The following is a 62,962-nucleotide window of genomic DNA, read 5'->3' as shown; positions in this document are numbered from 1 at the left end:
TGAGTCTTCTGCAAACATGTCTAGTTGAGTAGGTTTTGTTGTATAGGTATCTTTCCTCCGATGCATGCTTTTGGCCCCTTTGTCATAGATCAAATAGCTCAATGTGTCTGGGGATGTTTCTGTATTGTCTGTTCTGTTCCATTGATCTACATGTCTGTTTTTGTTTCAGTACCATGATGTTTATATTATGGTTGCATAGTTTGTACTGTGGTTGTGTAAGCTTGAGGTGAGGTAATGTGTTGCCTCCTGCTTGGCTCTTGTTGTCCAAGATTGCTTCTGCTATTCTGGGTCTGTTCTGGTCGATATGAATTTTAGGATTGTTTTTTCTAGTTCTGAGAATTATTCTGTTGATATTTTGATTCGGACTGCATTGAACTTGTGTAATCGTTTTGTTAGCGTGGCCATTTTGACAGTATTAATTCCAGCAGCACTCTTCATTTCTGCAACTTTAAGACAAGTCTTAAAACTGGATGAAGTGAATTCTTCAATTCATTCTTGTTTCAGAAGTTTGGAAGTTGCATATGAATTGCTGACTATTTGGGTTGATAACTCATTAATTGTACAGATCAACTCAGGGATAATTGACTTATTTCCATATTGAGTTTTCTGATCCATGAGCACAGTGTTTTTATTATCCCTTCGTTGATTTCTTTGTTGAGCATTTTATAGTCTTCAGCATATAGATCCTGTATATGTTTTGTTTTATATTTAATTATCGCACGAATTTGAATCCATTATAAATAGTATTGTTTTTCAGTTGAGATTTATATGGGTGTTTTACATGTGTTTGCCTTGTGTTCCGTATCAATACTAAATTCAGCCATTATTTCTAAGAGATTTGAAGGAGATAGAGCTGTGATCGGCATATATAATGAATGTTTAACTTTTTAAAAAATATTTCAATAAAATGCGCATTGCCATTAACCTCCCTCAAAGTACTCCCCCCCCCATTCTACTACACTTATCCTTTTCTTTTTGTCATTGTCTGAAACAGTTCTGGAAATCCTCTCTCAGTCTTTGCGAACTGTGTTAAAACTATGTATACTGAATACTGCTGTTGTGTTCTATCCAGTGGAAAGGCAGCCTTGTAGCAAAACATTACAGTATGTCCTCATTCACCTTATTCACTGGATCTGGTACCATGTGACTTCTGGCTCTTTCCCAAAGTCGAAATGGCCATCAAAGGTAAACATTTTGAATTGATTCAGGACATCAAGGCAGCCGTGACAGTAGGACTTCCCACACTCCTTCAGAAAGTGGCAAGAATGATTGGGTAAGTGTTGTTAGAAGTAAGGGGGATTATTTTGAGGAGATTTGATGGCGATGTATATCTACTATAATAATTTATTTTAAGTTTAAAAATCCACCGTATCTTTTATCATACCTCATACACTGGGTATTCCGAGTACATAGTCATGAGATCTATGAGAAGAGACAACATATTATCCCTCCTTTCTCATTTGTATACTACGGACTGTTCTGCAATCTAGGACTTCCACAATGAAGCAGAATAGGTGTGTTATAAGTGGCCATCTTGGGCCGGGGATTTAGCTCCTTGGTTCGGTGGCCTGCCTGGCAAGCTGAAGGACCCGAGTTCGATGCCCAGTACCAAAAAAAAGAAAAGAGAGCATTCAATCATTGACCATCATGTAGGATATTAGTTGTACGGTTTTTTTCTACGTGCCCTTTAACAGGTTCAAGAAGTGATCTTTTTATTCCTAGTGTGTTAGAAATTTTAATGTCATTAGTGGATTTTCCATCTTTTCAAATTACTATGTTCCTGTCCTTTTTCTTCATCATCTAAACTCACAATCTGTGGGTTCCATTCACTGATTTTTAATTAGTGAAAGTAGAACCTTTGCATTCCTGGTATAAAATCCACTCGATCGTGGTTTATGATTCTTTTCATATATTGCTCATTTTCTGTTGAAGATTTTTGTGCTAAGACAGAACTTTGTACTAATTTGCTAAGTCAAAATATTAGTCTGTACTTTCCCTCATGAAATATTTGGGAGTGTTCCTTCGTTTTCTGGAAGAAATTGTTTAAAATTGCTGTAATGTCTTCATTTCACGTTTGATAGAATTTGCCAGTCAAACTCTGGTCCTAGAGATCATTTTGCAAACATTTTTCGCTGCAAATTTAATTTCTATAAAAAAGATTTAGGGCTGTGCACACAATTTCATTTCTGGTCAGTTTTGGTAGCTTATGATTTCCCAGTAATTGGTCCATTTTGTGTAAACTATATAATTTAATATGGACCTTATTGCGGTATGACCATGTTGTCTTTTTTCTGTTTTTCTAATAAAAGTTCTTCCTTGATTCCTGCTGTTGATAACTTGTTTCCTCCCTTTTTGCTTGTACAAGTTTATCAGTTAAATTCATCATTTCAAAGCAATGTTTGGCTCCATACAGTTTCTCTTTGTTTTTATTTGCTATCTCTTTATTTTGTCTCCTATCTTTTAATAGGAGAAATTCTTATTTACACACATTTGAGAATTTTGAGATGATTTTCATATACAAGAGCAGACTTTTGACTAAAGCCAAGGATCTCAAATGCAAAAATTCCAGTGTAGCTATGGTATAAATACTCCAATTTAATAAACGTCTACTTCATGAAAGCATGGAAATGCTTATCGGAAAGTCATGTGTTACTCACAACACTGTTCATCGTTATAATGCGTCTTGAGAGTGACTTAAACTCACTCAGCAAGTACAGGGTGTGGTGGCATATGGCTGTAATCCCAGCACTTGGGAGGCTCAGGCAGGAGGATCAAGAATTTGGGCCTAGGCTGGGCAATTTAGTAGGACGCTGTCTCACAATGTTAAACTAAATTAAAAGAGCCGGGATGTAACTCAGTGGTTGGGCCTCCAACATTTGCTACCTACCATGGGAAAAAAGAACAAGGAATTCATATTGTTCATGACATTTCACCGTCGCATGTCCCTCGCGATTGCAATGATTGGGCTTGTCTCTACAACCTTTGAGATGTACCATCAGCTCTCTGAGCTCTGGACATGTATTATCTCTTGTAATCCTTGGAAGTAGCCCAGAAGGTAAATCATGCAATCAGCCCCATTTTACACCTAGGAAGTGGAGGTACAGAAAGATTAAATGAGACGAATAGTCATGAGTTTTCTTTCTTTTCACCCTTCATTGCAGTCTGGCGTCTTCTGGCTGTGTACTTCTACCCCGTGTCTAGTCATTTGAAAACCTCTAGCTTCGCCTTCTCATCTAGAATCTAGCACCTGGTAGACAAGACCTCCATGGATCCACGCCAGAAATGGAATCCAGGGTTGATTTCTGGATCTTCCCAGATGCCCACCGCAGAGACCTCCCAAGAAGGCACAGCAGCCTCTCAGCCTTCCTCCTCAGAGCAGCTAATGATGGGCCTCGGTGACCTGAGCCTCAGTCCTGGCTCCAACCCCGCTGTGCCTGTACAAGAGGGACTGTTCCAGCAACAGTACAGGGAAGAGAAGACTCTGCTGGAGCAGCACTGGGAAAGGCTGGGATTCCCTCAGAAGAAGAAGGCACTCCTGGGGCACTTCAGACGCAGGCACCGTGATCACATGGCACCTTACCCAGTCGAAAGGGAAACCAGCATCTCTTTCCCAGGTGATAGAGCTCAGAATCGATTCAGATGCCAATGTCGATACTGCCAGGGCCACATGCCAAATATTTCTGGGGTCGCTAGGGAAAGGAATGGGACCCCTAGTCCTTCCTCCTGGGAAACCCTTGTGCAGGGTCTCAGTGGCTTGACCCTCAGCCTGGGCACCAACCGGCCTGGCATTTTGCCAGGTGGTGTGCAGCAGCAGCAGCAGCAGCAGCCGCAGCCGCAGCCGCAGCCGCAGCTGTCTCAGAGGAAAAGCGCCAACTGGAGAGGCAGCAGGAAAGCAAGAACATGTTCCAGCGGCTGTTTAAGCAGTGGTTGGAGGAGAATTGAGAAGCTCACCCTCATGGGACAAAGACCCTTAGGGATTCAGACAGTACTGTGTTGCCAGCTCTGGGGAGGTGGGCTTCTTTTCGGGACCAAACAGTTGCTATCGGAAGAGGAGACCAGAGGAAAAGCGCCAACTGGAGAGGCAGCAGGAAAGCAAGAACATGTTCCAGCGGCTGTTTAAGCAGTGGTTGGAGGAGAATTGAGAAGCTCACCCTCATGGGACAAAGACCCTTAGGGATTCAGACAGTACTGTGTTGCCAGCTCTGGGGAGGTGGGCTTCTTTTCGGGACCAAACAGTTGCTATCGGAAGAGGAGACCCGAGACCTGTATTATGACCAAGAAAGTGTGCATCTTTCCTGCGTGTCATTTGTGGAGCACTGAGAGGCATTCAGGGGCAGAGGAGACTGCATACCAGTGTTCCCCACCTCCTCTCATCTGGTTCCCATGCCGCGTGTGTCAGTTTTCCAGCCTACATTTCCGTCTTTGCTCCTTAACTTGTTTTCAGGGAGATATCTTTATAAGATGTCTGTGTAGTGTGAATGCCTTGTTGATGTCCATGTGCTGTTGTACCATTTTAGTGACAGCCCCCCAGGAGCAGAGCTAGGTCTGCTTGAAATGGGGTTGCTTGACACAGATCTAGGTACAAACATCTGCTGCCAAACAAAGTGTGGGAAAGGGATGTGGAACTGGAACTTGATGGTTCACCATTGTACTGTCAGTATAAACTATTATGACTATGATAAGCTGACTGTATGTGTTTCCCTGCCGCTTAGCAATCAAGTAGTAATCCCCCATGCAAGACTTTCGCCTGGGTTCCTCAACACTAACACCAAATAAATATGTGTGTGAAAGGAAAGTAACATTAGAATGCAGGTTTGTTATCAGTAGTGTTTTGTTTCTTTTTGGATCTCAGATCACTCCCTTGAAATCCCCAACCAGCAGACCAGAGTATATCAAGAGGAGCTCTGCACCATGGAGATTCAGAAGAGGGGCAGGGGGCAGGCCCAGAACACAGTCCAGCTACTCTTTGAGGTGCCTCAGTGGGACCAGCATTCATACCAGCCAGGCAGTGAGGTTGGAAGAGAGTCCTCTGGTACATAGGGTGGAAGCAGAGGCCCCTGCCCCAGAAGGAGTAAATTTCCCCTTCTTTTCCCCTACAGAATCCTGTGATGTGCACTCACCCAGCCAGGGACCTGAGATTTCTTCTGAGCCAAAAACAATCTGCATTGTGTCAGTCTCTTTTTAGGGAGGCCCTAGGACTCCATTGCTGTACAAATCTGTGTCTCCTGCTGGTAGAAGTATCTTGAGAGCAGGTAAGTTTCTTAGATTGGAACTTGGGATCTCATTAGTTCCCCTACAGAATCCTGTGATGTGCACTCACCCAGCCAGGGACCTGAGATTTCTTCTGAGCCAAAAACAATCTGCATTGTGTCAGTCTCTTTTTAGGGAGGCCCTAGGACTCCATTGCTGTACAAATCTGTGTCTCCTGCTGGTAGAAGTATCTTGAGAGCAGGTAAGTTTCTTAGATTGGAACTTGGGATCTCATTAGACAGTTTAAGAGCTTGAGAGTTAAGATGACTGCCAGGATTGTCTCCTAGGTTCTCCTAGGGCTGCTTTTCTTTCTTGATATGCGTAGGCCTAAAATCGGGACAATGATTTGGAAGTGTGTAGATGGATAGCATAGCAGTACACTTTTGCGGATGTTTACTCAGTGTCAGAGTCTCTTTGTTTTCCTGATGGTTCACTCATTTCATCCCGTCTCGTTGACCCATCATTTAGCAACAGTTCCACGTCCACGTTAGGCAACATGCCAAGGTCAAGCAGACAGCAAAACTCTGAACTACCATATTAGCTTTGGCAGGCTGTATTCTAGCTGGCATCCCTTACTGTTTAGAGACCCAGTGATCTCGGGACATTTCACACCGGAAAGGACCAAGTCTTGTTGAGGTGCAATGTTTAATCCTCTACACTATGCAGTGGGGCAGGTTTAATTATTCCACATTGCAGGAAGTTCACAGAGGTTTTAAAGTACTGGCTTAGAAACACAACCCTCCGACTCTTTATTTGATTCTCCACATGTATTACCCACTGAAGTTTCATTGTGCCAATGGCAGTCAAGGATTGACCCAGTCACCAAGGCTTTAATTTTTTTCATTTGGTCTCCCCTCATTCTCTGATATGCTTACTGCTGTGTTAGGGAAATGAGGAATCGCAGTGCTTGCCTTTACCCTCTGATATTGAGCTTTTTTTTAAATTTTGAGCTTTTAAAGGGAGAAAAATTGGACACTGTCTTTTCTGTCTCTTTCTGCTATTTATGTCAAAATTGTACACAATAGGTAATTTGTAAGTAAAATTAATTTTACTTCTGTATTCCTTGAGGCAAGGAAGGCTATGAAGAAGGTGCTGCTGTGTGGTACCTGCTGAGTCTTCTGTTTCCTCATATGGTAGAAGGTCAAAGAGCATGGGGGAGTATGAATGAATTTGACCAAATCCAACATATGTTCATGATAAAAAGTCTCAGCAAACTGGGGCTATCAAGGGAGTGTGCTCAACCTATAATGAGCGTGTATAACAACAAGCCTACAGCTGACATACTGTCATCACATAGTAAAAAGGAATGTTTTTCCTGTAAGAGCAAGAACAAGGCAGGATGTGTGATCCCAGTGTGCACAACAATACCTGGAAATATGTAGAATTTAGATAGGAAAATACATGTCCACTCAGACAAACTAAGCGTTTTCCTCTCTTAATATTCATGTGGAAATTCAATCCTCATTTTGAGATAATATGTAGGAGCAGAAGGGATCTTCAGGAGGTAATTAGTGCTCTGCTTTCGTTAATGGATAGCCCATTCATTCCATTAATACATGACTGGATTAACATGTCAGTGGTTTAACAAGGAAAGTTGGTCTCCTGTGAAAACCAGGTCAGGCAGGGCTTATCTAACTCTGCTCCTTGATCTACATGAAGACTCTGTAAGCAAGAAGATCATCACCATATGTACCTCACAGTTCAGAACTGTGAGGCTAAATAAACTGTTTTCTGCGTATCTTACTGTAAGGCATTGTATTTTGAGTAATAGAAAATGGACTAAGACAGCATGATGTTCTGATATTTGTAATCACATAATTCCTGAAGGTAAAGTGAAAATTTAAAATGTCTACTCACTGGTAAAGGAATAAAGGAAAGATTATGTATCTTCATAGCTGAACATTATTCAACATTGTAGTGGGACGAAATATTCATACATGCTATAGCGTGTTTGAACCTCAGAAAAACTTTGCTAAGTAACAAAAGCCACATAAAAAGGACCACTTATTGCATGAGTGGGTTTATAGAAAGTGCCCAGAAAGAACAATTCCAGACAGAAGGGACTGGGATTAGCGGCTGCCTGTGCCTAGTTGTAGTTTTGGAGATGGACTGTTACATGGGAAAAAGACATCTGTCCAAGGCGGTAGAGTAATTCATAAACAAGATTGGAGTGCATAACTATGAAAATTTGCTGAAAGCCACTGCATTTGTACTTCTTATTAGTACATAGTACATTATGTTTGCAGTGCATAATGATTACATTTATGCCGGAAATTGGAACATGTACTGAACACATTATAAGTCTTTTGTCTTCCCCTACTCCGCCCATCCCTTGCTGCTCCTTCTAACTCTTGGTCTCCTTTCCAGTTTCAAAAGCTCAATCTCCAGTTTTCTCTTTTAATTCTTTTTTCCCATCCCCTTTCCCTCTTATCCCTCCCCATCTCTCCAAGATCATCCTAATTCCTGTTATCTATCTTTTACTTTGTTCTTTATATTTTGAGCTCATATAAGAGAAACTGCAATATTTAAGCTTGTGTATCAGATTTATTTCACTTAATATTATGTTCTCAGGGTGCATCCATTACCTATGAATGCCTCAAATTTATCCTCCTTTATGTTGATAGGCATATAGGTTGTTTGCAAAATTTAGGTCTTATAAATTGTGATTGTATCTTTGGTGCATGACATTCATAGTATAGCCGGTGTGCCTCAATAAGTGTAATTTTAAAATGTATTGATACACATGTGAAATTTAGTCATGGAGGAAAGGTATGAAGTCAATTCTTTACAATAGTAAAGGATCTGCTCTTTTTCCATGTTGTGGATCTTGCCTACATTTCCCATCTACATATATACTTGATGCTACAGTAAAACAGAGACACTGTGCACATGTGGGCAAAAAGTGTGCACATTTCCACGTATCTTGTATATTTGTGTACAATCACAAGTAGCCACTCTTTAGTTGAACATAAGTGTTGGCTGGCAGTTCTCTATCTGTAGGTGGATTTCCTGGAAATCCATCTTTCTTCCTAAATTTCACATCTCATTTAAATCTGTGATTCCCAATAAGCTCTGCATTGGTCTCAGATAACCAACCTCAGCTGTCAGCTTGAACCCCTATTCCTAGGAAGGCATCAGAGTGGTGAAGGCTGTGATCTCATGCCAGGGGCTCCTTTCTGAGCAAAAGACCCTTAAGAGTGAGCATCAGCAAGGTTTTCAAGACAACAGCTGTCAGATGCCTTTCAACCTGTGAGTCCCATTTCTCTCCCCCTTGGCTTCTCTGGCTATCAAGTAAGGAAGTGAATGTTGATGAATAAACATAAGCCTGAGTCTTTGAAATTTTTCTGCATATGGCTGCAAAGTAAATGGCTCAAGCATAGCTATCAAAAGAGAAGGCACTTGAGTTTTTTTTGTAAATAGTTAACAAACAAGGTTATAAAGTCCAAGATAATATTTGACAATAAGACAGGTGAACTGGAGTATATGCTTAGGTTTCTTAACTTCAGCTGTGCATCAGACCTTCAGTGGAGCAATTTTAAGGAACAAAACAATCAATTCTGGAGATCTTGATTTAGTTGGGCTAGAATGAGCCTTGGATTATACTGCAGTTGTGGAAATGGTTCCATCTTTTTTTTCATTTTTTATTTCTTAATTAGTACACGTTTGCAGTTCATAATATTACATTCATCAAGGGGAATTGTCAGTGTACATAACACATCTTAATTCTTTTTCTTATCCCTTTCCTTCCCCTCCTCTCTTCATCTCTTGGTCCCCCACCATTTTGCAAAAGATTTATCTCCCTACTTCCTGTTTTTTATTTTCTTTATTTCTATTTTGGCTTTTTCATGTAAGAGAAACCATGCAATATTTAAGCTTGTGTATCTGATTTGTTTCACTTAATATTAATGGTCTCAAGGTGTATTAATTTACCTATAAATGCTTCAGGTTTATCCTTTATGGTAGAATAGTACTCCATTGTATATAAATACCACATTTCTTTTACCCATTCATGTGTGGATGGACACGTAGGCTACTTCCTATATTTACCTAATATTAATTTAGCTGCTATACACATGTGTATGTGTGAATAACCATAATGTTATCCTACCTCTTTCCAGAAGGATAAGAGAATGGAATTCATAGTTTTAAGTTTTCTGAGGCATACTGATTTTCATAGTGGTTGTACAAATTTACATTCTCAACAAAAATATAGAAGGTTTAGCTCAGGGGATGTAGCTCAGCACAGTACCTGCCTGGCCAGCACGAGATCCTGAGTTTGATCCCCCATACCAAACAACAGCAACAACAAAATAAACCCAGAAACCTTATACAGATAACCTCTGTAAGACAAAGCTTAGTAGTTCTTTGAAAATGGAAGATGGTACTTCCCAGAAGATCATGGAATGGTAAATTGCAACAAATCAGCCTCTCCAAGATTCAGGATATAGACACTAGAAAATAACTTGGGGAAGGAAAAAAGGGAGAGATAGATCCCTGGGACTCAGGAAGGATGTGAAGGGAAAATTGGGGCCTACAGAGAAGTTGAAGAGACAGACGACAATGTAGAAAAAGGAAGGGACAACCCTGCACTTTCTCCCCAGTTCTGGCTTATGGCATGAGAAAGCAAGATTGAAATTACAGAGACACAGTGAAAGTGGATGACTCCGGAGGTCTCCAGGAAGAAATGCACCAGCACAATGGAGCAATGCTCTACAAAAGTTGATTGTCAAGGGTACATAAGCCATACTGTAGTCAGGTACCAAAGAACTGGGTGTTAGGCCAAATAGGCTGCAACCTCTCATTCCTAATAAACAAAAGAGGGCTAGGGAATTAGCTGAGTGATTCTGCCGCCTGCCTTACAAGTGCAATGACCCAAATTCAATCCCTGGTACCAAAAAAAAAAAAAAAATAGGAAAAAAAAAAAAAAAAAAAGCCTAATAAAAGCAGCAGAATCATGGGACATACTCTTAAGGCCAAAAGCCAGCAGTCCCTAGAAGACATCTCTGAAAACTAGTCATTTCCTGGAGGTCTTGATACTAGTTATAAAGCTACGTAGCTATGTACAATAAGTGATTTACACGCATCAGCACAGAAAACATTTTTTAAAATAGAAAATGAGAAAACACAGAAGCAAGCAGAAACCCCAGACCTCCAGCTCACCCAAGGCAAATCCAGGGAGCAGAGGTGGAAGAAATCAAATGCCACTTAACTGAACTTTCTGAAATGGCAGCAGCAGAAGTAACAAAGCAGATGAACAAATCTCTAGGGGGGAAACCCCCAGAAACAATTAGATAAAGAGATGATCATAATGAAGGACATGGTTAGTGAATCTAGAGTAGATACATAAAAAGGAGCTTAGGAAAATGATGGAAACCATGAATGCCAAATATAGGGGAAGAATTAGATTCCATAAAACAAAGTCAAATATCCAGGAGATTAGAACTATTAAAGCAGCAGAATCAACCAATATGAAGATAGACATCAGATCTAGAAGCCAGGGTTACAGTTAGTAACTGTCAATGAAATACTTAAAAATAAGGAATCAAAAAATCTAGCAGCTGCTAGACAATGCAAAGTGATATAAGACTATTTGAAATCAATGAAAAATCAAAAGCACAAAGAACATAAACCTGTTTACAGAAGAAATAGCAAAAAACTTCTAAAGCATGCAGTAAAATTTGGCATGCAAATAAGGTATATAGAATCGCAAAAAGCTGTGATCAGAAAAAAAAAACTACACCAAGGCATATACTAGTCAAATTCCAGAAATTCAACACAAGAATAGAATATTGAAAGCTGTTAAAAGAAACGTCACCTATAAAAGAAAACCCATCAGAAAAAGCAGAAATTAATGCATTTGAGATGATGGAAACAACACAATCTGAATCGAAGAGTTGGTTCTTTGAAAGAGTAAGTAAAAGACAAACTCCTAGCCAACCTTAACAAAAGAAGGAAAGGAAAGACCAAATTGATGGAATTAAGAATGGAAAGGGTGAAATAACCTGCAGATATCCAGAAGATAATTAGGACCTACTTTGAGAATGTGTATGGTAAGTTAAAAAAAAATCAGAAGAGATGGATAGATTTCCTAGACATATGAATTACCAAAGCTGAATCAAGAAGATATAAAAAGTCTAAATAATCCAATATCAGTTAATGAAATTGATGTAGTAAAAAAACAACAACAAAGAAAAGCCCAGGTCCTGACAGATTTGCTGTTGAATTCTATGTGAACTTTAGAGAGAGATCTAATGCCACTACTCCTCAAAAGCAGTAATCCCAAAATGATTCCTAGAAGCAAGCATTACCCTGGTAATATAATTAGAGAAAGATCCAAACAAAATGATAGGCTAGTCTCCTTAATGAACATAGACACAAAAATTCTCAGTAAGATACCGGCAAATAATGCAGCAAGTCTTTAAGAAGATTATACACCATGACCAAATAGGATTCATCCCATGGATTCAGGGATGGTTCAACATCTGTAAATCAATGAATGTAACATCACATTAAGGACAAAAACCACATTAGCATCCCAGTAGATAACAAAAAGCATTTTGAAAGTCCAACTCCAATTCGTGATAAAAAGCCTACAAATGAGGTACAGAAGGAATAAAGAAAAACACTAAATGTGATTTACCAAAATGTTACCAGTTACCAAAATGTTACTGGAATTAGCAATATCATTTGCATTAATTAATGTATGTATAGAATAAGACTAAAAAATTCCATAGTTCTTCCTCTCCCCAACTTTAGCTGTTACTTCTGACACTGCTTTGGGCATGTCTCATGTAACTGGAAAAAAGTTACATATTATCAGAAATAGGGATCACTTTAAACAGTACAATACACAAATAATATTAATTTGTACTAACAACTTTCGCCATAAAGACCTTGATTTGGACATGCAATTTTCCACTAATTTTTGCTTCTCACAAAGCCTCATGGAAGACTGTCCTTGGGCCAGGTCTTAAGAGAACTTCCTTTCCAGTCCCAAGTCTACCAGGTTTTTCTATTTTACTGACTCCCTTTATTCTGTAGGTCAGCTGTTTTCTATATTTTATGGAGAGGAAGCATGAAAGGCAGAGCATCTGGGGAAGGAGATAATTCCCTTTTTCCAAACCTCATACACTGTAGTGACCCCCCCAAGAAAGGTTCCTTGACATAAACAGTTTGAAATCCACTAGTCTACGTGACATGTAAGCTTTCCTGTGTACTCCATATTCCACAAAGGAAAGGAAGATCAGAGAGAAAGTAGTAAAGAGTAAAAGCCATATCAGACACTAGAAAGTAATCTCTCTAAACTTAGATACCTAACACTGAAGCTGCTGTGCTGGCCCCTGGCTTTTATTTGAAGGGAAACATTCGTATTTCTTAAGGCAATGTGCTGGAGACCCTGCAGAAAATCTGTAGTCCCCACCTGTTCTGTATGTGATGCAAGTTTGAAGAAAAAAAAAACAAAAAACACTAAAACAACGAAGAGAAAAAGAGGACTGCAACAGCCAATACTGGATCCTCAGTAAAAGAACCCGGTCAGTCACCACTGAATTTTATTATTCATCAATTGGGGTAAAGGTGCAATATATGTGTAGATGTGCGATATGTATAGTTACTGTGGAAATTAATGCAGGCAAGGCCTTAAAGAGAAGAGATAAAGCATTTTCAAATTACAAGCAAGATAGACAAAATGCATGATTGTAATTAGAACAATGTCCTCCTAGCTATGAAGGCACTAATTGTGGGAATGGAATTTGGGTGCAAATTACTCAGACCTCAGCTACACATGTTATCTTTTATCAGCCCCACAGCTTCATAGGCCATTACTCTGGTCTCGCCGTGGCTGTTAACGGGAAGATCATGTTAACCTGTGTGCTACTGCAGTGCTCATGAGATACTTCTGTGAGTCACATGGCTTCAGTCAAACTTGCTTCTTAAAGTGAGCCAATTGAAGGATTGAACTCTTTACAGCCTGCACTGCTTACAGCATGCTTTGGACATAATCAATATTGCAGCTTCCTGCACTAATGTATTTGTATTACCTTATTAAGTAGACTAGCCCATATCCTAAGTAAACAGCATATGTGTGCATAGAGTACTGAATCGCTGAAAACCAGACATCATAGAAATTCTTCTTTTTTTTTATTAGCTTCTGTGATGCATCTTTTCCACTTACAAGATGTAGGGCCTGGACCAGGGATTTAGCTCAGTGGTTCTGCCACCTGCCTCGTAAGTGCAAGGTCCCAAGTTTGATCCCCAGTACCAATCAATTAATAATAAATAAAAGATGTAGGGCCTGGCATAGTGGCACATGCGTGTAATGACAGCACTCTGGAGGATGAGCAACAGAAAGCCAAGATCGAGCCAAGCCTGGGCAATTTAATGAGACCCTGTCTCAAAAAATTAACTAGGGATGTAGGTCAGTGTGAAAGTCCTGGATTTGATCTCTGGTACCAAAGATAAAGACACGCCACAGTTGTTTTGAAGATGAAAGGGCTCAGATTTGTGTCCCTTGATGTGGATTGATGAGCAGCTCTTAAGCACATTTACTAAGTGTGTCATGTTTCCCTTTTCGGTTCTTTATGACAGTTTATTATTGGATTAATTCATGTGCTTAGATAAAAGGCCAAGTACTATCAGGAATTTTATGATGAAAAATAAAATTCAGCAATGCCTGTTTTGTGCACACCCAGGGAAATGCACTGCCCCAAATTTTCTCTTTGTGGCTATTTCATCTAGGTATTAATCTGTGTTTCTGAATGGTGGGCTTGTATTGCTGGGTCCTGGCATATCTAAGAAGTTGTATTTTTGAGGACTGGTCATATCACTCAGTGGAAAGGTGTTTTGGTGATACACATGCTGATGTGGGTTCTAGTCCTACCTATTTTCTGGCATCAGCCAGGTCAGTTCATTTACTGAAGATCCTCTAGCTCTGGCGGTGGACTGTTGGGGTCTCCTGGGAGCCCTGCTGGCCAGAAAGGATGGGGAGGGTGAAGGCTAAGAGGAACAGAGTGCGGGTGCCAAGGGAGAGGCTTCTTCAAAAGCCGGGGTGGGTGGGAGCATGACCAGGGAATGGCATGGTTCTTGAAAGTGGAGAGTCTTCTGCAGTCAGGCAGCATGAGACAGGTAGCTACGTGGAGATCCCATGAGATTGCCCAAACTGCCAATCCTGGGACGGGCTGAGCTAGGTTCCTTTTGCTGTTGTGGTTCCCTGGGAGGGCTGAGGGAGTCTTCTGTATAGGGTAAGACGTTCAGGGGGACCCACTGGGCTTGTGTTAGTGTATTCTTGGGTTCTTCCCTTCATTCTACTTGGCTTCTCTAGTCTGGGGTCTGACTGCAGGTCTTTCGCCACATAGGTTGGAGAAAAGTTGAATTTTCCCCCAATGATGGTGTCTCTCCAGCTGCAGGATGCAGTGTAACTGCATTTAATGCCCCCCTCACCACCCTTCTTGTCTGAGAAAACATAGTGGACAGAGCCTTTTTCTACCAAAGAGGCCTTCCTTTTCTCTACTTTCAAAGTCTGGGGCAAGGACATGAAGAGGATTGATGTGTTGCCTTCCAGGGGAGTTCCTTGCCAAACCTCACCACCTGTAGATAAATAGGCCCTTTATTTTTCAGTGTTTCTTTTCTCCTGTGGGGCTACCTAAGCACCCCCAGTAACTTTTTCTTCTGCTTTTCTAAAAAGTCTTGTCATTTGTTTCCTATCTGCCCTGGGGCTTTTATGGGCCTTTACCACTGTTTTCTCTCATTGTAAACATCACTGAATCTCACTCTGGAAAATGTATCGAGATAAAGTATAATAAAAAAATTCCCATCCACAGTCACATTATCCCAGCGGTAAACATCAATTATATTTTGTAATGACTTCGTTAGAGGATTCTTTCATCTACAGAAATGCATTTTAGGCCAGGTATAGTGGTACACACTTGTAACCCCAATATTCTGGGAGACTGAAGCTGGAGCCAGACTAGGGCAACTTGACAGCAAAATTAAAAACCGAGAAGACAATGTAGTTCAGTGTAAAGACTGTTGATTACATCCACAGTTGAATGCATGAACGAATGAATGAATTTTAGATGTGAGACCCCTAATATCACCATTGCTTTAGCCTCTTTTTATTTATTTGTTTGTTTATTTTTTGGTACCGGGGATTGAACTCAGGTCCTTGTGTTTGTGAGGCAGGTAGTGGAACCACTGAGCTAAATCCCCGGCCCTAGCCTCTTTTTTAAAACTTATTTTACTGAATTATCATATGAAATCCTATTAGTGTATTAATAACCACTCAGATACCATGAATTCCTTTGTCTTATAATCATTTGAAAGACACATGGAAAATGTTCTAGAAATGTTGAAAATTTATTTACTGACTGAAGTGGAAGTAGAAATAAAGCCTGAGCCCCATCTCAATGACAGTAATATAAACCAATATTTGCAATAACAGGGGCTTTGTTTTGTTTTGCCATTTTTTTTTTTTTTTGGTACCAGAGGTCAAACTCCAGTCCTTGCACTTGCACTTAGGAGGCAGGTGGTGAGACCACTGAGCTAAATCCCTGGCCCTGGTTTGCTTTGTTTTTAATCAGCGTTGTGTTCTACAGCGCATCAAAAAACAAAACAAAACAAAACAAAACAAAACCAAACACACACACAAAAAAAACTACTCACCACTGCCTGCCTTGCAAGTTCAAAGTCCTGGAGTTTCATCCCCAGTACTAAAAAAGAAAAAAAAAACACTGCCCAGCTAGGTGTGGTGGCGCAGGCCTGTAATCCTAGCACTTGGAGACTGAGGCATGAAGCTCAATGTGAGTTTGAGGCCAGCCTGGACTACATTGCAAGACTATGTCTCAAAAGAAAAACAACACTGCCCAGCAGTGTGTTCTCATATAGGTACTTGTTGAATACATGAACAAGGGCCTGATTTTTTCTACATAATTCATTTTGTCAGTATAATCTGTTAATACATAATACTCTTATGGTACTATTTCAAAATTTCCTATCAAACTTTTTTCCCCATTTAGAACTTTCTTGTGAATAACAAAACTTTTATTGACTATTATTTATATTCTTCCCCATGTATCTATTATTTCATCCTTATATTGGGAGTTGGAAGCCATCATGTAATCCAAATAGGAATATAGAATCTGATAGACAAGGGACATTTGTGAGCACTGACGTGTCACAAGACTCCTAATAACTGGTGTCACCTCTCATTGCCACAGTTGCCACAAGTATAATTAAGGATGTAAAACTGTCTGCTTCTAGGGGTGCTGGCCTGCATAAATTGCTCATCAGGTTCTTGGTTTGTGTCTTTGCAATTTTATATCCTATTAATATTGTGTTTTCCTCTAGTATTTGTTATGACATGTTAGATTTTTTTTGTAGTTAGATTTTAAGCCAACTTACTGAGATTGATAAAATATACTCTAAATTTAATTATAACTGACATCCATGTTTTTAGCTTCCCATTTATGTCAACTTGTAGAGAAAGTATAGTAATACTTTCTAGGAAAACTCAGTCAAACCAAGCCCAAATTCAGCTAAGCCCAAATTGTTTACACCCTCTGTGAAAATTGCACAAGGCCTAATCCCCATTTGTATTGCCACTAAGATTCTTTGAAAAGGCTTGCTTTTAATTAATGCCCTCACCAGCACTTACTAATTAAAAATAATTATATTAGCTACATGGTATATTGGTTGCATAGGTACATGAGGCCTTAGGTTCAATACCACTACTACAAATATATTTGAATGGATGTGTGTTTAGAAATTTTATGCCGTCTGTCACATAATTGCAAACACATTTCTTATTTTGTAGTTGTGGGTTTCATGTGCATAATTATATTTTTACATAGACAAATCTTTTTTTTTCCAGAATATCCCACCTTTGGATGGTTTATCTCTCCTGTTATATTTACTCCTATTTTTCTTTTGTGTTACATGTTTTTTAAGTAAAATCCTCACTAAAATACCTTGAAGAATATAACAAATGAAAATTTGCTATAACTGGATAGTTAAAACCCCCTTTTCCCCCAAACAACTTAACATGGTCTCAAATTTTCTACTACCTACAAGGCTAATCCAAACAGGACTCATATATATAAATATTTTTTCTGTGCCTATAAACGTGGCAATTTAGCACACTTAGGTATACTCCTGTAATCTCGTTGCCCAAGTTTTCCATATTTTCTTGAAATTCAAATTTCCATATAGTTTAGTACATGTATCTTCTACAGTATGTTTAACAATTTTTATAGTTTTTAAAACATAAAAATGATAGTATTAGAAAATATGCCTAAGGAACAGTCCTACAAGTTGATAACTTGTAGCCAAATTCCTTTTTACCAAGAATGTATGCCAGTGTCTATATTTTTCTGTTTTAAGATTGTTCGTTTTTTTAAATGTTGGTAAATTGTGAGTTGAAAAATACGTTGGTTTTGTTTTAAAGTAACCTTTTAAATTTGTTTTTACATATTTAATATCTATATATCCTTTTTTATATCATCCTTAGAGAAATGAATTTATAAGATTTTAAAGAGAATGAAATTTTTAGTGAAATTAGTACTTTGGTGCTATGGGCATGGCTGAGTTGTAGAGCAGTTGCCTAGCATGCTGGAGGCCCTTGGTTAGATCTTAAGCACCCCAAGAAAGAAAAGGGGGAAAAATACAGGAAAAAAGGAGAATGAGATTACAAGTTAAACGAAGCTAAGTAGAGTGAAGTCAGTTCACTAAATCCATGACTTTTACTTTTTTGTTCTCTCTGCTCCCCGAGAAGCTGACTCACTATTTAAAGTATACCATTCAATGGACTTTAGTTTATTAACAGATATATGCAAAAAACAAAAAATAAAAACATTGCAATTTACTGCGCGAGACACAGCAAACAGTCCATTGAAAGTAGAAGTTGGCTCAAATTTATGTCCCAGAATGTATATCAATCAGCTCTTGGGCATGTTTTTTAAGTGTGTTAAGTTTCTCTTTTGGATTTTATGAAAACTTATGCTTAGACTTTTTAAAAAGCCAAATAACTACCAGAAAAGTTATGATGAAAAGTAAAATTATCCCTTGTTTCATGCACATCCTGAGAGATGTGCTGCTCTTCCTTTCTCTTCTTGCTACTTCTGGATATTAATCTGTCTCTAAATGGGGAGTTTATATTGCTGTCATGAAATACCTTGTTAGATAACATCTGTTGACTTCTAACAACTAAGAATTTCAACTACTCACATATTTTACACATACAAGTCGTCTGCTAGAGTTCTTTGTTGCAGCCATCCAAAACCGGGGAATCTGTGTAGATCACTGGTACAGTAGGCCAGTGAAAGGAGCCGGCCTGGAATTTGCCAGTCTTACATATTGCACAACTTAATCTTTTTTATTGCAGGGACTGAGGGAACTGATGGTATGGTTCTGAGGTCTGCACTAGGAACCCTTTCTTACCTGGTCAGCACCATTTACCAGGTGGCTGCACCTCAGCTGGCCTTAGTGCTCGCTGGTGTCCTCTTTATCCTTCCTGTGCCTCCGCTCCAGTTTTTGTCTCCAAGTTCCGTTCCTTGCACGAGATGGATTTTCCTTTGTTGATCGTGGCCCTCGATTCTCTAACCTTTAGATGGCAGTATTGCGTTACCAAATGATCTTAGCGCCTCTCACCCCGCCCTTTGTTGCTGAAAAAAAAATGCAGTACTGTACCTTGAGTTTTTATCTACTGGAGAAGCTTTTTTCTTTCACTGTCTGGGGCAAAATAGTGCTGGGTTTCTAAGAAGCAGCCTTCTGGGGTTGGAGGGGTGTCCCTCTCTAAAACTCACCATCCATGAACACACACTCTTTGCTTTTTAGAGTGCCATTTCTCCTGCGGGCTGCCCAGGCACCCTAGCAATTTGTATTTTTTCTTTTCTTTTTTTTGGTACAGGGGATCGAACTCTGGTCCTTGCACTTGCAAGGCAGGCTGCAGAATCACTGAGCTAACCTCTGGCCCCTCTATTTTTTTTTTTCTTTTCTGAAAGATCTTGTCATTCCTTTCCCTACTTGTCCTGGGCTTTATAGGTCTTCCTCTTTATTGTTCTTTCCTTATAGATGTAATTGAACCTCATTCTGTTCAGGGAGTTAGCCCAGTGGTTCCTCTGCCTGCCTTGCAAACACAAGGTCCCAAGTTCAATCCCCAGAACAACAGCAACAACAACAACAAAAACCATTATCAAGAGCTTTTAGGTAAGAAAAAAAAAGGATATAAATAAATAAATATTTATATGTTTATATTATATATTATAATATATATTATTTATTATATATTATTATTTCCTTAGAGAGTTTTTCATCTATAAAAATGGAGAGAAAATGAGATTCACAGTTTAACCATTGCTTTAGCTTTTTGTTTTTGTTTTTGTTTTTGTTTTACAGGATCTGTAAGTTCAGGCTTCTGGCTGATCTTGAACTCATAGGAATCTTTCTGCCTCTGCCTCCAGAGTGCTGGGATTACAAGCGTGCACCACCATGTTCGAGTAGCATCTTTAAGGATAACAGGTACAGTATTTACAATTATCATGCAGAATCTCATTAACGTACAATTAATATGTATTAAAAAAACCACTCAGCCTTAATTCCTTAGTTTTAATAATCATTTTAAAATCCTGAGCCGGGAGGTGGCTCACACCTGTAATCTCAGCATTCAGGAGGCTGAAGCAGGAAGATCTCCATGAGTTCAAGGCCAGCCTGAACTACATAACAAGACCCTATCTCAAAATAAAATTTAAAAATCTAAACTCCTTTTTAGAAATACGGAAAACATTTTTGCTTATTTATTTGAGGTAAAGTCTTGCTATATAGACCAGGCTGCCCTCAAACTCAGGCAGTCCTCCTGCTTCAGCCTCTCCAGTGCTGGTATTATAGGCATATACCACTGTGCCCAGTGGAAAAATTACATAAATTTTTTGGGGATGGGTACCTGGAATCAAACTCCAGGGCTTCAAGCTTGCCAGGCAGGCAGTGCAAAGCTAAGCTACATCCCCAGCCCTGGTAAACTTATTTAATAAGAGATATAGAAAGCAGAAATACCCTTTGGACTGTATCTCAATGATTGTGTGAGAGTTTTGTTTCAAAAGGTCAAGCAGTTTATGCGCCATCTGAATACATGACTATTGATGAACATCTTCAGCATTTATTGGTTGCTGTAACTTTAGGCAGTATGTTAGGGTGTTGTGGCAAAACCAAGAGAAAGAAGGAAGTGACTCAACTCCTTCATTTCTAACTGTATTAAAACCTCACAAAACTGAAGCCTGAGCTGATAACTTTTTACAACAAAACCAAAGGCAGAGTAGATGTTGATGAGTTAGGCCAAAACTATGTTGTCACTTAAAACACAAAGTATTAGACAATAGTTGTGTTTTACTCAATCCTAAATACGTATGGTATAAATAGTTTGATGGTATACAAAGAAAATAACAAGTGCAAAATACCACAGAGAAATATTCTTAGAAGATTGGAATTCAAACTTAGATAATTTACAGCAGAGGGAAAACAAACGTTTCTGCCCAGGGAACTGTGCAAAATAATGTGGAGCATGGGGTGAGCTGACAGGTGATCAGGCAGGTACAATAACGCAAAGACTTACAATGACAATAGGAAGACCAAAACAATGTTAACTATGCTCTACAAAAAAGGACAGGAAAATAAAACATAAGCAATACTTGTGCATGGAACATGCAGTTGTCATGTTTGAAGAGTGCTTTGGGTGTGACAATTGAGGCAAAGATTTTTTTTATTAAAGAGTTCTATTGGTATTTTCTTTTTCTTTTCTTTTCTTTTTTTTTGTACAGGGATCGAACTTAGGTCCTTGTGCTTGAGAGGCAGTCTCCAGAACCACTGAGCCAAATCCCCAGTCCATCTATTGGTATTTTCATTGTACTTCATATAGGAATTTATTTCTTGGCTTTTTATTCTTTTTTTTTTTTTGTACGGGGATCAAACTTGGGACCTTGCGCTTGTGAGGCAGGTGGTGGAACACTGAGCTAAATCCATGGCCCTAGGAATTTATTTCTGATGTTATCTTTTAGGTTTTGTAAGCAAATATACAGCTGAAGGGAAAATATTGATGTTTATTCCTAAATGTGAAATCCATATTAAGAATTATTTCATTAATATTTTATGTTCATGTTAACTAAACATTGTGTAATAGAATCTCCTGATAAAACAGCAAGACTAGCAAGATTTCAAGTATGTTCTTACGAAAAGGCCAAGAAAGCAAAACACATGTGCTGTCAGTGTAAGTGACATGTGTGTATGGAACATGCTATTATGTATGATGACTACCTATGGTGTGATAATTGAAGTAAAGATTTTTTTAGGGGGTGGAATCAGGGATTGAACTCCGATCCTTGTGCTGGCAAGGTAGGTGACAGAACCTCGGAGCTAAATCCCTGGCCCAAGTAAAGATCATTTTTGCTGTAGAGTTCTATTGGTATTTTCATTGTAGTTCATATAGGAATTTATTTCCATTGTTATTTTTTAGACTCTGAACACCAAAAAAACAGTTGATGAGGGGGCTGGGGATTTAGCTCAGTGGTTCTGTGGCCTGCCTTGCAAGCGCAAGGACCCGAGTTCAATCCCCGGTAACCACCCCCCAAAAATAAAATAAAAACAGTTGATGAGGGTTGAGGACTTAGCTCAGTGGTTTGGCCACCTGCCTTGCAAGCACAAGGTCCCGAGTTTGATACCCAGTACCAAAACAAAACAAAACAAAACAGGTAATGTTCAAAATTTTGATGCTTTTTTAATAATCACTCAATAAATATTAAAAGTTCAATGCTTTATTTTTAAAATATTCTTCCTATAAGTACTCATTGTTTAAAATAATACTCATTAAAATTAATAGAAATAGTCTAAAGAATAAATATGGGTACTATATGAGCAACTAGAAGACTGTGAGTGAGTGACTGGGTGGGGGTCGCAGAAATCGGGGCTGCCTAGAGGGCCAGAGCCTGGACATGTAGCAGCACAAGACCCCAGATGTGCCAGGTACCATCCAAGGCACAGAGGCACAGGGTGCACTCTGGGCCATGGGCGGCAGTGGCTGGTGTGCATGTGCTGTTCTGTGCTTCACCACAGTGCCTCAAGTGTGGGTATTATGTACCCATAACAGTGTGCCTTTATGACAAATTTATGCCCCTTAAAGGAGTATAAAGGGAAGGATCAAGTAGGAAGGGTTGGGATTCATGGAACATCAGCTGTAATTTGAGACTGTAACCTGGTGGAGAAAAAATGTACGACATGTTAAAGATGGACATGTGAGAAGGTGAATTTTTACTGGCTGCCCTGTTAAATTACACTTTGATTTAGATCAAACATGATTTTGACAGGTTTATCGTGATAGTTATTATCAGGTATTTACTTGCTTTGACTGCACATGTATATCAGGTGCTTATGCACAGGAACCATTCCTCATAGCTTCTCAGCTCTGTTTATCTTTTCTAGGGCTGACACATGTGAATCCTTCATGGCACTTAAGTTTTTTATATCCCTGCTTATAGCCCCTCGTTGCCAGTACTATTCTACTTGGTCTTATGTAATCCCATGTTGGAGGTGAATATTAAGATTCAGTGTTATAGCCCCTTTTAATTACATTTGAGGAAAAATGAGGTTTACAAGGAATAGCTCTTAGGTTAAATTTATTTTATTTTTTCCTTATTGAGTTTAGTGGTACATTTTAGGTATACAGTACAGTTACATTCATTATTGGGATCTTGTACCTTCACATGACAGGTCTTGGTTCTCACTTTTTCCCCTTGTCCCTGCTCTCCCTTCACCCCCTCCTCCCCTCCCCATCTACAAACACTTTATTTCCATCTTTTCATTTTCTCCTATTTTTTTCTTTTCTCTTATTACCTTTCCCCTACCCTTCCCACTTTCCCTACGCCTTTAGCCCTTTTCTTCCTATTTCACATTGTCAATTATCTCATTAGGATCTTATGTACTGTTATAGTTTTTCACACCAGAGAAACTATTCAGTATTTACACATGTGTTCCAAATGAATTTTTGGATTATTTTTTCTAGGTCTGTGAAATGTAGTGTTGGAATTTCAATTGGCATTGCATTGAATCTGTATAGCATTTTTAATAATATGGCCATTTTCACTTTGTGTGATTCTTCCTACCCAGGAGCAGGAGATATCTTTCCATTTTCTTATATTGTCTTCATTCTCCTTTTTCAGAGTGCTGTAGTTTTCAGTGTAGAGGTCTTTTGCTTCTTTCATTAGATTTATTCCTAGATACTTCATTGTTTTGGATGCTATTGTGAAAGGAATTGTTTCCCTAATTTCTCTCTCTGTGAGTCTGTTATTTGTGTACAAGAAGGCTATTGATTTTTGAGTGTTGATCTTGTATCCTGCTACTCTGCTAAAAGTGTCAGTTAAGTCTAGAAGTCTTTTGTTGGAGGTTTTGGGGTCTTCAATGTAGAGTATCATATCGTCAGCAAATAATGACAGTTTAACTTCTTCCTTTTCTATCTTTATTGCTTTAATTTCTTTCTCTTGTCTAATTGCTGTGGCTAATGTTTCCAGAACTATATCAAAGAGGAGCTTATGTTAAATTTACATAGAGTTCATTAAGTTTATTTTTATCTGTTCTTAACTAGGTGTAGTGGCACAGACCTATATTCTCATTACATGGGCTCTGTGGCTGGAAGATCATCATGAGTTCGAGGCCAGCCTGAACTATGTAGTGAGACCCTGTCTTTTAAAAAAAAAAAAGGCATGGGGCTGGGGATTCAGCTCAGTGGTTCTGCTACACAAGTTTGATCCCCGATACCAAAAAAAAAAGCACTGTATTTGTTCTATAGGTGGTGCTTAACATCTCAAGTCGCCATATTATATCTCTGTGGTAGGAGTTGTACTTTCATAAAAATTTGAGGAGACAGTGGCTTTAAAAGGAAAATATAAAACAAAACCAAACAGAGCAAAATAAATTTAATTTATTTAATACTTATGGCTCCCAAAACATATAAATTTTATGAGACTCACTGAGAGAGAAATCGGTCAATCAGTTCCTTTCACAATATCATCCAGAAAATTAAAATACCTAGGAAACAACAAAAGAAATAAAAGACCTCTACTCTGTAAACTATAACACTCTGAAAAAAGAGATTGAAGAGAATATCAGAAAATGGAAAGACATCCCTTGCTCCTGGGTAGAAAGGGAAAATGGCCATGCTTCCAAAACTACTATATAGATTCGGTGCAATCCCAATTGAAATTCCAGCAGCATACTTCACAGACCTTGAGAATACAATCCAAAAATTTATTTGGAATAAAAAGATACATAGAATAGCAAAAACAATTTTAGGAAATAAAGGGAAGGTGTGGGGCATCATAATCCGTAATTTGAAACTATACTACAAACTTCTGTGATAAAAACAGCATGGTACTGGCAAAGAAACAGACCTGAGGATCAGTGGAATAGATTAGATGTTTACTCCAGACATACTCAGCTACCTCATTTTTGACAAAGGAGCCAAACCCCTTCACTGGGGGAAAGATAGCCTCTTTAATAAATGGTGCTGGAAAAACTGGGTTTCAACTTACCAGTGATTAAAAGTAGACCTATATCTCTCACTGTGCACTGAACTAAAATCACAATGGATTAAAGATCTAAATATTAAACACTAAACTGGCTGGAAGAGAGGTTAGGTGGAACTCTTGGAAGACATTGTTGTAGGAAAAGATTTTATGAACAAAACCTCAGTTGCCCATGAACTAGCACAAACAATCAAGAAGTGGGATCTCTTCTTATTAAAAAACTCTGCACAGCAAGAGAATCGACCAACAGAGTAAAGAGACAACCTACAATGTGAGAAAAAATTTTCACCAGCTTTTCCTCAGACAAAGGTCTACTATCTAGAATATATAAAGAAGTTTTAAAAATCAGACCTCCCAAATTTAAAGTCCCAATCCAAAAATGGGCATCTGAAATGAACAGACATCACTCAGACAAAGAGTAGAAACAGCAAATAAACATATGAAAAAATATTCAACATCATTCCAGAGGTGGTCATTCCAGAGATGCAAATGAGAACAACCCTGAGATTCCACCTCACTCCAGAAATAATGGCTGCTATCATGAAATCAACCAATAACACCCTGGTGTGGCTGTGGAGAAAAAGGAACCCTGCTCCACTGCTTGTAGGAGTGCAGACTGGCGCAACCACTGGAAATTAGTATGGAGATACCTCAGAACTAGGATTGGAAGTCCCATTTGATCCGCCTATCCCCTGCTGGGTATCTTCCCAAAGGAATTGACATTCATACCACAGCGATATATGCGCACCCGTGTTCATAGTGGCACAGTTTGTAATAGCTAAAACTTGGAAGCAGCCCCGTTGCCCATCAGTGGGAGAGTGGGTACAGAAAAATTTGTTAATGGAATACTACTCAGCCATAAAAATGAGAAGTGAGACATTTATAGCTAAATGGATGCATATTGAGGAGATACTCTTAAGTGATATAAATAGGACACGTGTAAATACCAAGTAGTTTCTGTAGTGTGAGAAATGTAAATAAGGACTGAAAGTGTAAATAAGGACTAAAAGGTATAATAGATAATGTGATGTAGGAATAAACGGTGCAAGGGGGAAGGGGAAATGGGAGAGGTAGGAGAAAAGAAAGAAGGGAATCCAAATATGAGAAAATAAAAAATAAAGGAAAAAAAGTCTTTGTAGCTAGGAAGGGAGGGGTTGAGGGGAGGGCAGGGGAAAGGGGAAAAAATAAGAACCAAGATTGATTTTATAAAGTGCAAATTTCCAACAACTAATGTCATTATACTGTGTACTTTAAATGTACCACTAAAGTCAATTTTAAAAATAAGTAAATTTTGTGAAAGATAACCAATTTGTTGGGCTGGGGATTTAGCTCAGTGGTGCTGCCACCTGCCTCACAAGCTGAAGGTCCCAAGTTCGATCCTTGGTACCAAAAAAAAAGTTAAAAAGTTCCAGTTTGTCCATAGTACTTGATAGTCTTTTCAGTGACTATAAATAGACTTATCACCTCATAAATGAGTGAATTCATTTAGTTAATACAAAAAAATATAAAGAAGATTTCAGATGGCATGACAGCAACTGGCAGGTTTTTCTAAGTAATCCAAACTAATAATAGCAAAAAATATTGATAAGTCAGAACTTTGTTTTGCCAGTAGTCTGGATTTTTTGTTAAATGTAATTTACAATGCATGTTGTTTTAATTACCTTTGTCCCTCAGACCCACATTAATTAATTAATATCTAAATATCTGCCTATGTATCTCCCTGAAGAGATGGGACCCTAAAATCATTTAGGGCATGGGACATCACATCTTTCTGGCTACTTCCAGCTGAAAGGGAGCATAGAGAGGAGGAAATTAAGGTTTCCACTTTTGCTGACTTTTAGGCCAGGAAGGTAGATTTAAGGCATCCAATATAGATAGCTGAATCAGGATTCCATATTTCTTCTAGGCAATTTTCTGTGTGAAAATACTATATCATTACATACTGTGATGGGATTATTTGAACAGTTCCCTATTTTTTTCCATTTTGCATTTTCCTGTGAGTAGTAAGCATATTATTACAGTTTTAAAATATTGCTGTCAGGTTTACAGTATTCTTACTTTACTTAGTCCCTTTATTTTCTGGGCCAGCTGTTTTTTCATCGAGGAGAGATGTGTAGAGGAGGAGTATTCAGGGAAAGGGTTAGAAGGGGAGCACTTTTTTTCTAGTATACTTTCCTTTTTCTCCTCGGGTACTAGAATTTTATTTTTCTGGGAAAGATTATTTCATTAAGCAAGGAATTTGAAATACAGTACTCTGTATGATCTGTATGTTCTTCCTCAAGAGAATTTGTCTATATGCATCAATAGTAGAAACGCACACAAAGCACACTATCTTAAATGTGGGCAAAGATTTCTGGGGGCTTTTTTTTTTTTGAGACAGTCTCACTATGTAGCCTCGGCAGACCTTGAACTTGCAGCACTCCTCCTCCTTTAGCCTCCCAAGTGCTGGGATTACAGGCATGCACTACCATGCCCGGCATGGGCAAAGATTTACTTTAAAATATTTGTTGTTCAGATGAATGGATAACGAAAAGGGGTATTTATACACAATGGAGTACTACTCTGCCATAAAGGATAAAAGATGGCATTTGTAGGGAAATAGATGCACCTTGAGGCCATAATGTTTTGGGGGGGATTTTTTATTCATTGAATTCATTGGTACATTTTAGGTACAGTATGATGACATTCATCATTGGGAATTTGTACTTTTACATGGTATATCTTGGTTCTTAATTTTTCCCCATTCCCCTGCCCTCCCTTCAACCCCTCTGCCTCTCCCTATTTACAAAGACTTTGTTTCCATTTTTTTCCTATTCTCATATTTTTCCTTTCTGTTCTTTCTGTGACCTATCCCTCCAATTTCCCCTTCCCCTTTAGACCTTTTCTTCCTATTTCACATTATCTATTATACATTTTGATCCTTATTTACACTTTCAATTTCTCACGCCTGAGAAACTATTCAATATTTACACATGTGTCCTATTTATTTCACTTTTAAGAGTATGGTTGAGGCCATACTGTTAAGTGAAGTAAATTAGACACACAAGCTTAAATATCACATGGTCTCTCTTATATAAAAACTTCAATAAAGTGTAAAATGAAATCTATTCATCTTGGGCATATAGGGAGGAAACTGGGAGATGAAAGGGGAGAGAAATGAGATGTATGTATTTATTTATGTTTGTTTATTAAGACAGGGTCTTGCTATGTAGTCCAGGCTTGCCTTGAATTCACTATGCAGCCAAGGTTGGCCTTGACCTCACAGAGATCCTTTTCCCTCAGCCTCCCCAGTGCTGGGATTACAGTCATGTGCTACCATGCCCAGCTGAAAATAAGACTTAAAAAGGAGGGGATTGTGAAGTGCTACATACATGCACCAAGTTCTCATGAGGAATGTGATCATCGTGTAAATACAAACATGTATGAATAAGCACATATATTCAGAGTCTGCCCAAAAAATGTATACACAGTTAAGCAGTTTCCCATACTGATAAATGTCTGTAAGCTAATGGCCACCACTTTGAGTACCTTTGTAATTGTAGAGGCTAAGGTAGCTTGTATTAATATCATGATTTCTCAATAAATTTTGCCTCAAAATATTTATACAAATTTTTCTTTTCCTGATGTATACATTTTTGAGGGTCTAAGAGATACAGGGAGAGGGAGAAGAAGTATGTACATATACCAACTATACAATGAATGTGCTCACTGTGTACTACAAATGTGCCAATTAAAAAATGAAATTTTTTTTTGCATTTTTATATTTCAGAAATCACACAGAAATTGATAAACATGCTGTAGAAGATAGTAGGTACTAGATTATTGGAAATTTGTAATTCAAGAAAATACCCTATCCGGGTGTGGTGGCGCACCCCTGTAATCCCAGCATTTGGGAGGCTGAGGCAGGAGGATCGCTGTGAGTTCAAGACCAGCCAGAGCTACATAGTTCCAGGTCAATCTCAACTACATAGTGAGACCCTGTCTCAAAAAAACAAAAAAACAAAAAAAAAGAAAAGAAAGAAAATACCCTAATGACCTAATGCAATAGTATTGAGCCCAAGGCCTCACATATAGTAAGTAACTTAAGATTATACTCCCAGCCCAATAAAACCATTATTCAAAAAATTAATATGTAATTGTGAGGGTATAAAAATAGAAGCATTTTCTTAAAATGTCCCTGGCAACCCAAATGGGGATTAGGCTTCAATACACCAAATGTATAAAGAGTTTAAATTTTCAACTCACTAAGTCTACTTCTGAAAGTCTATTATGAATAATTGGAGATGGTGAAAATATATAAGTAAAAATAATTCCTTTCATTTTATAGAGGAAATATGATGGAGGAATTGATCAGCATGCTTTCTTCTTACAGATTTCCTTGACTGAATTCCCCTAGAAATTATTACAGTGATTTTTCTACAAAAAGGTAGAAATAGGATGTTCAACAATAAATTGCTCAGTGGTAGAACACTTGAACACTTGTCTAGCATGGCTGAGGGCCCTGGGTTCAATTCCCAACACCACAAAAAAGAATGGAAACTAACTTGGCAGGGCTGAAAGTCCAGGGAGGCTGGTGATCATGGATTCAAATCTACATCTAAAATAAACACGTTTAGGGGCTGGGGATTTAGCTCAGTGGTTTTGCCGCCTGCCTTGCAAGTGCAAGGACCCGAGTTCGATCCCCAGTACCAAAAAAAAAAATAAATAAATAAAAGCTAAAATAAACATGTTTACATCCCCAAAAAAGAAAGAATAAATGGCAGTTATAATTAAATTTGGAGTTCAGACTGGCTTTGAACTTGTTATGTGTCCCAGGCTGGCCTCAAATACATGGAATCCTCTGGCCTGGCTCATTAAAGAGAATATTTTATCACAGTCTCAAAAAAGTTGACACAAAAATATGTGCCTACTGTACAAGTTATAGCAAATATCATTGATAAAAACAATAGGATATAAGATTGCAAGAACACAAACTAAGAATCTTTTTCACTATTTATGTAGGCCATCACCCCCTGAAGCAGATAGTTACATACATTTAAGTTATACTTGTTGAAACTGTGCTATAGAGAAGTGGCATCAGTTGTCCAGGGTTTCGGGACACTTCAAGGAAGGTATCAGTGTCCTGAGATTTCCCTGGCCAGTCAAGATTCTAGATTCTTATTTAGGTTTCAGAGTGCTCTCCTGTCCCCAGTAGAGGGATAAAATAAGTCGCCAGGAGAAGAATGTAAAATAACCAGCAAAAGGTTTTTTTTTCCTGCTCAATTATATTAATATGCTGCTTCTTCACAAGAAATTGCTAAATGAAAAAATAAGCCCTGTAGATAACTGTTCGAACAGTTTCATCAGAGTATTAGATGATGACACACATTTACAAGGAAAATTACCTAGAAGTCAGGCCATACAGGTATCAACAAATACCTCTATGAGAACACATTGCTGGGTACTCTTTTGTTGGTGTCCTGAAAAAGCAATGCTGAACACAGATAAAGCAAAACAAATATGGGCCCTGTCCTTAGGAGCAATAGTTTTTGTTATTTTCCTTGATATTGGGATCAGGGATTATTTCTGTATTCCATATCAGTAAATAATTGTTTTGCACTTACAGAAAAATGTTCAGGTCTTTTCCAAATGATTATAAGACAGAAAAATTCATGCTGAGTGGTTTTTATTAACATAGTAGTTACAAATGTTAATAGAATTCCTTATGATGAGAATATAAATATCGGCTTTTAAAAGTGGCTAAAACAATGGTAACATTTGAGAATATCATTATGTCTAAAATGCTTGCTTGCTTGTTTACTTATGGTACTGGGCATTTAACCCAGGGCCTTTGCACTGAGCTACATCACAAGCTTTTTTTTTTTTTTTTTTCATTTTGAGAAAACATCTCTTAAATGGCTAAGTTGCTCTGGCTTGGGTAGAACTTGAGATCCTCTTTTCCTACTTAGAGAAATGTGCCACAATGAGGAGAAACTAATGATAAAACCTTTCAAAAAAAAGAAATACAAGTTGCCAGGGAGCCTAGGTAGCCCAACCAAAGAAATCCCACTTTGAACAGCAAAGGGCTTATCCATAGGCTATGAGATTTAGCAAGGATCCCTGCCACTAGGCAGAAGCTTCAAAAATAAGGGACAAATATGGCCACATATGGTGGTTCATGTCTACAATCGCAGCACTAAGGAGGCTGAAGCAGGAGGATAGCTACAAGTTTGAGGCTAGCCTGGGCTACAGAGCAAGCCCTTGTCTCAAAAACAAAAAACCCAACCAAACAAATCTCTGTAGAAACAGTCTCCACTACATATTTTTTGAGACCCAGATAACAGGGGTAAGTGCTTAGGGACCGTTGTCTGTGCTTTACTGCTGTCTAGCAGCCGGAAACGGAAGACAGCCCTTATCGTAGAAAAATCTGCCTCTTCCATGGGGTGTCTGCTTAGATTCTTGGAAGTGAAGGCTGGGGGACCTAAGCGCGATGAAAAAGGACCCTAAAATGCTCTTGACAGGGCTGAAGACAGTACAGAGAATGGCTCAGAATGGGTAGGGAAGTTTTCCCAGGCCTGCCCTAGGAACAGCAGCCGGAAATCACTGAGTTACAGGAAGAAGTCATGTGAACAACGTTTGGGATTTGCAAGTTCTGGGCCTCCTGGTGGGATCACTGTGAGGTCCCCACTAGTGCTAGTCTCCTACCTCGTGTCTCCTGGCACTTAGCTTCACTGTTACTGAGGGATGGAACCAGTGATGCCTAGTACCTCCTGTCCAACTGCGCAAGCTTCTTCACCTTTGAGTACCATACAGGTGCCACCCCCATGCACACCTTCCTGCCGGAACCTTTGAACAGGTTTCTCACGCATCACATTCACTCTCCCCTTCTTCACCTGTCTGATTCTCCCTGGCCAGCTGGGTTCCCACAAGGCCGAGTAGGTCACCACCCAGAGCAATAAAGATTTTCAGTAAATGAATTGACCTGGCCAATGCCATAAAAAGTAGATATTTTTTCTTCTGTACTGGGACTAGATCCCGCATCCTCATGCATTCCAGGTAAACACATTTTCACTGAACTATATCCCCAGCACCCCAGAACTGATTAGTAAGAAATGTTAAAATAGGCAAATGGTGCCTACAATGTGGGAAAATGAAAAAATAATCTTCTGCAAGTTGGAAAGATACCTAGAAAATTTCTCGAGATGGCTTTGTTCTTGGCAAAGGACTTTCTGAAGATATTCTGGTTTTATAGGCCCCAACCACATACTCTGCAGAAGACATCAATCCTGTATTGTATTAGAGTGGTTGAAACCTTCAGTTGTTATAAGATCTCAACAATGTCCAAGATACACAGGACACAGCAATACAAGCCTATGGTTTAGAGACAGATTAATATTCAGATGAAATATCCTTGAAGAGACAGTTTGAGGAACATTTCCCTGGCTTTGGATGAAACAAAGGATTGCTGAGTATTGCTTTTAATCGTATATTTTGTTGTAGTATTTGGTCTTTAAATGAAAAAATAGACTAGATAATAAAATGTCATAAAGAATCCAAAAGGAAATTGGATTCAGTAAATGTGCCAAAGAGCTGCTGATCCATGCATATCAAGGAAGGAAAAATCAGAGCCATCTTTCATTTTCAAAAAACAATTGTGCTGTGTCATGTAGAGGTATATGTGCAAGACTTCTCGTTGTTTTAATAATGCGTCCATTTTTGGTACCAGGAATTGAAGCAAGGGCCTTCACATTGCGCTATATTCTCAGTCCTTGTAAATTTTTATTTTGAAACAAGGTCTAGTTAAGTCATGAAGATGCCCAGTCTACACTGGAACTTTTTTTTTTTTTTTGTACTGGGGATCAAACTCGTGACCTTGTGCTTGCAAGGTGTTTACAGGCACCTGCCACCGTGCCATGCCCTACATTGTTTAAATACAAATGATGGGTACCTGAAAACTGATGGGACTCACTGGCAGTAAGAAAGAAGTATAGAAAAACTACAATTTGCTGTTTGGAAAAAATATATCATAAAAACACACTTACCTCAAGAAAACGTCAGTTATCTATGAAGTATGGTTTTCAATTATCTTGCAATCCATGTACTAATATATAAGCTTTAGTTAGGATTTAATAAGGGAATGCATACTGGAACTCCCTGAAATGTTACTGGAAACCTTTGTAGTAGGTTCTGGTCTCCTGGCTCAACATATGATGCAAGCCTGAGAAAAACACTAAAAAACAGAACTAAGAGAGAGAGAAAGGGGGGACCAGGACAGCTAATGCTGGTGCAACTGACAGAGGTACTGGTCAGTCCAAGCCACTGATATTTATTAGTAATCAGTTGGTGTAAAAGGCAAGCTATGTGGAAGGGTAGGACTATGAGAAAATTCAAAGTCGTGCAGTTTCTATGGAAATAAGCCAGGCTCGTAAAGGACAAGACAAAGCATTCTTGAATTAGGAACAAAATAGACAAAATATATGTTTGTAATGAGAACATTGTCTTCTAGTCAGAAGGTTTTATTTGTGGCAACAGAATTTGGGTGCAAGTTACTCTGACCTTGGCACAGAGGCTTTGATCTGACTCACTTGTATAAACAAGCCAATTGTGGGGTTCACTCCTCATAGCCTACACTGCTTACAGCCTGCTTTGGGCATAATCAATATTGTGGTCCTCTGCAAATGAAAATATATTATCCAAAAGACAGATAGATATTTTTCTTCAAATAATCCCTTATTTAGCAGAGGCCAGTATAGTAGCTTGATACTGTTTTGTAACTAACCTTAGAGATTACTTTTCAGTGTTTCTTATTCTTAATTATGGCTATTTTCACTCCAGTAATTTCATTTCTCTCTGATCTTCCTAGTTCAAACCATATTTTGGTAATTGGGCCCTTAAGTTCATATTTGGTGTATTTTTCTTTATTTCCTCTGTAGATCATTACATGACCCAAGTCAAGGCAGCAAGTGTTTGATTATTGGAACAAATAATATTAGGATGACTTCTTGAATGTCAGCTCAGTCCACTAATTTCAATCTAGGGCAATGTCCTATGGAAGGGCAATTAATAACAGCTGATAAAACACATCCAGCATGAATGAAATATCTAGGCAGACTTGGTAGAACATATCTGTAGTCCCTCCTATTCAGAAGGCTGAGGCAGGACATTCCTGAGTTCTAAACTTGCCTGTCCAACATTGTCTCAAAGAAAAAAAGCAGGGCTGGGGATGTAGCTTAGTGTTATCTGGGTCCAATCCACCAAAAATAAATAAATAAATAATAAAATATTTATTTCTATATACGCAGTTCTGTGCTGCATCTTAATTACTTGAGCCTCAGCATAATTTTCATGGAATGAAGAGTGGTAAGTCTGCAAACACTTCAGCACTGTTTTAATCTGTCACCAACAAGCAAAACAATCCAGTAAATTAATTGACCTGACAGAAATAACCGAATTTTTTCATCTTGTGCTATTACTAGAACACAGGGCCATGTGCATGTGACCTGAACAATCTTCCACCAAGCCATGTTTTGAGTTCCTAAGTTTGGTTTTTAAGAAACATTAATAACATAGGCAAATGCTGACTACAACATGGGAAATTTAAAAAAAAACTTGTAGAATAAATGATGCTGTATAATATTCCAATACTTTGAAAGCATTGATTTTACATAAAGAAAAATGACTACAAATGTAGTTATTTTATTTCACAGTGATTGTTAAGCATCCTATTAAGTGCTGCTTAGTCTTTCAACACCTGAGAACTAAAGAATGAATCCTGCCCTCATAAAGAAGCCTGGTGATAGTTATATTTTCAACAACCAGATATTGTAATTTGAAAGTAACTTTTACAGAAACTATCAATGTTTTACTAAAAGTTTCCTCTTTTTTTGTACTGGGGATTAAACTCGGGACCTTGTGCTTGCAAGGTGCTACTGAGCTAAATCCCTAGTCTGCTTCCATTTTTTCAATAAAAATGACCCAAATTTGAAAACCAAATTTCCTAAGTGTAAAACTTTGAAAAGAAAAATGTTGAGGTTGTGACGCACATATGGATCCCCTGTCTAAAATGCATTTTTGTAGATGAAAATTCCCCTAAGAAAATTAATCACAAAATATTATTAATGGTTAGATTTCCAGGACAGAAACTGCTATTTCTGCAGGCCATCACCACTTGAAGGCGATTTTATAACCACTCTTACGTTATTCGTGAGGAAACTGTGGTACACAGATGTGACAACAGTTATCAAAGGGTCTCAGTACTCTTCAGGGAAGGCACAAGTTTTCACCACAGTCCCTGGTCCATCAGATTCTAGACAACACATTTAGGTTGCAGAATGCTTTTCTGATCCTACTACAAGGATGAAATAAAGACATACAGGGAAGAATGCAAAACAGTCAGCAAAAAGTGTTTTTCTGCATTTATTAACATGCTAATTGTTGACAAGAAAGTGTTCATTTGAAAGATAATCCCCTGTAAGAGTTCCACCAATACCATCAGAATATTATGTAATGACCTACAAAGAAATGTACAAAGAAAATTACCTAGAAGAAATGAGCCCCTCAAAATGTTTTCAATGAATACCTGTATTGAGAACATAGTTCTGGGCACTGTATTATTGGTATTTTGACCACCAAAAACAAAGCAAATCAAACATGATTTATGTTGATAGTGAGATGATGGGTCAAGTCTTTTTTCTGTTTTTTGTTTGTTTTTGAGACAGGGTCTCACTATGTAGTTGAAACTGACCTGGAACTCACTATGTAGCCCAGGGTGGTCTCAAACTCAACAGCAATCCTCCTGCCTCAGCTTGCTGAGTACTGGGATTACAGGCGTGTGCCACCATGCCTGGCTTTTTTCTGTTTTTTATGTCTGTTAAGTATTTTTTTCACAATTCTGATAAAAAATTTTCAAGTCTTTTTCAAATTTTTATCAGGACAGGAGAATTCAGGCTATCTTGTGTTTTTTGTTAACACATATTAACTGTCCATGTTAATGTGATTTTGTATGATTATTTCAAGAATATATGACTTTTGAATCTGACCTGGTGGCACACACCTGTAATCCCAGTACTCTGGAGACTTAGGAAGGAGGATCACTGTGAGTTTCAGGCTGGCCTGGTCTTCATAGTGAGACCTTTTCTCAAAACAACAGCAACAACCCCAAAAGTCAAAAACAAAAGCAAAATATATATGTTTTTGAGATATTAAAGCAAAAGACTTTATGGATCTCTTCTACAATACATTTTATAGATGAAAAATCATCGAAGAAAATTATCACAAAACATTACTGCAGTGTGATGGAAATATAGGGAAAGTTAGGGGACAGACAGGAGGAGTTAAAGGTCCTCTGTGAGGTTTCTGGCAAATAAAAGAGTTAAACCCCTGCTTGAGAGAATAGCTAAGAAAAACAGATGTAATAGGGTAGCTGGTTCCTCCTAGCCTGGCTGACTTCAAACGCCAAGGCCTCCATTTCCTCCTCCCTCCACCCCCAGTTAAGGGAAAAAGAAAGAGGGGGGAGCTATCTTATTTTTACAAATACATAAAATATGCACTAACAGACACACATATATGTACATATATATTTTATTCTCACCATATTAATACACTAAAATGCACATGTATCCTCTTTACTAATTCAGCCTTGAATGTAAATGCTGTAAAACTCACAAGATAAGCACTGGGACAGCACAAAGAGACCAAAGAAATACTTATTGAAAAATGTACACGTAGGCAACGGAAGGGTCAATGGCCAAATCAGGGTCCTCAGAACCCAAAATAGCCAATGAAGTTATAACGACCTTCAAGGGGAAGATTGCTTTTTTTGTCATGGAGGCTTAGAAAAAGAACCCCAGTGCCAGTCCCGGGCTCCCTACCATACTCCCACAATGATTTTGCTTCCCGTTTATCTTCCCTTTCCAATAAAGTGATTTTCTTTCTAAATTTATATCTCTGATTGTTTCATTGATGAGGGTTTTTTTTAAGTAACCCTAGATAAAAATCTACCCTCATGAGACAAAGGGAAATTGGGTAAGAATAGTTGTCTGTGTTATGTTTTATTTCTATAGAAATTTTCTAGAGTGCGATTCAATGACTGCTGTAATAAAAGAACATAGTGAGAAAGGCCATAAAGCCCAGCTCCCAGTAAGGAAAAGTGTAAGAAGATCTTTCAGAGAAGCAGCTGCTAGCTTGCTTGGTCAGGCCCCACAGGATTAAAGACACTCACAAAAACAAAGGGTTTGTCCATAATTTTAGAGTTTTAGCTAGAATACCACCCTTAATGCTGCTTCAGAATTCCTGGCACCAATTTGCCAGAGGCAGTGAAAAAGAAAACAAAAAACTTTCCAAAGAAGTGATCAGGCTATTTTTTTGTTTTGTTGTATTGTTTTTTTCAGAAAGGAAAGGCGGAGGTGAGATGCACGGGGACGCTGCACAGCTCAACACTCGCATCTAACAGCCAGAAAATCGGAAGAGCACCGTCGTCGTAGAAATATCCATCTTTTCCACGAGGATTCTACCCAAGAATGTAAAGTGGAAGGCTGGGGGAGCCAAACGGAATGAAGGAGAAAACTCTGAAGTGTACTAGAAAAGGACAAATTAGATCCTGAGAATGGCCTGGCCAGGTTAGGAAGCCTTCCTAGTCCCAACCTGGCAACCATAGTAACATCAGCCGGAAGTAGTAGCATTACAGGAAGAAAGCTGCTGCCTGAATCTCAGGATTGGCAGGCTCTTGGCCTAGGCCTTAGAGCTCAGTGAGGTAGCTGACCATCACCTACCCTATTTTTCCTGGGACTTTGCTTCCCAGTACACTTGTGTGTTGCAAGGGATGGGATGTACATGACCTGCTGCTCTACTGCAATACCCTCCCCATGTTTGAGACCTGTACCAATCCTCTGGACTATCTGCTTCCAACCACAGAAGCGTTTGAACAGGCTTCTCAAGTGGCACAATCATGGAAGACTGAAATTAAGGGCAGCGGACTAATCTGGTGGAAGAAATTTCAAGGTAGCCTAATTCATGTCTTCCTGTCATGAGTCACTCTACCCACGAGTTTGAGTAGGCCACCATTAGAGCCTTTCTATTGTCAGGGATGTTCTCCAAGCTAATTTCGCTGCCCTTGGTTAAGCAGGGAACATCTGGGGAAGTCATGCCTCTCCCTGGTGCCCTACCTATATCTGAGCAATGAAGAGAGGCACTTATAGCCTCCTGAATTACTTTACCTTTGTGATGACCATGAACAGATTGCTTCTTGGTTTTAAACTCTTCCAACCTGTATTACCCTAATGTGCCTCCATTATTCTAGCAACTCTTCTTCACAAGAACCATCTGGCATAATGGTGGTTTGAGAAGACAGAAACACTCAGTGCGGGGATTCTCTAAGCTTCGCAAACCTGTTACAGCCATGGCTGTCCTGGTATTCTTTGCACTGTGCTTGCATGCAGCACTACTTACAGAAACCAGCATCCTCAGCTCTGCTCAGGATTCCAGGTCTCCTGCCTTCTCAAGATGTGCCTGCAGCGGTCACTCCTCTCTCTTGACCTATCAACTGCTTCCTCTGCCATAGAGCATTCCATAAAGGAAGGGAGGAAAACTCACCCTCTTTCCACATGTTTCAGCAGTGACTGGCATCTTCTCTGCTTAACAGAGCTTCTCTCCCCATCACCCCGATGAAACAGTCATGTCAGTGTCACCAGTTATTTTCTCCTTGCTGGGACAAAATGCCTGACATGTATAAGTTAAAGGAGGAAAGGTTCATTTTAGCTCACAGTTTGTAGAGGTTTTAGTCCATAGTTGTCTGATTCCAAGGCAGGAAAGCATGGCAAAGGGTCATAGTAGAGAATAAATAATCTATAGGGTAACAGGAGGCAATGAATCTTCATCTTCCTTTCCCTTTTCATTCCATCCAGGCTGCAAGCCTATTGGTTGGTGCCACCCACCCCCAGAGTTGGTCTTCACTCTTCAGTAAAACCATCACAGAGAGAACTATGTTAAATGAATCAGAGGACTGATCCGGTACCACACGTCCATAATCCAGTATCACACACTAATGATCCAGTCACTCAGAAAGCCCCACTTATGAGCGCATGAGGCTTTGGTGGGACGTCTAGATATAAGCCATAGCAACCAAAAAGACCTATATTGCCTAAGCAAGGTATACTTCTCTATAAACATTGAGAAAAGTTTTTGTACATATTTGGCACATTTAGCCATTCCTTTTAGAATGTAATATTTGAGATGTGTATGTTGTGAGAACACATTCTCCTGTAATTCCCAAGGATGACCTGGGTATAATAATTCATTTCTTGGGTCAACATGAAATGCAAGCCAGATAAAGTGTTCTTTTTGCAAACTCCACGGATTGAAGGACCTCAGAGACAGTGGCCAACAGTCAGACATCTCAAATGAAGCAAGCTAGTCAGTGAAGAGGACAGTGATCTACAGTACAAAAAGATCTTACTCCTTCCCCCACACATACTGGGGCTCATGGAAATTCACTTCCCAAAACAACCTGGTTAGCCTCCTTGGATAGTTGGATAGCTGAAGTTTAGGGACTTAACTTTTTGTAGCTTGTCTTGATTTCCTGCTGTGTTGTAGGTGAGGCTCCAGTGTGATGAATTCCCTGAGGGGGAATGTTGAAAGTGGCTGATGGAGGGGGCAGAGAAGGTACCTGGAAGAAAGCCTAACCTGGGCCTAGGTGATCCTGCAGCCAAGGCTGTGGAATTCATATCCTTAGGGGCAGGACAGACAATGACACCCAGATTCAGAGGGATCTGCACGTGCAAGCACAGTTGCACTGAGGGTGAGCAGCCAGGGAACACCAGGTCCTGACAAGGATGAGTAGGACAAAAACGCAAGTTACTTCAACTATAGGCATGGGGGAGCAAGTCTGATCAATAACAGGACATGGGAGACAAAAGTAGTCATCTTGCCCTCAGGAGTGACCAGGAACACTGTGAACAACATATGAATGGTAGAGGCCCTATCCTCCATCACTACAGACACTAGATATCCTCTTAGAGTTCTTTACTATCTTGGAAAGTAGTAGTGAGCTGCAGTGGGAATGTGAGAGACTGAAAATGTTCACCAAAACATACTGAGCACTTATCTGAATGGGCTATTCACATAATCGCACTAGATGACACAAAATTGGACATTAATCTAGTGTTGCATCTCCTTACTGTCCGGGACACAGGAATTGTACCAGTTAGAGAAAGTCAGTGAACTCATATTCCTGTGGGCTCACGAGAATGTATGGTCTCTGCACACCATCTCCTTCAGCTCCCATCAGCTACTGCCTTTCCCTTCTGTCCTATCATACCTGTGAACAAAGAAATGGAGCATCCTTGCCTCCCCTTAGCCTTTAAGCCAGGACAATTTTACACAGCGCCCAGTGACCTGCCAAATACAGCACAAAAAGCAGAGAGACAAGAAGACAATCACAGCAGAGCAACTGATGAGATTTGGCCTGAGGTGAGCAGGGCTTCCCTGATCCATGTCATTGCCCTCCCCAAGAGATACTGGGTCCCTTTGACCTTTACCAACAAACCCTATGTCCAGGCCTGAGACCTAGAGCTTGGGCTCAGAAAATTCCTGCAGAGCCAGGAAATTATACCTGGAAGAAATGCAGAAAACCAATGTTTCTTACTCAAAGAAGTATTTTTGTAAAAAATAAAGATTCTATATTTGTATTAGGGTAAATAATGCCAGTTTCCCTCCCAAGGGGTGAAAGGTACCAGTGGGAATTTCGGAAGTTCCTGATATCCATAAATATCTCAGGGTTTTAGCCCATCACACAAGTTTTTCAGGTAACTTATTCCTTTTTTCTAGACCAGTGATGGTGAACATTTTAGAGCTTTCAGTGATACAAATGACCCTGTGTAGCACATGTGCCATAGATTCGCCATGTACCTAGCATGGCCCTTTGTCCTGAAGGAGGACCAGTGACTTTCCTACTCAGGAGCATATTTTGACCTTTCAAATAGAGCTGTCTTTGGTCTCTCTTTGGCCCTTTGAATGTGTTATACTTCCAGGTGACCCATTTTGCAATAGGAGCAATGGGAAACAATAGACACCAAGTCAATAACATCCTAACTTTCTGTGCAGCTCTGTGATTTAGAATGCATTTGTAGACAGTTTTCGGCCTCATTTGGTGGTAGTATATAGTCATATTATCTGGCCCACCAGAAGATGGGCTCTTCCAAGATGGTAGGAACTCTGAGAACCAAGAGTGTCAGGCCAGGTGTGGTGGCTCACGCCTGTAATCCCAGCACTTGGGAGGCTGAAGCAGGAGGCTTGCTGTGAGTTCAAGGCCAGCCTAAACAGCCTAGGAAACCCTGTTTCAAAAAGAAAACAAAAACAAAAAAGGCAAAGGCAAACCAGTCCCTAGGTCTCAGGTGGAGACCAGGGTTCTTGGGGCTCATCCTAGGTATTGCTGAGGAAGTCAAGGGGAAGAAGAGTTAGATTCTTCTTTTGGCATGGTCCAGCTCCTTTTGGTCCTCTTCCTCATTGGGGTTCTCAGATGTGGAACCCTGCCTCTCCACCAATTCCTTGCTGTAGAATTGGAAGAGTTTGTAAAGATGCAGCTTCCTTGGCAAAGACTTTCAGGACCAGATGGCGCTGGAATATGGCCAGGTAGTGGTGGCACAAGAGCCAGTAGGATTAGACCCTGTGCCATCACTGGAGAGGGCATACCTCGTTTATTAGTATGTCTTTGAACCTTGAGACACAGGCATCTCCCTGCCTTTTTAAAGACTGTCACAGCTTTGCAGAGTCCAACTCAAGGTGGTTGGGGGAACAGAAAGTACCACACCCTGAAAAGTCCATATTCCTCTGCTTTGAATTTTGGTGTCTTTGCTTCCTTTGAAGCCAATCTGGTTGAAAGCATAGACTACAAGAGTATACTTCGTTGGTCACTTCAAGTGCACAGAACATTGCTCAGCTAAAATCTCTAACCAGTTCCACATTGCCAAATCAACATACTCAATGCTTTCCTGGCCATAGTAACACTTCCCATTTCAATATACTCTGCTTTTGTGTGGGTGGTACTGCAGATTGAATGAACTCAGCATCCCAGACTGAGATACATCCCCAGCCCAACGCTACCTTTTTTTATTTTGAGGCAATGTCTTGCTAAGTTTCCTGGTCTGGTTTGTCCACATCTTTGACTGGATAACCACACTGCATCTTCTGCCCATCCCTCAGACCATTATTGCTACATCTCCTCGTTGGTTTGTTTTCTTGGATCACCTACAAAATCATGTTTCTTTCTGACTTTCAACCATTTTCTGGGACGCTTGTCACTCTATGCGCAATTCTGGGTGACTATATCTCCACTAGAGATTTTACTAAATCTAATATTTACATTCTTGTCACTCTGTTCTCCACATTCCCAAACCTGTGTCCTGTGTCTCATGCTGGGCATTGTCAGCTACACAATTGATTAAACCCAAGTCTCTGGAATGCTTTGAAAAAGGCCAAGTGTGAAGTTAACTTTGACACAGATGCTTGAAAACTCTCCTCAGGTGCCTTCACTTTTGGTAAGAGACTATAAGAACACATGCTGAGCAGGGGTGGACACCTTGTGTTAAGGGGCTCCAACCATGAAATATGAATAGAAGTTCCTGTAATATATCTGAACAATTGAAAACCTTGTTTTCAGAACTCAACATATTATGTCTAACAACTGTATAGAGCAATGCAAGTCCAACATTTAGAGACTCCGATTAACATCCAGAAGAAATAGCCATGAAGAGGAAAGATGGAGGCACACATCTCCCTGTGTGTGTATGAAATAAGGCATTGGAAAATTTTATTATTTATCATAAGTTTCCTGATAGTATTTGACCTTTCCTCTCAGCACTTTAACAAGTTTGATTAAAATTTTTCATAAAGGGAGCAACCCACCACTTTCTGGTCCCTTGTTTGCCTCTCTTAGACAGAAGCTTGCTTTCTTTCAATAAATTTTCCCTGCTCTTAAAAAAAAATTCATAAAGAATCCAAAAGGAAAACGTGCCACATTTTGTAAATATTCCCAAAGGCTGATCGGTCCACATAAAGGAACACAAATCCGAAGCAAGTAGCATTTTCAAAAAGCTATTCCACTGAGTCTGATGGAAGTATCTGTGCCTAATTTCTCTTTATTTGTTTTTTATTCATTTATTTATTTTTGGAGTTTGGGTTACAACCCAGGGCCTTCACAATGAACTCTATCCCAAGTCCTTATTTTTTATTTTGAGACAGTGACTCACTATGTAGCTAAATTGCTCAGGCTGGTCTTGGGTCTTGTTGATGCAATGATCATATGGTATCTGGTCCTTATTCTATTCACAAGTTGTATTATCTTAAGTGAAATTTGAATGTTAAGCCACAGCATGTTCCTATGAGAAACTTTGTCAGGAGCAATTCTACATAATTTTGGGAAAAATTCATTTCAAAATTAAAATTATGGTTAGGCCTAGTTCTCCCTATGGCTTGTTGAGACATAACTCCATTTTGGCCTTCAGTCACAGCTAAAACCTCAATGGTCCGGTGATGCCATGGTGCTTCAGGACAAGATTACACCAGCTGAAGACATCCCAGGAGGAACAAAATCTTCATCTGCATAGTTCCTCATATTTCTGGGATTTTCACCATCCCTTGAGTTATCTGTTACATTTGTTTCTCCTGATGTACTGAATAAAAAAGGTGGCAAGCTGGCGGGGGGGACTTTCACCTTTGCTGTCCAGAGCAGCATTGATCAGGCCCAAAGCTCAGCTTCTTTGCTAAGTCTCATTTTTTCTATTCTTTCTGCCTAATAAGTTAACTTGCCTTGTGCTGTTGTGGCTCACAGGAGACTAGGACTTACTGCAGAGGTTCTAGTAACATCCCTTTTCCCTGTTCCCTACAAAACTTCATTTGGAAATGTTGCATAATCCTTAGATGTGTTGCTAGGTTTTATTAATATTTTCTCAAGCATTGTTCAATTAATATTCATGATGCATATTAGTCTGTAATATTTTGTTGTGTCTCTGGTTTTATTAGCAGAATAATATTTTCATAGAATGCATTGGGAAATATTCCCCCATCCATATTCTGCACTAGTCTGTGAAGGATTGGTATTATTTCTTTTTAAATGTTGGATAGAATTCACCCATGAGAATGGCCGTTCCTGGCTTCTCAATTGTGGTAAGGCTTTTCATTTTTTCTCTCCATTTCTTTCCTTGCTTTAATTTTGTCCAGGTTTTCTACTAGTGCATTTTATTTCCACCTGACTGTGTCCCATATTTTCTTGCCTGCTTTAATTCAGTGCCTGGTCTAGAATTTGATATAATGACTGTCTTTTCACATCAGAGTCCCACTTTTAGTCATTAATTTTTGATAGTCTGATATTTCCCCCAGATCTCCTTTATACCCCATGTATCAGTTTAGATGAAATATAATTGTATCTAACTTATTTCTCAGGCTAAAGAATGAACACTTCAAAGTAAATGCATGTTTTTCAACTCCCATGCTGTTCTCTGTAATCCCCCAGTCACAATCTTCTTGTAAAAAACACTGTACTTGCTAATGAACCATAATAATCTTTATTTCTGAGGATGATCCCTAGTGCTTCACTTGTTTTCAAGGTTCGTAAAATGATGCACAGATAACTACATGAGACACAAAGAGTAGTTCCTTGAAATTAGAAGATGTCTCAGATTTTTGTTGCTCGATATGGATGGATCAGCTCTTGGGCAATTGACTATGTTCTTCTTGGGGCTGTATGACAATTGGTTATCAAATTAATTCATGAGAATAGATAAAATGCCAAATATTACCAGACAATGAATGATAAAAATAAATTAAGGAATGTATTGTTTTGTAGACACCTAGGGAACTTTTGCCCCCTAAATGTTCCTTTGGCTATTTCTTGTTAATATTAATCTCTGTCTTTAAAGGGTAGGCTTACATGGCTGAGTCCGGGTGTATCTTTTTTTAATATATATTATTGAAATTTATGTTCAAAATCATTTGATTCAAATATGGGTGTATCTTTTTTAACATTATCTGTTGAATTCTTATACCAACTGAACATTTCAAACATTTATATTTTATAGGATTCGGGTCTTCTTCTCAGAGTTCAGGGTAGGAAGAGCCCAAAGGGTGTATGTAGGGATCGCTGGTACAATACAGCAGCAGGTTTATGCATCTCTTAACTGACTTGTTAAAGCACCACTGGGGGAAAAATCCTCTTATTGACACAGAAGAAGAGATTGGCAGCGACCACACTGGGTGCCTGGGTGCAGGCGTCGAATCAGCCAATCCTGGGACAGGTTTTTTTCCTGTTTGGTAGGGGTTTCCTGATACTCTTGGTATGGTTTTGAAGGCAAGATGAGGGAGGTTTCCATGTATGGCTGCGATCATTCTTCCCGCTTACCTCTCTGCTGGTTCTAGTGCATTCTGAGGTCCTGGCTTCATTCCACTTGGCTACCCTAGTCTTGTGCTCCAAGTCTGTGGGCAAGCCCTCGTGGAGAAGATGGTTTTTCCTCCTATGGGTTTCCTACGGCAACCCTGTTTCTCAGGCTGACAGATGGTGATGTTGCACAACCCACTGGCCTTGAGCACCTCTCCCCTGCGCGTTGGATCAGGACAGGAGTGATATGGAATCTTTTCCTAGCAGAGTTTTTCGTTTTTACCCATTTCACTGTCCAGAGTGCCTTGGTATAGGGATTCTGAAGCCAATTTGTAGGGAAGTTCCTGGCTACAACTCACTGCCTTTGGACAAACCCTTTGCTGTTCAGAGTGACCTTTCTCCTGCCTGCTTCTTAATACCTTAGCAACTTGTATTTCTGCTTCTCCATTTCCACCCTACTTGACCTAGGTTACACAGGCCTTTCCTGGTATGTTCTTTCACTATAAATACCCTCAAGCCTCTCTCTGGAAAGTTTCTTTAGAAAGTGTAATAACCATTAGTGACATATTGTGACAATTTGTTTGGAAGATTTTTCAATTATAAACATGTTTTTTAATCTGCGCATGGTGGCACAGAGCTGTATCCCAGTGCTCTGGGAGGCTGAGGTATGAGGATCATAAGTTGCTGCCTAGCCAGGGCAAATTTGCAGTATAGGAGACCCTGTTGCAAAATAAATTTAAAGGCTGGAATATAGCTCAATTAAAAGGCCTTTTTAAATCCCCAGTATTGCAAACAAATAATATAAAAATGCATTTTAGACATGCTGAGTTTCCTAAGGTCACCATTGTTGTAGACTCTGTTTAAAAACTCATATTTACTATATTATTATTGCACTTTTTATTATTTTGAGACAGGATCTTGCTGTGTGATTCAGGCTGAGCTTGAACTCACTATATTGCCCAGGCTGGCCTGGAATTCATAGTGATCCTCCTGCCTCAGCCCCAAAGTGCTAGGATTATAAGTATGTGCCACCAGGCCAAGCTATCTATTGAATTAGAACACAGATCCGCATTAATATACAAAATATCAATCTATTAATAAAGCCACTAAGATAGCATAAATTCATCTGTCCTCATAAACATTTTTAAAGCATTTGAAATTGTTTCTAAAAATGTGGAAAAGATATTTAAAAACTGATATGGAGGTCTGGGGATGTAGCTCAGTGGTGCTGCACCTGCCTGGTGAGGGCAAGGTCCTGAGTTCAGGTCCTAGTACAGAAAAAAAAAAGACTGATATGAAGCCAGGTGTAGTGGCACACTCCTGTAATTCCAGCACTCAAGAGGCTGAGGCAGGAGGATCGCCGTGAGTTCCAGGCCAGACTGGGCTACATAGTGAGACCCTGTCTCAAGTAAAAATAAAAATTTAGAAACTGAAATGGCAAGCTGAAAAAGACAATAAGATAATGACAATATGTTGACAATGACAATAACATAAACCATTGTTCCTAAGGACAAAAGCCATATTTGTTTTTCTTCTTTTATTTTCTCTGCATTAGTTTATCAACATACCAACAAAACAATGTCTAGCAGTGTGTTCTCAATATGCTTATTTGTTTAATACAGCAACAAAGGCCTGATTTCTTAGGTAATTTTCTTTGTAAATATGTGTCATATTCTGATGGTACTTTTTCAGCCCATTCCTACTTTTTTCTATTTAACACTTTGTTGTAAGCAGTCAGCATGTTAATATAAGTTTTAAAACTTTTGCCGGCTGTTTTACATTCTTTCTCCTTAGTTTAGAGCTCTGTGTAGGGGCTTTTTATTCTAGATTTAAAAAAAAATTTAGGCCCTCCAATGTACTTATTACCTGGCCCAAACTCCATGGCACGCCCCAGGCTTAAATACTGCCTTCCTTCCTGTAGGGGGCAGGCTGAAGTCTCAACCTCAGAGCTGGATGTTGCTGTACTTGCCAACTAATAAGACTTTGCTTTGATCCTCTGGCTCCGGGCCTTAAACTATAACATTCATCACTCTGCCTATTAATCCATCCGTGTATTTGGGAGCATGAAAGCATTCTGCAACCCAACTATGTAAGTTGGAGAGTGTGATAGACCAGGGGTAGGGTAAACACTGGTGCCCTGCTTGAAGAGTCCTAAGTGCATTCACCCCTGATGCCACCTCTGTGTGCCACAGTTTCCACAGGTACAAATTAAGAGCGGTAGTGGTGTTTGCTTCAGAGGGTGATGGCCAACAGAGCCTTAGTACCTGTCCTGGAATTCTTACCTATCCTATACCATGTAGCAGATATAGATCTTGAAGCCAGGTTTTGAGAGACTGTGACAAACCCACTCTTTACGTTTTGCTATAGCTGAAAACCCTCCTTGAATTTCCCATTTCTCCTTTTAGTGGAACAAACACTGTAGTAATTTCTAGGTTAATAGAGTCAAGGAAATCTGTAGGATGAAAGTGCATTTGGTATGTTCCTCAGACGTAGGCCCTCCATAAGATGAAAATAATAATTTTTTTTTTGATACAGGGTCTCAATGTGTAGTTGAGACTGAACTGGAACTCACTATGATGTAGTCCAGGTTGGTCTCGAACTCACAGCTATCCTCCTGCCTCAGCCTTCTGAGTGCTGGGATTACAAGTGAGCGCCACCATGCCTTGCAAAAAGAATAATTTTTAGATATCTATTTTCACCATTTCCAATGATTCAAAATAGGCATTCTGTAGTAGATTTATTTATTTGAGAAGCTCCAACTGTCTAAAGACTCAGTGCATACTGCTGTAACCCATACTGCCATTTATTTGCATTGCTGTAATGGACTGGGAGAATTATTCTTTTTTCATATATTCACCATTGCTTATAAATTTTTAAAAGCAGCTATATAGTTGGGCTGGGGTGTAGCTCAGTGGTAGATTGATTGCCTAGCATGTTTGAGGCCTTGAGCTCATTGCTACCCTGAAGAGAAAGAAAAAAGAAAAAAATAAATTATATGACTGATTTTAACAGTTACACGTGGGTAGAAATTTACCCAAAACTCACATATTTTACAAATTCTTTCGGAACTACATTTATGGATTTCAGATGCATAAATAGTTTTATTTTTATGTACACAAAATGTATCGTGTTTGTTTGTTTGTTTTGCACTTGTGGGATTAGAACCCATGGCTCGGTGCATGTTCTGCAGTTCCTCCAGTTCTGAGTTACATTGCCAGGACTGTTTTTTGTGGGGCTTTTTGTTTTGTTTTTTATTTGTTATTCAAGACTGCAGATTGAAACAAGGCTATTTATCTTATGTCCTACTCTTAAGTACAAAAATCTGAAAAGGTCCTTCATGATACACCTCTCCTGTTACTTACCTTGCCCTTATTTGTGTGCTTTTAAATTCCCGGCTAAACTCCCCAGCAAAATGCTTTGAAATGCAAAGGAATGCAAATTATCAGAAACTACATAGTTGGGCCCTCTCTCCCTGTCTCCCTCCCCACCCACCCCCCTCTCAGCAAATACTTTGCACAGTCTGAGAGGATTTCCCAGTACTTACAAAGTTAATCCTTTCAGGAGTCTTACAGGTGTATTTTCTCTGTGTCTATGAACATGTGTTGTTTAAACATAGTTACGTGGTTTCCTTCAATGTCATCGTTCAGTTTTGGCTTTAGATTTCTCTTACCAGAAATGTTATATGCTCAGATTGTGATGAAGTAAGACCAGGAATGGACATTATTTTAAACTCCACACATGGGAAATGAAATGGTAATTGCGGAAACAGATGCCTAGTGTCAAATAGATGGCAAGGGCCAAGAGGTGGTGGCATTGGGGTGATGGGGCAAGTAAGGGATGACGCTGCCATGAAAGGGAGAGATGAGGAGTGAAGTAGATGAGAGTCATGGCTTCACTTACCAGGATTCATCTACCATTTCCAAATGTAAGGTGAAATAGGTTTGTCACAGAAGATATGAATGAAATCCACTTGCTTTCTCTGTTGTCTGGCAACATGACCTCATTGTCCCCTTGGACAGAGGTGATTGCTCCCTTGATCCTGTGCAATGAGTTTGGGAGTTTACAAAATTTTTATACCTTCACCACATTATTTTGCACTTTCTCTACAAAGGCAATTCATTTATATTGTACTCACTTTGGAATACACAAGAAAGGATGGAGAAATAAAGAGTAATAAACTATAATTCAAGCATTCACACATCCCCTTTCAACAAATTTTGCATATCACATTCAATTTTTCACCTTTGAGTAAATATATTTGTATAATATTGAATTTTGAAGTGTTCTCTAGATAATAGGTAATATGTATATTTACCTGATATTCAAATTTCCCAGTAGTCCAGCTTATGCATCTTCTACGATAGGGTTAATAATTCGTATGTGCTTTTAAAATATAAAAATATTGAAAATAAATATTTTAATAAAGCATTGCTCACATTTTGGATAATGTACCTTCCATGAATTCCTACTATTGACACATATAACCAAATTCCATTGAGCAAAAAATACAGATCTTTTAGACCAGTGGATATCAAAGTCTTTTCCAGTGAAAAAATCTTTCTTGAAAATCATTCTAGTGCACGAGACAAAAACAGAGGTTCCTATATGGGAAACCGGTCTTCTCTTTCCTTCCCTACCCTGGCTGCTCCTGCTTCAATGTTTCTTTGAAATTCAGTGCTGTAAAGAGCTGGCGCCGAGTACAAAGGGCCTGAGTAAACTAGCAGAGGCTGGTTAGAGATGCAAGTGGACAGGAAGCAAAGTCCTCTTTTTTGTTGTTGTTTGAGACAGAGTCTCACTATGTAGTTCAGGCTGGCCTTGAACTCAGTATGTAGTTCAGGCTGGCCTCAAACTCATGGCAATCTGCCTGCCTCAGCCTTCCCAGTAAATGCTGGGATTATAGGCATGTGCAACCACACCGGGCAGTACACTAATCTTGAGCCCTGGGCCAAGGCCAGTAGTCCATGAGACCATGTGACCAGTAGAAATTAGGGGAAAACTTTGTGTCTTAATCACGTAATTTATAGCCAAAAAGCTATCAGTATTGATTAATTCACATTTATGTACAGTAGTGTTTAAAGTAAAACATCTTTTTGATAAGACATATGAGAATGATGGACATTTTTGCCTTTTTGTACAAAAACATGAAGCCATGCAAAAAATGTGCCTCAATTTAATCCCCAGTCTAAAAAACATAAATTTGTCTATGTAGAAATAATCAATGCATGTGAAGGCCAGAAGTATAATTTTTTAAAAATGTACAATATTTTTGTAATAATGTTATGCACAAAGCCTCGTGTAACCTATGCAGTCAACCTACCACTTTTCTACAGCCCCAACCCCATGATAAAATTATTAAAAGTTCATAAGTGATGATGTGGCCACGAAAAACATTCTTTTCATACAACGTTAGTGCGACCAGGCTTCCTGTAGAATGCACTGAGAGTGAGAAGAGTTTGGGCTTAATAATTCAAGAAATCAACTTCTCAAAGTCCATGAATAAGTAGAGAAGGTAAAAATATGCATATAGAAATACTCCTTTCATTTTATGGGGGGAATATCTTTGTACATTGTATTAAGATGCTTTCTTCCTACAGATCTGACAGTTTCCCTGGAAATTAGTACTATAATTTTTATATAAAGGCAGAAAGGGTAAAGTAAAGAATGTATGGCAGGTATAATAAAACTGAAAGCCTATATTTTACACAGTCTCAAAAAGTCTGCTTAAAAACCTGTACCGGGGCTGGGGATTTAGCTCAGGGGTTCAGTGCCTACCAAAAAACAACAATAATAGGATAGAAATTTGGAAGAACACAAACTAGAAATCTGTTGGTCTACATATTGAGGTGATCCCACGCTGAGGCAGATCATTTTACACCCATAGTTCACACCTGTGGAAACACTGGTACACAGAGTTGGCATCTGTTACCCACGGCTACAAGACACTTTAGGAGAATATCGACGTCCACCACTGTCCATGGCCTGTCAGACGCTGGATTCATATTCACGTTGCAGAACGCTTTCCTATCCCCGGTACAAGGATGAAATGACATACAGGGAAAGAACACAACACAGCTGGCAAACATTATTTTCTTAATGGTATTAACATGCTTACTGTTTGCAAGTGAGAAAGGGAATGAAAAGCTTTGCAGGTAATTGTTGAAAATATTCCAGCAGATTACGATGAAATGAAGGACACATTACATTTACAAAGACAATGAACTGGAAGAAACCCGGTTTTTGATCATGTGTTCAGTGAATACATATGCTGAGAACACATTTCAGGTCACGGTATTGTTTTTATCCTGAACAAACAATACATAGTAAAAACGACACAAAACGAATATGTCTTCTGTCTCAGGAACCGTGATTTGTATTCTGTTCTACATATTAGTAAAAATTTTTCAAAATTTCTAAAAAACAAATATCAGGTCTTTCAACAAAGATTATACAACAGATTAATTCATTTTAAGTGATAAAGTCACAAAAATTACTTTTATATATTAATGTTTCCATATGATAATACTATTCATACAAGGTCATTTAAAATGGGCTAAACCAATGACATTACAGATCTCAATATGATTAAAATGATTATATATTTATTTCTGGTACTTGATATCTAACCCAAGGCCTTTGCTCTGAGTCACATTACCAGTCTGTTTATTTTTATTTTGAGACGTGGTCTTTAAAGTCACTAAGAGGCCCTGGTTGGTCTTCCTGAGTGGTGCTGTGAAAGGTGTGAGCCACCAGGCTAGGCTCAATATGCATTTTATAGGTGACCAGTTTTCTAAGGACCTTATGAGAAAATGTATTTAATGCTTTTTCCCCGGTGCTGGGAGAGAATCATTTCTTCATTACATTCCAGAGAAGTATTGCAGAGTGAGGTTCAAGGATGTCTAGGAGGACAGAGTGCACTGATAAAGGTCCATAAACCCCAGGAGAAGCATACAGGTACCTCAGAAAACTTACTTTGCAAATTCCACTCACCGAGGCATTTATTCTGCTCCTAGGCAAATTCCGGAGAGTTAAAAGCATCATATTAGAGCGATACACGCACAAACATGTTTATAGGGCCACAATTCATAATAGCTAAACCCTGGAAGCAGCCCATGGGCCTAGCCACAGATTAATGGATAAATAAAATTGCGATTTTTTTCGACAATGGAGTGCTACTCAGCCATACAGAAGAAAACACCGAGTCATTTGGAGGAAAATGTATGCATTTGAGAACCTAATGTAAGTGAAATGCATTGGACATATCAGGTACAGATCAAAATATAGGTAAGTAGCCACATAACAACAGACACCTGGAAAAGGCAGCTAGACCTTTTGGAAGTGGGAGAAGGACTAACTAACAAGTGGAGGAGGGAGGGGAATTCCAGGGAGGGGAAGGTGATGAAAGGAGAAAGAAACGGTGTTAAAGACTTGTACCAACGCCTCGGGAGGAATGAATGTAGTTATGCACTGCAAATATGTAGTAATAAAAACTAAAAACCTCAGAGGAAAAGCGAAAAGCCCAGAGGAAATAGGGAAAACAGAGACTTCACAGAATGAGACACAGATCGGTGAGGTCCCTGGGCAGCCCTCAGGGTTGAAATGCCAACAGAAACAGCAAAGGTCTCCCAGGGGTGGTGAGCTTTAGCAAGGAAGCCCTCCAGAACATGGCTCCTGAATTCTAGCCACCAGTTTGTCACAGACTGCCAACCTCTGCACAAAAGAAAGCTTTTACAGGGACAACATTATGGCCATTTTTTTCGAACAGGAAGGGCGGGGTGAGGCCCGACTCCGGATTTTTGTACAGGACCACACTGCCATCTAGCGGCGAAAGAAACAGATGTTGTGTATCATGTGGGCAAAAATAGAAAATCGGCGCAACCGAATGCACGAAACAGAACGATCTAAACACTCCCAGGGGAAAGTGGAATACAGAGATGAAGCCTAGAATGCAATAAAACCCTCCAACTGGGTCCTGTTGAAGGCCCCGCCCTCTACGGAAGCCACTCTAGGCGCGCGCTGGGAGCCATAGTAACAGCAGCCGGAAGTCTCTGAGTTCCCGGAAGGACGCGTCCGATCAAGGCCCAGGATTGGGTAGTTTTGGGCCTGCGCATGGAGGCCAGTGAGGTCGCGGCCTGCGGTCCATCCTGGCACTTGTGTCCTAAAACTTCGCTTCCCGGTGCTGTTACTGAGGGACAGACAGAGCCAGTTGTACCCAGTGCGTGCTCCCTGACTGCAGGAGACTCCACTTGTGAGAGCCATGCCATTCCCTGGTCATGCTCCTGCCCGCCCCAACTTGTGAAGAAGCCTCACTTGGCCCCCGCACTCTGTTCCTCTTTGCTTTAATCCTTCTCATCTTTCCTGGCCAGCAGGGCTCCCAGGAGACCCAATAGCCCACCGCCAGAGCTAGAGAATCTTCAGTAAATGAACTGACCTGGCTGATGCCAGAAATGACAGCTTGTTTTTTGTTTTCTTCGTGGTTGGGATCAGAACCCACCTCCCTAGGCATGCCAGGTCAGCACTCTTCTACTGAATTTATTCCCACTTTCCAAGACAGGTTTTTAAGGGATGTTACACAAGAAAAAATAATTTTTAAAATTTTCTTTGTGCACGTTGGCTTATCTTTTGGGAAGTCTCCCCAGAAGCCTTCGTTCTTAGGAAGACACTCTGAACACATCCTCAGCAGGGTCAGACATGGACGGCCCCAGGCCATGAAATCTCTAGAAGACCCGGTCCCCATATGATGTCAACATGTTTGACATCCTCAGTTGGAATAGGAACTGAACAGATCCTGTCCAAAGCACATCAGCGGTACAGCAGAAATACAACTCTGGCCCAGGTAGATGACAGATGTGCCTCGTCTGTGGTCCCACAACATGGAGGAATGAAGTTGGCAATCACAGGAAGAAGTTAGGAGAGTGTTATTGGAAACAAGGTGAGGAAGAATAGTTCCAGGATTTCCAGGAGGGGTCCCTGGGGTGGCCATTGAGGCCCTTTGTCAGGGGTAAATTGTACTGGAAAGTCGTAACAGCGGTTCAACCTTGGTCAAAGTAGAAATAAATTTTGGGAATACAGGTATAGCTGCTTAGTTCGTACTGATACTCTAATATTTTCATTTCTTTCACATGTTCACTTTTGTATAGCTTATAAAGCACATAGGAACACCAACTCTTCTATTAGACTACTGATTTTCAACTTTTTGCCCAAGTGAAAGAATCTTTTTCTATTGGTGGCTTTCTTGTCAAATATATTTAACTGTGTCACACTAATGGGTGAATCTACTGTTGAGGATAATGGCACACTCTTATCATCTACTTCCCTGGATGTTCTTCCTTTCCTAATTGTCTTCATAATATGGCAGAATCAATTACCTCAGAAAATGAAGGGGCGTTGTAAAATAAGAAAGACTGGTACAGCAGGGACTATTAGTGAACCCTGTCCCTAGGTTGTTGGTCCATAAGACCTTGTGAAAAGTCAACTCCATGTCCAAATCAATGTCTCTATTCCAAAGAAGCTGTTTGTTGTCTTGCACTATTACAAATGAAGTGTTATTTGGAAATAAGCATGTAACTCTTTTTCACTTTTGTGGTGCTTGCAATCCATTTTTGGGCTTTGATCCTAAGTGTCCTTCTGGGGCTTAAGGGACTTCCTCCTCATGTGGAGCCTTTCTTATAGAGCAGGGCTTTCAAGGAGACCCACTCTTCGGGTGTTAATGTATTTTGGGGTGTTCGTGTCCGTCTGACTTTGCTGTCCTAGACTTGATCTTTGTCTTCTGTCTACTAAAACTGCAATAAATATGGTTTTGTTTTGATATGACTGTTTTCTATTTTTTCGGCACTATATGGCAATGTGGTCCTATAGAAACCGCTGACTCTTTTTTTTTCCCTCCTCCCTTCTCTCCTGAAAAAAATGGCAAGAAACCTTTTGATTAAAATGCTTAAAAAAATAGGCTTCGCGTCAAATTTAGAAGGCTGTAAGAAACAGGTGCCTACTCTTCTGGTGTATCTTCTGCAGGAATTCCTTGCTAAAACTCACCGCCTATGGTGATTTTCCTGGTGGTGTTTCAGATCTACTTCTGTCTAGACACCCCCCAAGCTTCCTCTTTTTCTGAAAGTCCTTTTACACTTTCAGGACTTAGGAGCTTTTCTTTTTTCTTTCACTTTTTATTGTTTGTTTCTGAATGTTTGCAATACAGAATGCTTGCGTTCCACCCGGAAAGTTAGTACAAGTAGGTAACGCAATTTAATTCTCTTTTCATCTCCTTTCCCTTCCCCTCCGTCATTCCCCTCCTTCCCACTCTCAGTTCTTCTGGCAAAATGTCTTCTTATTTCATATTATTGGTTATTTTGCTACTAACTGATATTTTTGGTGTCTTACATCATAAACCGTGTCATATAGAATTTCCTGTTTCTGATCTCTCTCTCTCTCTCTCTCTCTCTCTCTCTCTCTCTCTCTCTCTTTTCCTTTTTTTTGTTTTTTGAGACAGGGTCTCACTGTGTAGTTGAGACTGACCTGGAACTCACTATGTAGCCCAGGCTGGTCGCAAAACTCACAGTGATCCTCTTGCCTCAGCCTCCCAAGTGCTGGGATTACAGGCGTGCGCCACCATGCCCAGCTCCTTTTTCTGATTTATTTTACTTAACATTATGATGTGAAGTTGCATGGATTTCCCTACCAATGATTCATTTTTTGTTGTTCTAAATACTTTTAAAACATATTATGAGTACATGTTTGCATTACATGCAGTTTACAGTCATCTTGGGGAGTTGGTACATGTGCATAATACAGTTTTTGTATTTAAAAGTCCCCTTCCCACCTCCTTTTGTCCCTCTACCTCTAATTTTCTATCCTGATTTGACTTCCTGTTGATTTTTAGTAATCTTAGTATAACTTATGGTATATAAGGTTAATATTCACTGAAGTTACTAGGTTTCCATACATGACATATCTTTATTCTACTTATTTCCTCTTCCCCTCCTCATCCCTAGCTCTTGTTCCCTAGGACCACTTCCCTATTGCAGGAGATGCATCCCCTTGTCTCTTTCTACCCATGCTTTACTATATACTCTTTATTTGTCCATTGTCTCACTGAAATGAGAGAAAGCATACAGTAATTTAGATATTGGGTGTGGACTGTTTCCATCAACAGTATATTTTCCAGGTGCATCAATTTTCCTATAAATGTCTCAAAGTTGTCATTTTTGTAGCTATGTAGTATTCAATCATACATGGATACCACATTTTCTTTATGCACTTGTCTGTTGATGGGTATGCAATGGCTCCCGAGATTTAGTTGTTATGAATTTTGCTGCTATTGGTGTACTTGTATCAGTGTAGTATGATGTCTGAAGCTCTGTGGGAAAGTTACCAAGAAGGGGAATAGCAGGGTAATATGGAGTTTCTAATTTCAGTTCTTTGAGAAATCACCATACTGATTTCCATAATGGTTGTACTGGTTTACATTCCCATCAACAGTGCAGGAGAGTTTCTTTTTCAGTGTATCCTCATGAGCATTAGTTATCTGATTTCTTAATGATTGCCATTATTTCCGGGTACCAGAGAATCTTAGACTTGTTTACATTTGCATTTTTCTAATGGCCAGACTCTTTGACCTTTTCTTCATATATTTGTTGATCATTTGTAATTTTTTTCAATTTGAAGTGTCTATTCATTTCTGTCACACATTTCTTGACGTTGTCTTATTTAATTATTTTTATTTAATTTTTATTTACTTTTTTCATTGAGTTTACTGGTGCATTCTAGGTATACAGTACAGTTATATTCATCACTGGAATCTTGTACCTTTACATGCCAGGTCTTGGTTCTCATTTTCTCCCTATTCCCCTGCCCTCCCTTTACCCCCTCCACTCTTCCCTGTTTACAAAGTCTTTGTTTCCATTTTTTCCTTTTCTCATATCTTTTCTTTTTCCTTATTTCCTTTCCGCTAAACTTCCTACTTCCTCTACTCCTTTAGCCCTTTTCTTCCTATTTCACATTGTCAATTATACCACTTGGATCTTATTTGCACTTTTAGTTTTTCACACCAGAGAACTATTGGGTATTTACACATGTGTGACTTATTTATTTCACTTAAGAGTATGGCCTCAATTTGCATTCATTTTCCTATGAATGACTCAAATATCTCATTCTTTATGGCTGAGTAGTATTCCATTTTATAGAAAAACCACATGTTCTTTATCCAGTCTCCAAATGATGCGCAATTGCACAATTTCCAAGATTTAGCTATTACAGCCTATGCATCTATAAATATGCGTGAGCATATATCACTGTGATATGATTCTTTTAATTCCTTTGGAAAGATACCCAGCAGAGGGATGGCTGGGTCAAATGGAAACTCTAGTCCCAGCTCTTTGAGGTATCTCCACAGTCGTTTCCATAGTGGTTGCACCAGTCTGCACTCCCACCAATAGTGGAGAAGGGTTCCTTTCTCCCCACAACCCCGCCAACATTTGTTATTGGTTGATTGCTTAATAGCAGCCATTCTTTGTGGGGTGAGGTGGAATCTCAGTGTTGTTTTCATCTGCATCTCTCGAATGATCAGTGATGTGGAACATTTTTTCATACATTTATTTGCTGCTTTTACTTCTTTGTCTGAGAAATGTCTTTTCATTTCAGGTGCCCATTTTTTGAATTGGATCTTTACATTTGGGGGGCCTGGTTTTTTTGAGTGCTTTATATATTCTAGAGTAGACCTTTTTCTGAGGAACAGTTTGTAAAATTTTTTTCCCACATTGTAGGTTGTCTCTTAGCTCTGTTGGTGGTTTCTCTTGCAGTGCAGAAGCTTTTTAATAAGATGAGATCCCAGTTGTTGATTCTTTGTGCTAATAAGGATTTATTTGTTCATAAAGTCTTTTTCTATGCCAATTTCTTCGAGAGTTCTACCAAATTTGTCTTCCTGCTGGTTTGGTGTTTCTGTTTTAATATTTAGAACTTTAATCCACTTGGATTTCAGTTTTGTGCATGGTGAAAGATAGGTTCTAGTTTTAATCTTTGGCAGGTTGAAATCCAGTTTTTCCAACACAATTTATCAAAGAGGCTATCTTTCCTTCAGTGAGGATGGTTGGCTCCTTTCTCAAAGATGAGGTAGCTGAGTACTTCTGGATTTGTTTTTGTGTCTTCCAATCTGTTTCTCTGATCCTCAGGTCTGTTTCTTTGCCAGTACCATGCTGTTTTTATCACAGTGGCTTTGTAGTATAGTTTCAAATTGGGAATTCTTATACTGACTGCCATGTCTGTGGGTGCCTAAAATGACTTTTGCTATTCTAGGTCTCTTCTGATTTCAAATGAATTTTTTTTTTCTGCGAAATATACTGTCGTGTTTTCAATCGGGATTGCATTGAATCTGTATAGCCCTTTTGGAGGTATGCTCATTTTCACTACGTTGATTCTCCTTTCCCTGGAACAAGGGATGTCTTTCCATTTCAGTATATCCCCTTCAATCTCTTTTTTAGTGTGCAGTAATTTCCAGTGTAGAGGTGTTTTGCTTCCTTCATTAGACTGATTCCTAGATATTTCTTTTTCTTTTTCTTTTTGGATGCTACTGTGAAAGGAATTGTCTCCCTAATTTCTCTCTCAGTGAGTCTGTTATCTGTGTACAAAAAGGCTATTGATTTTTGAGTGTTGACCTTGTGTCCAGCTATTCTGCTGTATCTATCAAGTCTAGAAGTCTTTTGGCAGAGTTTCTTGGGTCTTCTATGTAAAGTATCATATTGTTGCAAATAATGATGGTTTAATTGTTCCTTTCCCATCTGTATTGGTTTTATTTTTTTCTCTTATCTACTTGCTGTGACTAATGTTTCCAGAACTATTTTGAACAGGAGAGGTGACAGTGGACATCCTTGTCTTGTTCCTGGTTTTAGCTTGAAGGTTTTCAGTTTTAGGCCATTTACAATTATATTGGCTGCTGGGTTTTGGGTCTATTAATTTTAGATAGTTCAAGCATGTCTGGTGAGCATAGATTTTATCTAGCATTCTTCAAGTTTTTATAAATCAAAAATTAGAGATATAAGTTTGGAAGGAGAAATAAAATCTCTTTACTGGAAAGAGGGGAGAGATGAGGAGATACACAATTAACTTGTTGGAGTAAGCCAGGGAGCCTGGAGCCAGTGCTCCAGGGTCTTTGTTCTTTTGTACCAGGGATCAAACTCGGGACCTTGTGTTTGTGAGGCAGGCAGCAGAATCCAGGGTTTTTGTTCTTAATCTCTTCTATTATATGTTAAGAAATCACTCTTCCCTTTGAGAGTTGTTATAACTTCACTGGCTATTTCAGGCTGTGAGACCCCTGAATTACCCAATGTCTATTTCATTGCCTAGGTGCAAATTCTTGGTAAGTTTCCTTTGGTCTTCTTTGTTTTGTCAAGGTGATACCTCTGAGATTTATAGCAGAGCCTCAAGTTGAAGGCCGAGTTCACAATTGGTAAATGTATACATGTACATTTTTGTGGATTAATATGGTGAGAATGATAAAAATATATGTATATATATGCATGTGTCTGTGTGTATATTTATATATAGGTGTTTGAGTGTCTAAATGTGCATGTATGTTTTATTTTTATTTATTTATTTTTTTGGTGCTGGGGATTGAACTCGGGTCCTTGCGCTTGCGAGGCAGGTGGCAGAACCACTGAGCTAAATCCCTGGCCCTGCGTATATATTTTATATACTGAGTTTTAAAAAATAGTATAATCCCCTTTCCAGTTTTTCACCTTCATACTTAAGTGGAAGTAGACAGGAGGGAATTGGGCCTTGGTATCAAAGCCAGAGCCAGGCTGGGCATGGTGGAGCACGCCTGTGATCCAAATACTCAGGAGGCTGAGGCAAGAGGATCCCCTTGAGTTCAAGATCAGCCTGGACTACATAGTGAGTTCAAGTGCAACCTGAATTACAAAGGGAGACCCTGTCTCAAAGGAACAAAACAAAAGCCTGTTTACCAGTTTTCCCTGTCCCCCTTTCCCTCCCTCTCTCTCTCTCTCTCTCTCTCTCTCTCTCTCTCTCTCTCTCTCTAACATTTATTGGTATATTTTAGATATACATAATGATAATATTCATTGTAGGGAGCTTATTCCGATACATGATATATCCTGATTCTTTCTTTTCCATCCCCTGCTACCCCCTTCCCCTCCTTGTGTACAAAAGCTTTGTTTCCATAGTTTCCTTCTATTCTTGCTTTTTCTTCTTGTTCCTTCTTTCCTTCCCAACTCCTATTCCCTTGTTCCCTTTCTCATTTGAACATTTTCTTCCCAGTTCCCAATATCTACTACACATTTATTCCTTATTACCACATTTGGTTTCTCACAGCAGAGAAGCAATGGAGTATTTTAACATGTGTGTCTGACTTATTTTACTAAAAAGTATGTTCTGAAGGTGCATCCATTTAGGTATATATGTCTCAAGCTTATCCTTCTTTATGGAAGAGTAGTATTCCATTATATATTTAAAAAACACATCTTCTTTATTCACCGGTCTATGGGCATGTGGGCTATTTCCAAGATTTAGCTCTTATAAACTGTGCTGCAATAAACAGGAGTATGCATATATCACTGTGGTATGATGCTTTTCATTCTTCTGGGAAGGTATTAATAAGGGGAACAGGTGGGCCGAATGCAAATTCTAGTTTTATTTTTCTAAGGAATCTACACACTGATTTCCACAGTGGTTGCCCCAACAGTGGAGAAGGGTTGCTTTTTTCTTCACAGTCCCACCATTGATTGATTTCTGGATGACAGCCATTCTTTTCAGAGTGAGATGGAATCTCAGTGTTGTTTTAATTTGGGTCTGATGAATGACTAGTGATGTTTAGCGTTTTTAAATATATTTATTTGCTGTTTCTACATCTTTATCTGAGAAGTGTCCATTAATTTCAGATGCCCATTTGTTTAATTGGGTTTTTTAATTTGAGGGGGTCTGATTTTTTTTTTTTTAGTTCTTTATGTGTCTTTTGTCTGAGGAGCAGCTGGCAAAAATTTTTTCCAACACTGTGGGTTGTCTTTCACTCTGTTGGTGATTTCTTTTGCTGTGCAAAAAGCATTTTAATAATATATTGAACAAGAGTGGTGATAGTGGACATCCTTGTCTTGTTCCTGATTTATGAGTGAAAAGTTTCAGCTTTTCACCACTTAGTATGGACCACTTAGTATGATGTTGGATGTTGGTTTCTCATAGATAGCATTTATCAGATTGCGTTAAAGAACATCTGTTTCAATTTTCTTCAGGGCTTTTATCATGAAAGGGTGTTGGATCTTGTTAGATGCTTTTTCTGCAACTATTGAGATAATCATATGGTTTTTATGCTTGAATCTGTTCATATAGTGTATTACATTTATTGATTTGCATATGTTGAACCATTCCAAAACCCTAAGATGAATAACTAGTTGGTCATGGTGCATGACCTTCTTGATGATTTGCTGTATTCTGTTTGCCAGTATCTTACTGAGGATGTTTGCACCTGTGTTTATGCCGGACTTTGGCCTTTGGTTCTCTTTTTTGGTCGGATCTTTCTTTGGTTTTGGTATCAAGGTAATGCTTCCTCCCAGAAAAAGATTTGGAAATACTGCTTCCCTCTCAGTTTGATTAAAGAGTTTGAGAAGTAGTGGCAGTAGAACTTCTCTGAATTTCTTGTAACTTTTAATGGTAAATCTGTTAGTGCCTGAGCTTTTCTCTGTGGGTATGTTTTTAATTATATCTTCAATTTCACTGGATGATATTGGTTTATTTAGATTTTTTATATCTTCCTGATTCAGTTTTTGTAATTCAGGTGTATCTAGGAGTCTATTTCTTCTGCATTTTCCATCATATTTGAATATAGGTTCTCAAAGTAGGTACTGATGATCTTCTGGGTTTCTGCAGGATTTGTTGTGAATTCACCCTTTTCATTTCTAATTTCATAACTTTAAGTCATTTCTTTCTTTTTCTTGATAAGGATGGCTATTTGTCAATTTTATTTACTCTTTTAAAGAAACAAGTCTTCAATTCATTGGTTCTTTGTATTTTCTTAGGCTCCATTGCATTAATTTCTACTCTTTATAATTTCCTGCCTCATATGAGATTTGGGCTCGACTTGCTCCACTTTTTCTAGACGTGTGAGGTTCAACATTGGGTAGTTTGTTTGAGTCCGCTCTGTTTTGTGGATATTGATATTCAGTGCTACAAATTTGCCTTATAGGACTGCTTTTATTATATCTCATAAGTTCTGGTATGTTCTACTGACATTATCACTGAATTGTAGAAACAGTGTAATTTCTTCTTTAATTTCATCTGTGACACTTTGGTTGTTCAGAAGTGTAGTATTTAATATTCATGTATTTATGGAGTTCTTATGGTTTCTTTTGCCATTGAATCCAAATTTCATTGCACTATGGTCAAATAATATGCATGGGATAATTTGAATTCCTGTGCATTTACTTAAGCATGTTCTATGTGCTACTATGTGATCTATTTTTGAGAACATACCAGGGTGTAGCTGAGAAAATGTGTGTTCTAATATTGTGGGGTGGAACACAGTAGATATCTATTAAGTCCATTTGTTCAACAGTTTGGTTCAGTTCTAGTATTTCATTGTTAATTTTTCATCTAGATGACCTGTCTATTTGTGACAATGGGGTATCTAGGTCCCCTGTTACAATTGTATTAGTGCTTATTTGAGTTTTCATGTTTGTTAATATATATTTTTATAGTTGGTGGGAGTGTAGACTTTTGCAACCACTGTGGAAGTTAGTATGTATATATCTCAAACAACTAGGCTTAGAAGTCCCATTTGACCCAGCTCTTCCCCCTGCCGAGTATCTTCCCAAAAGAATTA

At 39.1% G+C, this 62,962-nt stretch overlaps 1 protein-coding gene and 1 long non-coding RNA gene across 4 annotated transcripts; both read left to right on the top strand.

Moving 5' to 3' along the window:
• The first annotated feature begins 2,520 nt into the window (after window positions 1–2,520).
• On the top strand, window positions 2,521–5,247 carry Fam156a (family with sequence similarity 156 member A). 3 transcript variants are annotated; one of them, XM_033760305.1, is made up of 3 exons: window positions 2,521–3,614; window positions 4,853–4,971; window positions 5,100–5,247. In XM_033760305.1, the coding sequence occupies exons 1-3, from the start codon at window positions 3,266–3,268 to the stop codon at window positions 5,244–5,246; spliced, it is 615 nt and encodes a 204-aa protein (XP_033616196.1). In that variant the 5' UTR covers window positions 2,521–3,265; the 3' UTR covers window position 5,247. The 3 variants fall into 3 exon arrangements, with proteins under 3 accessions (XP_033616196.1, XP_033616197.1, XP_010630454.1); XM_033760306.1 differs by lacking the exon at window positions 4,853–4,971 and having other exon boundaries at window positions 2,533–3,614; XM_010632152.3 differs by lacking the exons at window positions 4,853–4,971; window positions 5,100–5,247 and adding an exon at window positions 3,833–4,051 and having other exon boundaries at window positions 2,538–3,797.
• A 62-nt stretch (window positions 5,248–5,309) lies between these two features.
• Window positions 5,310–41,052, top strand: LOC104867727. The gene is made up of 3 exons (XR_781842.2): window positions 5,310–5,452; window positions 19,639–19,761; window positions 37,175–41,052. It is a non-coding gene; the product is annotated as an uncharacterized LOC104867727 (long non-coding RNA).
• Window positions 41,053–62,962: the final 21,910 nt, after the last annotated feature.

The sequence above is a fragment of the Fukomys damarensis genome, unplaced genomic scaffold (assembly GCF_012274545.1).
Source record: "Fukomys damarensis isolate Sample0158 unplaced genomic scaffold, DMR_v1.0_HiC HiC_scaffold_39, whole genome shotgun sequence".
NCBI lineage: Eukaryota > Metazoa > Chordata > Mammalia > Rodentia > Bathyergidae > Fukomys > Fukomys damarensis.
This window is presented reverse-complemented; position numbering and strand designations above follow the sequence as displayed.

What these genes read in the sequence shown, in the direction of transcription:
- Fam156a (XM_010632152.3), top strand. Translation starts at nt 3,266, where the DNA reads ATGGATCCACGCCAGAAATGGAATCCAGGGTTGATTTCTGGATCTTCC. An exon ending in CCGGCCTGGCATTTTGCCAG is followed by an intron (nt 3,798 to 3,832) that starts GTGGTGTGCAGC and finishes CAGCAGCCGCAG; the next exon opens with CCGCAGCCGCAGCCGCAGCT.